This window comes from Lepidochelys olivacea (assembly GCF_965140295.1).
Source record: "Lepidochelys olivacea isolate rLepOli2 genome assembly, chromosome: 15".
NCBI classification, from domain to species: domain Eukaryota; kingdom Metazoa; phylum Chordata; order Testudines; family Cheloniidae; genus Lepidochelys; species Lepidochelys olivacea.
Window position 1 is genome coordinate 2,372,024 of NC_140425.1, and position 60,948 is coordinate 2,432,971.

Here is a 60,948-nt window from a genome sequence, read left to right on the forward strand (position 1 = left end):
GGTTTTGGACTTCTTCAAGCTCTCCTTGATGAATTAAAATGAATGGGATTGTCCGTAATGGCCATTAGAGGACAAGGCTATAATAATGGTGCCATATGAGAGGATGCATTTCTGGCGTGCAAGCTAGATTGCTGGCATAGAATCCATGAACCTTTTTTGTTCCGTGTGCATGCCACAGCCTTAATTTGATTTTGTGTGATATGGCCAAGTCTTCTGTAGAAGCTATTTCTTTTTTTCGTTTGCTGCAACGCATTTATGTGCTCTTTTCAGCTTCCACTCGATGATGGCAAATATTCAAGGCACATGTCAATGGTATTACCGTTAAGCCTCTGTCTGAGACACGCTGGGAAAGTGGAGTAGAAAGTGCAAAAATGTTGAGCTATCAATCTGAGGAAGTTTACGAAGCACTGGTTACTATTTCGGAAGAAGCCAGAGATCCAAAAGCTAAAAGTGAAGCACAGTCATTGGCCTCTGAAATATCCAGATTCAAGTTTCTAACATCTGTCGTAATCTGGTATGACATTCTAGTTAAAATCTCACGTGTAAGCAAAATAATGCAGAGTCCAATGATGCAGCTTGATTCAACACTTACCTTACTAAACAACACACGAGACTTTTTAGTGAAATACAGAGAAAACGGATTCAAGAGAGTTTGCACAGGCACTCGGTGTAGAACCAAAATTTCTATGTCCAAACATGACAAGAGTTTCAAGGAAAAAATGGCAAGCAGAATATGAAGGAGCAGATGAGCCCATAGAAGATTCAGAAAAAAAATTTTGAGGTTGAATTTTTTAATGTTGTGATGGATAAAGCAATATCTGCCATTGATGAAAGGTTTAATACCTTGCGAGCACACCATGAACAGTTTGGATTTTTGTATGACACAACTAAATTCAATGAAATAGGAAAACAAGAGCAGCTAATGACAAAATGCAAGAACCTAGAGAGCCTCCTGAAGCACGGTGATTGAAGGAGGACTTGTGGCACCTTAGAGACTAACGAATTTATTTGAGCATAAGCTTTCGTGAGCTACAGCTCACTTCATCGGATGCATTCAGTGGAAAATACAGTGGGGAGATTTATATACATAGAGAACATGAAACAATGGGTGTTACCATACACACTGTAACGAGAGTGATCACTTAAGGTGAGCTATTTCCAGCAGGAGAGTGGGGAGAGGAGGAGAAACTTTTGTAGTGATAATCAAGGTGGGCCATTTCCAGCAGTTGACAAGAATGTCTGAGGAACAGTGGGGGGTGGGAGGGAGAAGGGGGAAAGAAACAAGGGGAAATAGTTTTACTTTGTGTAATGACCCATCCACTCCCAGTCTCTATTCAAGCCTAAGTTAATTGTATCCAGTTTGCAAATTAATTCCAATTCAGCAGTCTCTCGTTGGAGTCTGTTTTTGAAGTTTTTTTATTGAAGAATTTCCACTTTTAGGTCTGTAATCGAGTGACCAAAAAGATTGAAGTGTTCTCCAACTGGTTTTTGAATGTTATAATTCTTGACGTCTGATTTGTGTCCATTTATTCTTTTACATAGAGACTGTCCAGTTTGACCAATGTACATGGCAGAGGGGCATTGCTGGCACATGATGGCATATGTCACATTGGTAGATGTGCAGGTGAATGAGCCTCTGATAGTGTGGCTGATGTGATTAGGCCCTATGATGGTGTCCCCTGAATAGATATGTGGACACAGTTGGCAACGGGCTTTGTTGCAAGGATAGGTTCCTAGGTTAGTGGTTCTGTTGTGTGGTGTGTGGTTGCTGGTGAGTATTTGCTTCAGGTTGCGGGGCTGTCTGTAGGCAAGGACTGGCCTGTCTCCCAAGATCTGTGAGAGTGATGGGTCGTCCTTCAGGATAGGTTGTAGATCCTTGATGATGCACTCGAGAGGTTTTAGTTGGGGGCTGAAGGTGACGGCTAGTGGCGTTCTGTTATTTTCTTTGTTAGGCCTGTCCTGTAGTAGGTAACTTCTGGGTACTCTTCTGGCTCTGTCAATCTGTTTCTTCACTTCAGCAGCTGGGAATTGTAGTTGTAAGAAAGCTTGATAGATTTTTTGAATGTGGTGAGCTGTAGCTGTAGCTGCACGAAAGCTCATGCTCAAATAAATTGGTTAGTCTCTAAGGTGCCACAAGTACTCCTTTTCTTCTTACAACTACAATACCCACCTGCGGAAGTGAAGAAACAGATTGATAGAGCCAGAAGAGTTCCGAGAAGTTACCTACTACAGGACAGGCCTAACAAAGAAAACAACAGAACGCCACTAGCCGTCACCTTCAGCCCCCAACTAAAACCCCTCCAACGCATTATTAAGGATCTACAACCTATCCTGAAGGATGACCCAACACTCTCACAAATCTTGGGAGACAGGCCAGTCCTTGCCGACAGACAGCCCCGCAACCTGAAGCAAATACTCACCAACAACCACATACCACACAACAGAACCACTAACCCAGGAACCTATCCTTGCAACAAAGCCTGTTGCCAACTGTGCCCACATATCTATTCAGGGGACACCATCACAGGGCCAAATCACATCAGCCACACTATCAGAGGCTCGTTCACCTGCACATCCACCAATGTGATATATGCCATCAAGTGCCAGCAATGCCCCTCTGCCATTTACATTGGTCAAACTGGACAGTCTCTACGTAAAAGAATAAATGGACACAAATCAGATGTCAAGAATTATAACATTCATAAACCAGTCGGAGAACACTTCAATCTCTCTGGTCACGCGATTACAGACATGAAAGTTGCGATATTACAACAAAAAAACTTCAAAACCAGACTCCAGCGAGAGACTGTTGAATTGGAATTCATTTGCAAATTGGATACAATTAATTTAGACTTGAATAGAGACTGGGAGCGGCTAAGTCATTATGAAAGGTAACCTATTTCCCCTTGTTTTTTTCTACCCTCCCCCCCTCCCCCAACGTTCTTGTTAAACCCCGGATTTGTGCTGGAAATGGCCCACCTTGATTATCATACACATTGTAAGGAGAAAAGGAGGACTTGTGGCACCTTAGAGACTAACCAATTTATTAGAGCATAAGCTTGCTCTAATAAATTGGTTAGTCTCTAAGGTGCCACAAGTCCTCCTTTTCTTTTTGCGAATACAGACTAACACGGCTGTTACTCTGAAACCTGTCATTGTAAGGAGAGTGATCACTTTAGATAAGCTATTACCAGCAGGAGAGTGGGGTGGGGGGAGAGAAAACCTTTTGTAGTGGTAAACACGCATTTTTTCATGCTTTATGTGTGTAAAAAGATCTTCTCTACTTTCCACGGTATGCATCCGATGAAGTGAGCTGTAGCTCACGAAAGCTCATGCTCAAATAAATTGGTTAGTCTCTAAGGTGCCACAAGTCCTCCTTTTCTTAGTGGTAGGTGGATGGAAGAATTTTTCCATCTGCTGCCGTGCTCTAGCTGTGGCCCTGTGGCATGCCAGCTGTCGTGTAGCCCTGCACATGCCACAGCCCCTTAAAGCGGCTAGGGCTGAGCAGAGCGCGCACGCATGAGACCCCCCACAGCCGCCGAGCGTCCCCTCGTGTCAGCCCCGCACAGCCGCCGAGCGTCCCCTCGCAGAGCCTGTGCGAGACCGGACTGCACCGGGGCCCCGGATCATGCTCCCTCCAGCCCACGATGACGGGCGCGGAAGCCCTGGCCCTGGCCCGCCTGCTCTGGGCCATGCTGGGTCTGGCGACCACCCTGAAAGCGGGGAGCCCACTGATCCGGTACCGCCAAGCTAGTGGAGGGGGAAGACACCTGATTTCAAAACAGAGGGAACAAATGCTGGGTTGAGGGAGGGAAGGGAACAGACTATGGTGAGGAGTCTGGTGAGAGCGGGACTGGCCAGGCTCGGGCCCTGGAGCCTGGGACTGGCCGGGCTCGGGGCCCGGGCCGTGGGGGTGGAGGAGCTGGGGCTGGCCGGGCTCGGGCCCTGGGATATGGGGCTGGGGGAGCTGGGGCTGGCCGGGCTCGGGCCCTGGGATATGGGGCTGGAGGAGCTGGGGCTGGCCGGGCTCGGGGCCTGGGATATGGGGCTGGGGGAGCTGCGGCTGGCCGGGCTCAGGGCCTGGGATATGGGGCTGGAGGAGCTGGGGCTGGCCAGGCTCGGGGCCTGGGATATGGGGCTGGGGGAGCTGGGGCTGGCCGGGCTCGGGCCCTGGGATATGGGGCTGGAGGAGCTGGGGCTGGCCGGGCTCGGGCCCTGGGATATGGGGCTGGAGGAGCTGGGACTGGCCGGGCTCGGGCCCTGGGATATGGGGCTGGAGGAGCTGGGGCTGGCTGGGCTCGGGCCCTGGGATATGGGGCTGGGGGAGCTGGGGCTGGCTGGGCTCGGGGCCTGGGATATGGGGCTGGAGGAGCTGGGGCTGGCCGGGCTCGGGCCCTGGGATATGGGGCTGGAGGTGCTGGGGCTGGCCGGGCTCGGGCCCTGGGATATGGGGCTGAAGGAGCTGGGGCTGGCCGGGCTCGGGGCCTGGGATATGGGGCCCGGGGCTGGCCGGGCTCGGGGCCTAGGATATGGGGCTGGGGGAGCTGGGACTGGCCGGGCTCAGGGCCTGGGATATGGGGCTGGAGGAGCTGGGGCTGGACGGGCTCGGGCCCTGGGATATGGGGCTGGAGGTGCTGGGGCTGGCCGGGGTCGGGGCCTGGGATATGGGGCTGGAGGAGCTGATGCTGGCCGGGGTCGGGGCCTGGGATATGGGGCTGGAGGAGCTGATGCTGGCCGGGCTCGGGCCCTGGGATATGGGGCTGGGGGAGCCGGGGCTGGCCGGGCTCGGGGCCTGGGATATGGGGCTGGGGGAGCCGGGGCTGGCCGGGCTCGGGCCCTGGGATATGGGGCTGGGGGAGCCGGGGCTGGCCGGGCTCGGGCCCTGGGATATGGGGCTGGGGGAGCCGGGGCTGGCCGGGCTCGGGCCCTGGGATATGGGGCTGGGGGAGCCGGGGCTGGCCGGGCTCGGGCCCTGGGATATGGGGCTGGGGGAGCCGGGGCTGGCCGGGCTCGGGGCCTGGGATATGGGGCTGGGGGAGCCGGGGCTGGCCGGGCTCGGGCCCTGGGATATGGGGCTGGGGGAGCCGGGGCTGGCCGGGCTCGGGCCCTGGGATATGGGGCTGGGGGAGCCGGGGCTGGCCGGGCTCGGGGCCTGGGATATGGGGCTGGGGGAGCCGGGGCTGGCCGGGCTCGGGCCCTGGGATATGGGGCTGGAGGAGCCGGGGCTGGCCGGGCTCGGGCCCTGGGATATGGGGCCCGGGGCTGGCCGGGCTCGGGGCCTGGGATATGGGGCTGGGGGAGCCGGGGGTGGCCGGGCTCGGGGCCTGGGATATGGGGCTGGAGGAGCCGGGGCTGGCCGGGCTCGGGGCCTGGGATATGGGGCTGGAGGAGCCGGGGCTGGCCGGGCTCGGGGCCTGGGATATGGGGCTGGAGGAGCCGGGGCTGGCCGGGCTCGGGGCCTGGGATATGGGGCTGGAGGAGCCGGGGCTGGCCGGGCTCGGGGCCTGGGATATGGGGCTGGGGGAGCCGGGGCTGGCCGGGCTCGGGGCCTGGGATATGGGGCTGGGGGAGCCGGGGCTGGCCGGGCTCGGGGCCTGGGATATGGGGCTGGGGGAGCCGGGGCTGGCCGGGCTCGGGGCCTGGGATATGGGGCTGGGGGAGCCGGGGCTGGCCGGGCTCGGGGCCTGGGATATGGGGCTGGGGGAGCCGGGGCTGGCCGGGCTCGGGGCCTGGGATATGGGGCTGGGGGAGCCGGGGCTGGCCGGGCTCGGGCCCTGGGATATGGGGCTGGGGGAGCCGGGGCTGGCCGGGCTCGGGGCCTGGGATATGGGGCTGGGGGAGCCGGGGCTGGCCGGGCTCGGGGCCTGGGATATGGGGCTGGGGGAGCCGGGGCTGGCCGGGCTCGGGGCCTGGGATATGGGGCTGGGGGAGCCGGGGCTGGCCGGGCTCGGGGCCTGGGATATGGGGCTGGGGGAGCCGGGGCTGGCCGGGCTCGGGGCCTGGGATATGGGGCTGGGGGAGCCGGGGCTGGCCGGGCTCGGGCCCTGGGATATGGGGCTGGGGGAGCCGGGGCTGGCCGGGCTCGGGCCCTGGGATATGGGGCTGGGGGAGCCGGGGCTGGCCGGGCTCGGGCCCTGGGATATGGGGCTGGGGGAGCCGGGGCTGGCCGGGCTCGGGCCCTGGGATATGGGGCTGGGGGAGCCGGGGCTGGCCGGGCTCGGGCCCTGGGATATGGGGCTGGGGGAGCCGGGGCTGGCCGGGCTCGGGCCCTGGGATATGGGGCTGGGGGAGCCGGGGCTGGCCGGGCTCGGGGCCTGGGATATGGGGCTGGGGGAGCCGGGGCTGGCCGGGCTCGGGGCCTGGGATATGGGGCTGGGGGAGCCGGGGCTGGCCGGGCTCGGGGCCTGGGATATGGGGCTGGGGGAGCCGGGGCTGGCCGGGCTCGGGGCCTGGGATATGGGGCTGGGGGAGCCGGGGCTGGCCGGGCTCGGGGCCTGGGATATGGGGCTGGGGGAGCCGGGGCTGGCCGGGCTCGGGGCCTGGGATATGGGGCTGGGGGAGCCGGGGCTGGCCGGGCTCGGGGCCTGGGAAATGGGGCTGGGGGAGCCGGGGCTGGCCGGGCTCGGGGCCTGGGAAATGGGGCTGGGGGAGCCGGGGCTGGCCGGGCTCCGCCCCTGGGAAATGGGGCTGGGGGAGCCGGGGCTGGCCGGGCTCGGGCCCTGGGATATGGGGCTGGGGGAGCCGGGGCTGGCCGGGCTCGGGCCCTGGGATATGGGGCTGGGGGAGCCGGGGCTGGCCGGGCTCGGGGCCTGGGATATGGGGCTGGGGGAGCCGGGGCTGGCCGGGCTCGGGCCCTGGGATATGGGGCTGGGGGAGCCGGGGCTGGCCGGGCTCGGGGCCTGGGATATGGGGCTGGGGGAGCCGGGGCTGGCCGGGCTCGGGGCCTGGGATATGGGGCTGGGGGAGCCGGGGCTGGCCGGGCTCGGGGCCTGGGATATGGGGCTGGGGGAGCCGGGGCTGGCCGGGCTCGGGGCCTGGGATATGGGGCTGGGGGAGCCGGGGCTGGCCGGGCTCGGGGCCTGGGATATGGGGCTGGGGGAGCCGGGGCTGGCCGGGCTCGGGGCCTGGGATATGGGGCTGGGGGAGCCGGGGCTGGCCGGGCTCGGGGCCTGGGATATGGGGCTGGGGGAGCCGGGGCTGGCCGGGCTCGGGGCCTGGGATATGGGGCTGGGGGAGCCGGGGCTGGCCGGGCTCGGGCCCTGGGATATGGGGCTGGGGGAGCCGGGGCTGGCCGGGCTCGGGCCCTGGGATATGGGGCTGGAGGTGCTGGGGCTGGCCGGGCTCGGGGCCTGGGATATGGGGCTGGGGGAGCCGGGGCTGGCCGGGCTCGGGCCCTGGAATATGGGGCTGGGGGAGCTGGGGCTGGCCGGGCTCGGGGCCTGGGATATGGGGCTGGGGGAGCTGGGGCTGGCCGGGCTCGGGGCCTGGGATATGGGGCTGGGGCTGGCCGGGCTCGGGCCCTGGGATATGGGGCTGGGGGAGCTGGGGTGGCCGGGCTCGGGCCCTGGGATATGGGGCTGGGGGAGCTGGGGTGGCCGGGCTCGGGGTGCGGGCGGAGTGGCTGGGGGAGGACAAGGGACCTGGCGAGGAGACAGCGGAGCTGACCGCTGCCCCTGCTGCCCGCCCAGGTAAGGGACAGGAATTTTCAGACGGTCCCTAATTTACCCCCTCCAATCGCTCCCCTGCGGCCCCGCCCATCCCGAGCGTGGGGGACTTCCGGGCGGAAGAAAGCTGCCTGCCGAGAGTTCCGGCCCTGGCAGCCACGTGACGGGGAAACGCGGCGTGGAACGGTCGCGGGCCACCCCGGAAGCGATGCGCCTGATAGTGCGCACGCGCACATATTTTTCCAGCGGGGGGGGCTGGTGCAGCGCTGCCCTGGCGCTAGCGCCCCTCCTCCCCCCTGTACTGACCCCCCCTTAAAGACCCCCCCACTGAGGTTGTTTGGAGGGGCCCCAGTTGCACGGAGCCCCTCCCCCCACAGCTCTGGGCCTGCGCGTGCGGGGCCGGGCCGGGCAGTGAGTCCGCAGGCTGGCTTGGGAGGGCGGGGCAGTGCCGGGGGGAGGGGGCGCGGGTGCTTGGATGGGGGCGGGGGCTGTGGGGGGGTGGGGGTGAGAGGATGCCATTGTGGGGGGGATGCTGGCTGTGGGGGGGTGGGGTGGGGGTGAGAAGATGCCATTGTGGGGGGGATGCTGGCTGTGGGGGGGTGGGGTGGGGGTGAGAGGATGCCATTGTGGGGGGATGCTGGCTGTGGGGGGGTGGGGTGGGGGTGAGAAGATGCCATTGTGGGGGGGATGCTGGCTGTGGGGGGGTGGGGTAGGGGTGAGAGGATGCCATTGTGGGGGGGATGCTGGCTGTGGGGGGGTGGGGTGGGGAGGATGCCATTGTGGGGGGGATGCTGGCTGTGGGGGGGTGGGGTGGGGGTGAGAGGATGCCATTGTGGGGGGGATGCTGGGTGTGGCGGGAAGTCAGATGTTGCTGCAGTAGTAGCTGGTGCCAACCCCAAACATTCACAATGAGGCCCCCCTAAGCCATGAGATTGGCTTAAACCCCCATGATATTAAACCAACGTGGGGGCTCTCTTGCTGCAGGGAGAGGGGAAGGACTCTCAGCTGGTGCGAGCACAAGGGCCAGGGCTGAAGGCAGGGAGCACAGAAGTCTGGCCACCTTGATCGTTTATGAACCCACACCCCCAAATGAACAGATGAGACAGTGATCTGTTCAGCCATTTACTAATAAAGCCTGTGAACACCGAGAGATAGCACAAAATATATATTATTCCATCCTATAATTATCCATTGTTATTTCAAACCATCTCACCTTCAATGTTTACCTTGGCACATGAGGATTTGAAAGGGCAGGTGGGCTGGGAGCTAGTGGCTGTGATGGAGGCTCCAGATGGCTCCATCTTTTTCCCTTTCCTATGTGAATTTACTCTCATTGTTCAGAGTAGCAGCCATGTTAGTCTGTATCCACAAAAAGCAAAGGAGGACTTGTGGCACCTTAGACTAACCAATTTATTTGAGCATAAGCTTTCGTGAGCTACACCTCACTTCATCGGATGCATACTGTGGAAAGTAGAGAAGATCTTTTTATACACACAGAGCATGAAAAAATGGGTGTTTACCACTACAAAAGGTTTTCTCTCCCCCCACCCCACTCTCCTGCTGGTAATAGCTTATCTAAAGTGATCACGCTCCTTACAATGTGTATGACAATCAAGGTGGGCCATTTCCAGCACAAATCCAGGTTTGTAAGGAGAGTGATCACTTTAGATAAGCTATTACCAACAGGAGAATGGGTTTGTGGGGGGGGGGGAGAAGGGGAAGAAAACCTGGATTTGTGCTGGAAATGGCCCAACTTGATTATCATACACATTGTAAGGAGCGTGATCACTTTAGATAAGCTATTACCAGCAGGAGAGTGGGGTGGGGGGAGAGAAAACCTTTTGTAGTGGTAAACACCCATTTTTTCATGCTTTGTGTGTATAAAAAGATCTTCTCTACTTTCCACAGTATGCATCCGATGAAGTGAGGTGTAGCTCACGAAAGCTTATGCTCAAATAAATTGGTTAGTCTCTAAGGTGCCACAAGTCCTCCTTTTCTTTTTACTCTCATTTTGTAACCTTTCTAGCCTGGAGCTTCTGTAAAGGTTGCAGAGCCAGCAGCCTCCAGATAGCCTTGCCACCTGCTAACAATCATGCTATGCTCATCATCCTGTAAACATCCCTTCTAAAGACACACAACCTACAGAGCTAGTCATTCCCTGGAAGAAGAGACCTGGTCCCCCTTTAAGACTAGAGTTCCTATTACCAGTGCAACCTATGTAAGGCACTGATGGGCCGACATAAGCTGGGCTGTATCACCCAGTATGGCCCACCTAGGATGGTCAGAGCCCGAGGCACAGATGGGGTGATACAGTCTAGGCTGCTTAGCCTCATAATGCCCACCCATCACATATTAACTTATTATTTTTCTCTACTGTCCATGATCCAAAGAATAAAAAGTGCCATATCTTTTCCAGCCAACTGAGTGAGTGCTGCAGCCTTCCTTCAAAACTTGGGAGGAATTTGTCCTTCATGAAATCCACCGGTTCCCCCTCTATGGTCAGTGCTTTCCCATATTGACACCATGCTTGGCTGTTCCAGAGATGTCCTCAAAAATCAGAGCTGCGCAGGGACTGTGTCCCATCTTTGCTGTCTCTGGGATCTGCTGCACATACAATTTGCACTGGCTGTTTCTCTGTGTTCCAGAACACAGTGCAACTGCATGAGAGACCTCCACTTGCTTGTGGATGCTTGAGCCATCTTGGTTCCAATCTAGAGCTGGCTTTCTGATGTGTCTTCGGCTCAGGCCTTTCCACTTGCTCCATTTGCACCCTAATGCAGTGTACAGTCTGCAGTGTATACCTGCTCCTGGCCTCCCCATGCAGTCTTTTTCCTACCCCACCCCCAGTGCCGCTCCCTTTCCCCCGTGGATGGGGATCAGGTCCCGCAAGCTGAGGGTTGGGAAGTCAGTGAAATGAGCAACAGCTGCATTCAGAACCAATGTCCTCATTGCACATAACTCTGGGCCAGCTGAGGGGTCAGGAATTCAGTGGCCCTGGATCACCCCACCATCTCTTGATGCTGACCTGGAAAATGAGATTGCTGAAAGCTTTGCTGGGTGTGTCTCTCATGGGAACCTCCCCTCCTAGTGCCCCAGGATGGGCTGGAGGTGGCTTTACCATTGGCAGGGGCTAGGCTTCCTGCTGGGACTGCGGGAGTGAGAGGCCAACCATGAGTTTCCTTCCCACAGGGGGAAGATAGGTCAGGCCACCTTCTAAATGCCTGGGTCCTCCTTAAAGTGCGGTGACGTGTTTATGCCTCAGACCAGCCCTGGGGGCGGGGAGGGGGGCATGAAAGGTGACATTGTCATCTCTGGGATTTGCTCTGTATTATTGATTTTAACATGAAGGGGAAGATGCCCCAAACAAGCCCTTACATCCCACTTTCCCTCCCCCTTTGTCTGTGCTTCCCAGGCCCTGCCCCTTCTCCCCACTGTGATTTGCTTTCTCAAGTTGCCCCACTCCCTTGTAGCTGATTGGTCTTTATGGATCCCTGCCCCTCTAGGGCACACTGGGCCATGGAGCCCAGTGCAAGCCTCGCTACAGTGCTATGGGTAGCAATACCCCCTGGGACCGTGGAGCCTGGATCTGCTGGCCCCAGGGAAGCTCCAGCCCTTCGTAAGGTGTGAATGTTAATGAGCAAGGCAGTGAATTACACAAACAAGTGTTGGGGAAGTTTTCAGAGGGGTGGGGAAGAAGGGGCACCCTGTCCTCCTGAAAAGCTCTGCTGGCCTGGATGGCCAGGGCCCTGCCACCAACACCAGCTGCTACCACCCCAAGACTTCGGCTCTCAGCTGTTTCACCTCATTATGCTGTAGGGGACATGCCAAGAAGTGCCCCTTTTCCACCCTGTTTTCAGCTCAGCCCAGGTGGAGGGCAAACCTACTGATAATAGAAGGGGTTTCCCTCCAGAACACCCCATGACCCTCCCACTAGCTCCAGATGCTTAAAGCCTGGAGTTCAGATCAGGGACAGATTAACCTGGCAGATGCTGGCTAGATTGGCAGCCTGAACTGGTGCATGTCAGGGCACAGAGTGCTAGATCCTAGACCCTGGCCATGCTGATATTGACTCCCCAGCTCAGTTATGTTCATTCTCGGCAACTGCAAAGAAGAGATGGGAAACCTTCCACGCTGTAGTATCCATTCCCCTGCCTACAAACACCCCCTCTATGCCCCACGGCCAACCCAGGGCGAGGGAATGCCCGAAAGAACACTCCAGAGAAGCTGCCTGAACGTTCTAATGGCAACTAGCAGAAGTTCTCTGGAGAATGGTTCCACTTTCACTTCCCCATGGGAGCTGGCTGGCTGGGTCTGGGAGAAGCCCTGGGTTTGCTTATGAGAAAGAGCTGGGAGTGGGGCTGGTGATGGGGGTCAGACGACGAGGGGGCTCTAAGAGCTGTCACTGGCGGACATCGTTAAGGTCCAACTCATTCATGGTCTCCTCCAGGTGCTGGATCTGCTCCTCCGACTTCTTGTCTGGCAGCAGAACCTCCACTGTGTAGCTGACTTTCTTGGCATGGAGGTAGCTGTAGGTGTTGTCAAACCGCAGAACGTCTGAAGGAGGAGGGGAGAGAGGTTATTCCACATTCAGTGCGAAGAAGAGATCCATGGGCCCTGCCCCTAGCTGGACAGAACCAGACCTGTGAATGTGTGTAGTTATTTTGCCCATTAGTGGCTGGAGGATACAGATCTGGGAGATATCAACTCCCCAGAAGAAGGTTGCATTAACACCCTGTTGGTAGTAAATATTCATAGAACAGTTTTTAAACTAAGAGCTGGGGGAAAGCCGACAGGTGTGGAGGAGCACATGGTTCGGCCGGAGGTATCCCTTAGGGGAGGATCTATTAATGGAAATTCTCTATGTCCTAGTAAGGAGGAGAGGATGGAATATGATAAAATATGGGTAGGAGCTGATGAGAAACAGTCAAATTAAAAAGATTCCTATTCAACTACATCATGTAATAGCAGACAGCTAAAAAGTGACACGTTTTTAGAGTACTTATATACCAATGCTGGAAATCTAAATAATACGATGGGTGAACTAGAGTGCCTCGTATCAAATGAGGATATTGATATAATAGGCACCACAGACACTTGGTGGAAAGAGGATAATCAATGGGACACAGTAATACCGGGTACAAAATATACCGGAAGGATAGAACAGGTCATGCTGTGGCGGGAGTGGCATTATATGCGAAAGAAAGCGTAGAATCAAATGAAGTAAAAATCTTAAATGAACCCAACTGTACCACAGAATCTCTATTAATAGTAATTCCATGCTCTAATTATAAGAATATAGCAGTAGGGATAGACTACCGACCCCCTGACCTGTATGGTGATAGTGACTGGGACATGCTCAGGGAAATTAGAGATGCTATAAAAATAAAAAAAATAATAATAGGAGATTTCAACTATCCCCCTATTGACTGGGTCCATGTCGCCTCAGGACGGGATGCAGAGATAAAATTTCTTGATGCCTTAAACGGCTGCATCTTGAAGCAGCTAGTTCTGGAACCCACAAGAGGAGAGGCAATTCTTGATTTAGTCGTAAGTGGAGCACAGGATCCGGTCAAGAGGTGACTATAGCTGGACCGCTTGGTAATAGTGACCATAAAATAATTGAATTTAACATCCCTGTGGCGGGGAAAACACCACAGCAGCCCAACATTGTAGCATTTAATTTCAGAAAGGGGAAACTACACAAAAATGAGGAAGTTAGTTAAACAGAAATTAAAAAGATACAGCACCAAAAGTGAAATTCCTGCAAGCTGCATGGAAACTTTAAAGAAACCATAATAGAGCTCAACTGAAATGTATACCCTAAATTAAAAAACTTAGTAAGAGAACCAAAAAAGAGCCACGGTGGCTGAACAACAAAGTAAAGGAAGCAGTGAGAGGCAAAAAGGCGTCCTTTAAAAAGGTTTCAGAGTAGCAGCTGTGTTAGTCTGTATTCGCAAAAAGAAAAGGAGGACTTGTGGCACCTTAGAGACTAACCAATTTATTTGAGCATGAGCTTTCGTGAGCTACAGCTCACTTCATCGGATGCATCGAAAGCTTATGCTCAAATAAATTGATTAGTCTCTAAGGTGCCACAAGTACTGCTATCCTTTAAAAAGTGGAAGCTAAATCCTAGTGAGGAAAATAGAAAGGAGCATAGGCTCTGGCAAATGAAGAAGAAAATATAATTAGAAAGATCAAAGAAGAATATGAAGAACAGCTAGCCAAAGACTCAAAAAGTAATAGCAAAATAAATTTTAAGTACATCAGAAGCAGGAAACCTGCTAAACAACCAGTGGGGCTGTGACGAAGTAGGGAGTGGGGAGGATTGACCTGGGGATTTTGCATGGGAGTTTTGCAGTTACTGTCTGCATTGGTGATGGGATATCAGGATGTGACTTCACTTGGGGGACGATACCTGAGCATGTAACCTGAGCCCAGGAGGGGGATGGGGCCAGGTGACACCTTCTGCCCGGGGAAACTGGACAAAGGCTGGAGGAGGAGCCAGGGTGTGTGGCTGGAGGAGAGGCTGGAGGGGGGTTTTCAGTTTGGAGCTGGCTGGGGAAATGGAGGGAGGCCAGAACTGGGTCTGGCTCCCTACCCCCCAAGATGGACCTGACTGAGGGATCCTGTTGTCTGTACCTACAAGCTCTGTTTTGGACTGTGTTCCTGTCGTCTAATAAACCTTCCGTTTTACTGGCTGGCTGAGAGTCAGGTGGAATCTCAGGAAGTGGGGGAAGTGCAGGGCCCTGTCTCCCCCAAATTTCATGACAGGGGCCACTGGACAATCGAGACGCTAAAGGGGCACTCAAGGATGACAAGGCCATTGCGGAGAAACTAAATGAATTCTTTGCATTGGTCTTCATGGCTGAGGATGTGAGGGAGATTCCCAAACCTGAGCCATTCTTTTTAGGTGACAAATCTGAGGAACTGTCCCAGATTGAGGTGTCATTAGAGGAGGTTTTGGAACAAATTGATAAACTAAACAGTAATAAGTCACCAGGACCAGATGGTATCACCCAAGAGTTCTGAAGGAACTCAAATGTGAAATTACAGAACTACTAAGTGTAATCTGTAACCTATCATTTAAATCAGCTTCTGTACCAAACGACTGAAGGATAGCTAATTTGATGCCAATTTTTAAAAAGGGATCCAGAGGTGATCCCAGCAATTACAGGCCGGTAAGCCTGACTTCAGTCCCGGGCAAACTGGTTGAAACTATATTAAGGAACAAAATTGTCAGACACATAGATGAACACAATTTGTTGAGGAAGAGTCAACAAGGTTTCTGTAAAGGGAAATCATGCCTCACCAATCTGCTAGAATTCTTTGATGGGACCAACAAGCATGTGGACAAGGGTGATCCAGTGACTACAGTGTACTTAGATTTTCAGAAAGCCTTTGACAAGGTCCCTCACCAAAGGCTCTTAAGCAAAGTAAGCTGTTATGGGATAAGAGAGAAGGTCCTCACATGGATTGGTAACTGGTTCACAGATAGGAAACAAAGGGTAGGAATAAATGGTCAGTTCTCAGAATGGAGAGAGGTGAATAGTGGTGTCCCACAGGGGTTCTTACTGGGCCCAGTCCTATTCAACATATTCATAAATGATCTGGAAAAAGGAATAAGACAGTGAGGTGGCAAAATTTGCAGAGGACACAAAACTACTCAAGATAGTTAAGTCCCAGGCAGACTGCGAAGAGCTATAAAAGGATCTCGCAGAACTGGGTGACTGGGCAACAAAATGGCAGATGAAATTCAATGTTGATAAATGCAAAGTAATGCACATTGGAAAACATAATCCCAACTATACATATAAAATGATGGGGTCTAAATTAGCTGTTACCACTCAAGAGAGATCTTGGAGTCCTTGTGGATAGTTCTTTGAGAACATCCACTCAATGTGCAGCGGCAGCCAAAAAAGCCAACAGAATGTTGGGAATCATTAAGAAAGGGATAGATCATTGGACAGAAAATATCAGATTGCCTCTATATAAATCCATGGTACGCCCACATCTTGAATACTGAGTGCAGATGTGGTTGCCCACTTCAAAAAAGATATATGGGAATTGGAAAAGGTTCAGAAAAGGACAACAAAAATTATTAGGAGTATGGAATGGCTTCCATTTGAGGAGCGATTAATAAGACTGGGACTTTTCAGCTTGGAAAAGAGACAACTTGGGAGGGAAATAAAATCATGACTGGTGTGGAGAAAGTAAATAAGGAAGTGTTATTTACTCCTTCTCATAACACAAGAACTAACAAGAACTAAGAAGAAGTGGAAGGTTGGACATATGACCAGGGAAGAGTATAAAAATATTGCTCAGGCATGTAGGAATGAAATCAGGAGGGCCAAATCGCACCTGGAGCTGCAGCTAGCGAGAGATGTCAAGAGTAACAAGAAGGGTTTCTTCAGGTATGTTGGCAACAAGAAGAAAGCCAAGGAATGTGTGGGCCCCTTACTGAATGAGGGAGGCAACCTAGTGACAGAGGATGTGGAAAAAGCTAATGTACTCAATGCTTTTTTTGCCTCTGTTTTCACTAACAAGGTCAGCTCCCAGACTGCTGCGCTGGGCATCACAAAATGGGGAAGAGATGGCCAGCCCTCTGTGGAGATGGAGGTGGTTTGGGACTATTTAGAAAAGCTGGACGTGCACAAGTCCATGGGGCCGGACGAGTTGCATCCGAGAGTGCTGAAGGAATTGGCGGCTGTGATTGCAGAGCCACTGGCCATTATCTTTGAAAACTCGTGGCGAACCGGGGAAGTCCCGGATGACTGGAAAAAGGCTAATGTAGTGCCAATCTTTAAAAAAGGGAAGAAGGAAGATCCTGGGAACTACAGGCCAGTCAGCCTCACCTCAGTCCCTGGAAAAATCATGGAGCAGGCCCTCAAAGAATCAATCCTGAAGCACTTGCATGAGAGGAAAGTGATCAAGAACAGTCAGCATGGATTCACCAAGGGAAGGTCATGCCTGACTAATCTAATCGCCTTTTATGATGAGATTACTGGTTCTGTGGATGAAGGGAAAGCAGTGGATGTATTGTTTCTTGACTTTAGCAAAGCTTTTGACACGGTCTCCCATAGTATTCTTGTCAGCAAGTTAAGGAAGTATGGGCTGGATGAATGCACTATAAGGTGGGTAGGAAGCTGGCTAGATTGTCGGGCTCAACGGGTAGTGATCAATGGCTCCATGTCTAGTTGGCAGCCGGTATCAAGTGGAGTGCCCCAAGGGTCGGTCCTGGGGCCGGTTTTATTCAATATCTTCATAAATGATCTGGAGGATGGTGTGGATTGCACTCTCAGCAAATTTGCGGATGATACTAAACTGGGAGGAGTGGTAGATACGCTGGAGGGGAGGGATAGGATACAGAAGGACCTAGACCAATTGGAAGATTGGGCCAAAAGGAATCTGATGAGGTTCAATAAGGATAAGTGCAGGGTCCTGCACTTAGGACGGAAGAACCCAATGCACAGCTACAGACTAGGGACCGAATGGCTAGGCAGCAGTTCTGCGGAAAAGGACCTAGGGGTGACAGTGGACGAGAAGCTGGATATGAGTCAGCAGTGTGCCCTTGTTGCCAAGAAGGCCAATGGCATTTTGGGATGTATAAGTAGGGGCATAGCGAGCAGATCGAGGGACGTGATCGTTCCCCTCTATTCGACATTGGTGAGGCCTCATCTGGAGTACTGTGTCCAGTTTTGGGCCCCACACTTCAAGAAGGATGTGGATAAATTGGAGAGAGTCCAGCGAAGGGCAACAAAAATGATTAGGGGACTAGAACACATGAGTTATGAGGAGAGGCTGAGGGAGCTGGGATTGTTTAGCCTGCAGAAGAGAAGAATGAGGGGGGATTTGATAGCTGCTTTCAACTACCTGAAAGGGGGTTCCAAAGAGGATGGCTCTAGACTGTTCTCAATGGTAGCAGAGGACAGAACGAGGAGTAATGGTCTCAAGTTGCAGTGGGGGAGGTTTAGATTGGATATTAGGAAAAACTTTTTCACTAAGAGGGTGGTGAAACACTGGAATGCGTTACCTAGGGAGGTGGTAGAATCTCCTTCCTTAGAGGTTTTTAAGGTCAGGCTTGACAAAGCCCTGGCTGGGATGATTTAACTGGGAATTGGTCCTGCTCTGAGCAGGGGGTTGGACTAGATGAACTTCTGGGGTCCCTTCCAACCCTGATATTCTATGATTCTATGATTCTAAGGGTCACCAAATGAAATTAATAGGCAGCAGATTTAAAACAAACAAAAGGAAGTATTTTTTCCATACAACGCACAGTCAACCTGTGGAACTCCTTGACAGAAGATGTTGTGAAGACCAAGACTAGAACAGGAGTCAAAAAAGAACTAGATAAGTTCATGAAGGATTTAAAAAATAACTAAATAAGTTCAATGGCTATTCGCCAGTATAGGCAGCGATGGTGTCCCAAGCCTCTGTTTGCCAGAAATTGGGAATGGATGATGGGATGGATCACTTGATTACCTGTTTTCTTCATTCCCTCTGGGGCACCTGGCATTGGCCAGTGTCGGAAGACAGGATACCTGGCTAGATGGACCTTTGGTCTGACCTAGTATGGCCGTTCTTATATTCTTATTTAAATGGCCACGTATTAAATAGTTCTATATAAAGAGATTAGATACAACTTTGCAGGAGTCTGACTGCTCCTTCTTTGTATTTAATTCAGCAGAATTGGTTCCCAGGGAGAGCCCAGGAAACTCCTCCTGGAAATCCTGCTGAGATACTAGTTTACAGAGTAATCCCAGCAAAGGCTACTTATCACCTGAATGGGTTTCTGGTTGAACTGGCTGATTCTGTTACATGGGTAAGATCAGGCAGACTAATGAGCGAAGCGTTTTATATCTGTGATGCAAGCTGATGTGGCCTTTAGAGTTATTCAGGCTTAAATAGATTCATTTTTCCCACATCATCCACCCATTCCCCAGCCCACATGAAGTGGTGTCAGTGAGACACCTTGGGCCAGAACAGGGCAGAAACTCGCTCTGAGGGTGGCATTTCCAGCTGGCAGATTAACCTGCAGCTGTAGGGAAGCTCAGAGATTGAGACACTAATTTCAGGGCCAATTACCTGGGGAATTCTCTGTATTTTCTTTCCATAAATGCTGGCAGAGATGGTGCCCCTTAGGTCCCAACTCCTCCCCCCAGCAGATTCAGCATGATCTCTGTGGCCAACAGATGGGGAAGCTCCCAGCAGCAAAGAAGAGGGAGCCACTTACAGATACCGGCCACGGAACAGGTGAGGGAGCCGTCCTCGGGCACCAGGTGGGCATTGTAGCGTTGGTTTGGAAGCACCTCTGTCATCTCGCCAGCTCGCTGCCGCTCCCCGATTCTAGTCTTCAGATAGACCCCAAAGCCCACGTCGGCCCCTTCGGACATGAACTGCCACCTGACGGGATGAGGCCGTAGACACGGGGCTCCCATGACCCTTTCCCCTCATAACCACCCCACCCCAATACAATGAGGCTGGTCTAGACCGTGGTACCACCCTGCAGCCTGTGGAGCTGACCCAGACCTTGCCATCCATCCTCTCCTAATACAGTGGGGCTAACCCTTGCTTCAGTAACTACCCCCACGCACACTCAGTGGGCTCACCCTGACCGGAGTGTCATGCCCGGGTAGTTGGTGTGACCCAGAACTCATTAAGCTTAGATAGCTCATCTGACCCAAGCCTTGGTACCTTCCTACCCCACCGCCGTCTGTGTAGGTGGGCTGGCCCAGGTGGCTGGGGTGACCCATGTCTTGGCACTGCCCCCCGCCCCAATTCATCCTCACACCGCCCCTGTTATCTGCTTGCCCCAGGCAGGGCCCATGTGTTGCTGGTAGCTCCGGGGACAGCTCTACACCAGCTCTCCCTACCTGAGGACGCAGCCTGGGAAGAGGATCTCATACTCCACCTGGTGGGAGGAGCCCCGGTTCACTACCACCAAGTGCTCATACTGCTGCTTCAGCTGGTCCCGCACGTAGTACTTCTTGGGGATGTCACCGCCATAGTTAATCTGGAACGAGCAAGAACCAGGCCCTGAGCCACGAGGGCATCGCCCCCGGCATCACCCCCACCCTGGGATCACAGACACAAGATGACCAAGAGGACTCCTGCATTGGAGGCCAGAGGCCTCTCCCCTGCCACGTCTCCCACTGGGGCTCCCCAGCTGGTGGCTGCACTAGAAGAGCTGGGCTGTGACTGGAAGAGCAGTGGCTGACACCCCAGCATGCGAGTGGGGGATGCTGGTGTTCAGGATGGGGTCATTATACCTTGGTCACACACTTGGGGTTCTGGTCTGGATCCCGGAGGGTTCCCCCGTACACCACAGGGATCTCCTCGGGGGCGATGTACTTCTGCAAGACCTCCTTCCAGTTTGCTGGCAGAAGAGAGAGGAGCACAGAGGTTACATCTGCAGGAGCCGTCCTCTGTGGCTAGCGAGCTGGAGTGGGAGTTAGGGGGACCCTCTCCTCTGCTGGGATCACAGGGCGGAAGGGAACACAGGTACCTACAGCACACTGAGCTCCTTGGGGTGGGGGAAACAGAACCAAAGAGGTGAGGGATGGAAAAGATCTGTTTGCGCTTCCAGTCCCTCCCCATGTCTTTCCACCCCAGCATGTGAGCGCTGGGAGTGGTGATGCCATGGAGCTAGGGTGGCACAGTTTCTGGCGTGGTGGAGACTGGCTTGGCGCATAGCAGACCCGCCCCTCAGCTGAGACAAGGAGAGGAGGGGTGGAGACAAGTAACGCTCTCTGCGCTGCAGGAATCCTGCCAAGGAGCTGAGATAACCAAAGGAAATGGAACCAACGTCAGCCTTGTAGTTTGACCATGTCTGGCCAGCTGAGCTGAGAAGTGCAGGGAGCTCAGCACAGAGCACGCGGGGGTTAGGAGCCAAAGGTTAGTCCCTGGCAGCCATCTCCAGTGCCCACATGTGCCCGCAGCACAAGCATGACAATGCTCCCACAGCTGCTCTTAAGGGGGCATTTCTGTGTCAGTGACACACAGAACTAAAGGCCAGAACAGTGATGGCTGCCGAGCTTGTCCCTGCTCCAGAACAGGCCAGGCCTGACCCAAACGTTTGGCTCCACTCTCCGCCTCGTGTCATCAAGTTACAGCCTGGGTCCAGAGCCAGCCTGGGCTAGCAGAAATCGAACACCATCCTCATGGCCAATGGCTGGAGCGAGCTGGCGGCTCTCAGCCCAGCCCCGTCTGACACAGGTGTGTGTATAGTCCTGTGACAGTGGGGACAGATCAGAGGCACTGGCCAAGGTGCCTTATTAGCATAGGACGGTGTTACCCCAACAGTGCCTGGCTCTGGCTCTCTGTCTCTGCCTGGACCCCTGCCTAACCCAGCCTGCCGGTTTAGAGAACACCACCCATCTCCTCACACGCCACTGGCTCCCTTGGGGCCAGTCTTAGCAGACAGGCTAATGACTGAATGGGCCATGGAGAGTGACCACCTGGCTCCCACTGGAGGGGCTACGCCTTCAGCTCGGAGGAGAAAGGCAGTGAGCTCTTAGGAGGAAGGTGCTGGAGTGGGACTCAGGAGAGCTGGCTTCAATTCCCAGCTCTTGGGCAAGTGACTGAGTTTCTCTGGCTCTCAGTGTCCCTGAGAATGCCCCGCTTGGGTTTGGCTTGTTTGTTCAGACTGTAAGCTTTGGGCCGGGGCCCTGCTGGTCATTAAATAATAAGAGTGAAGCTCGAGGTGCATTGGCCACAGTTGTGGACTCCACTCCCTGTGGCTCTCAAGCCAGTGTCACAACATGAAACGCACTGTTTGGATTGCCATCCGCTGATGCACATTGAATGGGGCTCAAATGAATGATGGCTTTTTGTTTCATAGAATCATAGAATATCAGGGTTGGCAACAAAAATGATTAGGGGACTGGAACACATGACTTATGAGGAGAGGCTGAGGGAGCTGGGATTGTTTAGCCTGCAGAAGAGAAGAATGAGGGGGGATTTGATAGCTGCTTTCAACTACCTGAAAGGGGGTTCCAAAGAGGATGGCTCTAGACTGTTCTCAATGGTAGCAGATGACAGAACGAGGAGTAATGGTCTCAAGTTGCAGTGGGGGAGGTTTAGATTGGATATTAGGAAAAACTTCTTCACTAAGAGGGTGGTGAAACACTGGAATGCGTTACCTAGGGAGGTGGTAGAATCTCCTTCCTTAGAGGTTTTTAAGGTCAGGCTTGACAAAGCCCTGGCTGGGATGATTTAACTGGGAATTGGTCCTGCTTTGAGCAGGGGGTTGGACTAGATGACCTTCTGGGGTCCCTTCCAACCCTGATATTCTATGATTCTATGAAGGGACCTCAGGAGGTCATCTAGTCCAACCCCCGGCTCAAAGCAGGACCAATCCCCAACTAAATCATCCCAGCCAGGGCTTTGTCAAGCCTGACCTTAAAAACTTCTAAGGAAGGAGATTCCACCACCTCCCTAGGTAACGCATTCCAGTGTTTCACCACCCTCCTAGTAAAAAAGTTTTTCCTAATATCCAACCTAAACCTCCCCCACTGCAACTTGAGACCATTACTCCTTGTTCTGTCATCAGCTACCACTGAGAACAGTCTAGATCCATCCTCTTTGGAACCCCCTTTCAGGTAGTTGAAAGCAGCTATCAAATCCCCCCTCTTTCTTCTCTTCCACAGACTAAACAATCCCAGTTCCCTCAGCCTCTCCTCATAAGTCGTGTGTTCCAGTCCCCTAATCATTTTTGTTGCCCTCCGCTGGACTCTTTCCAATTTTTCCACATCCTTCTTGTAGTGTGGGGCCCAAAACTGGACACAGTACTCCAGATGAGGCCTCACCAATGCCGAATAGAGGGGGATGATCACGTCCCTCGATCTGCTGGCAATGCCCCTTCTTATACAGCCCAAAATGCCATTGGCCTTCTTGGCAACAAGGGCACACTGTTGACTCCTATCCAGCTTCTCGTCCACTGTCACCCCTAGGTCCTTTTCTGCAGAACTGCTGCCAAGCCATTCGGTCCCTAGTCTGTAGCTGTGCATGGGATTTTTCTGTCCTAAGTGCAGGACTCTGCACTTGTCCTTGTTGAACCTCATCAGATTCCATTGCTTCCTGTGCAGGAAACGGCATCACCAGTGGCATAAGCAGTGCCAGCCTGGGAAAAGGGTTTGTTAGCCCAGTGGCAGCACAGAGCCAGCTGGAGAAGCGGTCACACTGGGTTTTGTTTCAAGAAGAAAGCTAAGAAGTGAAGAAGGAAATACACAGGTCACAATATTAAGGTGCCCCTGGCTCACCTGACTGTTTCCCTTTAATAGCAATGGACTAATGATCTCACATTTCTTTATCCTTTTAACACAAGGGTTCCAAGTAGGGCTGTCAATTAATCACAGTTAACTCACACGATTAATGCAAAAAAGTTCATGCGGATTAAAAAAAAATCATGATTAATTGCAGTTTTAATCACACTGTTAAATAGAATACCAATTGAAATGTATTAAATTTTTTTGGATTTCTTTTACATTTTCAAATATATTGATTTCAATTACAACACAGAATTCAAAGTGTACAGTGCTCACTTTAGATTACAAATATTTGCACTGTAAAAATGATAAACAAAAGAAATAGTATTCACCTCATACAAGTACTGTAGTGCGATCTCTTTATTGTGAAAGCGCAACTTGCAAATGTAGGGCTTTTTTGTTACATAACTGCACTCAAAAACAAAACAATGTAAAACTTTAGAGCCTACAAGTCCACTCAGTCCTACTTCTTGTGCAGCCAATTGCTAAGACAAACAAGTTTGTTTACATTTATGGGAGATAATGCTGCCCACTTCTTATTTACAATGTCACCTGAAAGTGAGAACCGGCATTCGCATGGCACTTTTGTAACTGGCACTGCAAGGTATTTACGTGCCAGATATGCTAAACATTCGTATACCCCTTCATACTTCGGCCACCATTCCAGAGGACATGCTTCCATGCTGATGACGCCCATTAAAAAAATGTGTTAATTAAATTTGTGACTGAACTCCTTGGGGGAGAATTGTATGTCTGCTGCTCTGTGCTTTACCCACATTCTGCCATGTATTTCCTGTTCTAGCAGTCTCGGATGATGACCGAGCACACGTTGTTCATTTTAAGAACACTTTCACTGCAAATTTGACAAAATGCAAAGCAGGGACCAATGTGAGAGTTCTAAAGATAGCGACAGCACTCGACCCAAGGTTTAAGAATCTGAAGTGCCTCCCAAAATCTGAAAGGGATGAGGTGTGGAGCATGCTTTCAGAAGTCTTAAAAGAGCAACACTCCAATGCGGAAACTACAGAACTCGAACCACCAAAAAAGAAAATCAAACTTCTGCTTGTGGCATCTGACTCAGATGATGAAAATGAACATGTGTTGGTCTGCACTGCTTTGGATTGTTATCGAGCAGAACCCGTCATCAGCATGGACGCATGTCCTCTGCAGTGGTGGTTGAAGCATGAAGGGACATGTGAATCTTTAGCGCATCTGGCACGTAAATATCTTGTGACGCCGGCTATGACAGTGCCATGAGAATGCCTGTTCTCACTTTCAGGTGACATTGTGAACAAGAAGCGGGCAGCATTATCTCCTGCAAATATAACAAATGTGTTTGTCTGAGCGATTGGCTGAACAAGAAGTAGGACTGATTGGACTTGTAGGCTCTAAAGTTTTACATTGTTTTGTTTTTGAATGAAGTTATTTTTTGTACATAATTCTACATTTGTAAGTTCAACTTTCATGATAAAGAGATTGCACTACAGTGCTTGTATTAGGTGAATTGAAATATACTATTTTTGTTTTTTACAGGGCAAATATTTGTAATAAATATAAAGTAAGCACCGTACACTTTGTATTCAGTGTTGTAACTGAAATCAATATATTTAAAATGTGGAAAAACATCCAAAAATATTTAAATAAATGGTATTCTATTATAATTTAAAAGCATAATTAATTGTGATTAATTTTTTTAATTGCTTGACAGCTCTAGTTCCAAGGGCTTTACAGACTGTGTACAGTACATCACTGCACCAGCCTCTGGGGAGGACAGCTGTTTATAATCATTCACAGCACCACTAAGCAGTCCTGCAGGACACGTAGTGAAGGGGGCGTGGGGGAGATTTAGGGAGACAGGGTGTAGCCCTGCAAACTGAAACTTGGCCAGGAGGGTGGATCAGTTTACAAAGACACCCGCAGGCAGTTAAAACACACCAGCTCGATTTTACATTTCATCTGAAATATGGTACTTCCAGCAATGCGCTGCCCCCTAGTGCCACGCAGGGGCAAGCTCTGCCACCAAGTCACTCACACCCGCCTGAGTCTTCCTGGGAGGTCTCCCATCCAGCTGCTGATCAGCCCCAGCCCCGCTGAGCCAGTGAGATGTACAAAGACGCTTTGAATGGGTTCATTTATCCTGCCCAGCATCATGATCATCATGAGGCCCTCCATGCCCAAACAGAACAACTGTCTGTGAATGGTGGGACTGGGGCATCAAGTAGGCCACAGGAAGCAGCAGTCTGGTGATGTCCCTGCACTGAGCAGAGGGGATCAGACTCGGGCTGGGCAGCAACTTCCCATTAGAAAAGGGGCTCTGGGACTGGGGGCCTGGTCATTTTGGGCCCATGAGCTAGGCTGGAAGCAGTGGTGCAAGGCAGGGAAAGAGGGCAGGGTCAAACTCACCTCCTAGGACGACAATCTTCTTGCGGGTGTCTTCGCTCAGGAAGTGCTTGATGAGGTTGTAGGCCACAGGGAAGAGCTTGGGAGCTGCAAGGATGGTACAGAGAGAACATAGCATCATGGGCAAGAAATCCTTCACACCATCCTCTCACCCTGGCCTTCCACCTCCAGCACCACCCCCTGCCAGGGATCTGCAATGCCTTCCTCACGCCTCTCACCGATCCCTGCCATGGAGTGCCAGTGTTGTACCAATGTGATAGAGATGGGAGAACAACATACCACATGGCCAACAACATGGTGCATCTCTTGGGCTGACAGTGGTGTTTCCTACTGGGCCATGGCACAAACAACCATGCTTCCCCAGCTGGGTATCATAGAATCATGGAATATCAGGGTTGGAAGGGACCGAGGATGTCATCTAGTCCATGCCCCTGCTCAAAGCATGGCTAATCCCCAACTAAATCATCCTAGCCAGGGCTCTGAAGCCCTGGACCCCAGGTGGCAAAGGTAGAGGGTCTGCACAGAGCACCCTCCAGACTGGGTGTTCTGTGTTTCTCTCCCTTGGGGGGCAGAGACATGCATGCAGCATCTCCTGCAAATGCAAGTCTGCTGTCTCAGCTCACACATGTATATTGAGGCGTGTGCATGCAACTGCACAGTTGGGCGGGGAGGGGAAGCATGCAAGCCTTGTCCTGCATTGCGGTTAAACCCACCTTTAATTACAAACAGGCGCTTCAGGGTCTCAGGATAGTTCTCCTCGAACATGGACAGAAGCTGTGAATCCAAAAGAGCTTCTCAGTCAGGGAGACAGAAACCTAGCCCAAGCCCTCCCTGCCTCCAGCCAACCCTAGTACCTCATGTCTGGGACCTTGCCTCAGCTCCCGCCAGCAGCCCTGGGCTGTAGAAGCAAACAGCTGTTCGGGAGGAGACAGAACCAGACCCACACCCCTCCCCAGAGCCAGATCAGAAACCTGCACAAAGCTTGCAAAAAGAAAAGGAGGACTTGTGGCACCTTAAAGACTAACCAATTTATTTGAGCATGAGCTTTCGTGAGCTACAGCTCACTTCATCGGATGCATACTGTGGAAACTGCAGAAGATATTATATACACAGAGACCATGAAACAATGCCTCCTCCCACCCCACTCTCCTGCTGGTAATAGCTTATCTAAAGTGATCATCAAGTTGGGCCATTTCCAGCACAAATCCAGGTTTTCTCACCCTCCGCCCCATCCCCCCCCCACAAACTCACTCTCCTGCTGGTAATAGCCCATCCAAAGCTTGCAATGATTTCAGATAAGAGACAGCCCTTCCCAGTCTCTTCCTTCCCCTCCAGGGCTTCTGCACCAAGGGACAGTTGTTCTGGTTGCTTTAAACCCCAGTGACCCTCTCGTCCCCCAATCTGAATCTCCCCCCGCCCATGCCAGAAACAGAGAGCAACAGAAATCAAAGAGCAAAGGCCAGTCATAAATACAGAGAAAGGACCAACAAGCAATTCAAATCCCAGCTCCTCAGGAAAGAGGGGTCAGTCTAGGACATAAACTCACTAGCTCTACTATCAAGGGGGGAGAAAAGGGGCCAGTGCACCTGTGACTGGCCAGTTGACCCCTCCCTGTCCCCAGCTGGGCTTAAGAGAGGGCACCTGGGCCCTAGAGGGGAGGGGACTGGGAGAATTGGCCAGCTGGCTGGGAAGCAGCAGGTAGAAAGAGCTGTGTGGAACAACACTGCTAGCGAGAACTGGCCACAGCTCAGGGCCCCTGAGGCGTTTAAGGCTCAGGCAGTGGCTCCTTGGCAAATGGGGAAGATCCAGCTTATCTGGGGAAGTCGAGCCTGGGCTCAAGAGGGTTGGTGGGGGAGGGTCGATCCCCCCTGGCAGGGAAGCCTGGGGAGTGGGACACTGGGGAGCTCTCTTGGGGACACCTGATGGGGGCTGTGGAGACTGGCCACTCTCAAGTGGATGGCCTGGAGAGCGGGGCCTTGCATCGGGGGTGAAAGGAACTGGGAACAATGTGCTGCTATGGAGTGGGTGGGTGGATGGTGGTGATTCCCCTGGAGTGGGGAATGGAGAAACCACGGCACCTTTGTGTTTACTGTGCACACTGGAGAATGGCTTTAAGGGAACTACTGCACTGGTGTATGTGAGCAAGCGTCACCCAGAGGTGGGCTTGGTAGTGCACACTGAGAGACAATATTCCTTTCAGGGATACTGAAAGGGAAACTGAGGCTAGGCGTGCCTGTTGTGTCACAACCTGCCCGTGAAGGGTTCCCACGGCAGGGTCACCAGATGACGTCTGCAGAGAGGAGGAAATTTACCCCTGTGCAGAGGGCTATAGCACCTGTAGGGCTGAAGCGAGACTCATGCAGTGCCCAGGCCTTAAGCAATAGCCCTCTGCATGGGGTGGAATTTGACCCCGAAAGAATAACACCATTAAAGCCTTTCCATGCTTATTAGAACCCCACAACCATAGGGGAAAGCATATCTCACGATTTCTACAGCAATCTCATGGTTTTGGGGCCCCGACATGATTTTTCAAATGGTGGGGGATTGGCCAGTATTGAAGGCTAAAACAGAATCATTCCAAACCAGCTATGCTGGAAGACACTGTCAGTATGACCAACCAGTCAAGAGTGAGATCTCCCAAAATCATGAGATTTAAAAAAATAACTTGGAATTATTTGTATTTGCTTTCTGTGTTTCTTTGAGCCTTTAGGGTTCAGGTTTTTGAGGTTTTTTTCCACTGCCATAAGGGCCAGAAACTATTTTTTTGGTAAATGAGAGCTGAGATTCTCACATATTCCCAAGACTCCAGGAGCTGGGGCTTTAAGAAAAACCACCAAAGACTACAAGAAACACAATAAAACTGTGAGAGTTGGCAACACTGGAAAACTACCCAAACTCCATGGATTTTGTAGGAACAAGAGAAGCAACCAAAGTCAGCCTTAAGCACCTCAAATCTAGAAGATTGGAGAGCCAAGGTAAGACATCAAACACTCCACTGAACGCATCCAGGAAGCCCTTCTAAAACTATCCAGCCCAACCTTCCAATCCAGACACTTATCCAAGATGTGGGTGTGTGCGCACTGCAATCAGGAGGTGTAATTGCAGCATGTAAGGCATACCCAAGCTAGGTTTGATCTAGGTACATCAAAGCTAGTTTGCCCAGGCCCCTGGGGTACACACTGGAGCAGCTGCCAGCTTCACTGCTATTGCTACTCGAGCTAAATCAAAGCTACATCTGCATATGCTGCAATCGCACCTGCTGACTGCAGTGCGGCCATATCCTTTCTCAGCTGGGCTAGTTAACCTGATAACCAAAAGAAAGGCCCTCAGTGCAAACATCTACTGCGGTATCTGTGATCCTGTCATATCCTCAATAAGAGAATAATGCTGGGTCTGGCCAACGCCAGTGTAATCCGTGAAAGTCCAGTTGGATTCCTTCCCGAGAAAGGAACCACCAACCACATCTTTTAGCCTGTAGACGCTTGTTAACAAAGAGGGGAAGATCTATTTGCCTGCTTCATAGACCTGAGGACTAACCATGAAAATCACCATGAAGTGAACTTGTGGGGGGCAAGCATATGATCTGAGGAAACCCATGCACCAAACCATTCTGCAGGAAGGAGAATAAGCAATATGTAAACAGAGACCCCCCTCCCCCAAGCCCTACCTCCTCACCTCTCCGTACGCCTCCACGGCTGGCTTCCAGAGATGCTTCAGGCCCAGCCCCTCGCAGTCATAGATCATCATGACCGTCTCAACCCTCTTCCCCAGCTGCAAGAGAACAGAGCAAGAGGATTCAGATGGATGCCATTCCGGCCGTCTGCAGGGTAACGTCCCAGGGAAACACACTGCCATCTTCAATCAAGACTCTGTTTTACTGTGTGACGGGTGGTTTTCTCCTATTCACTTCCTGCTTGGGCCCTGAGGCATAGTGCCTTCCTGCATGACCCCCTGCATGACCTGTCATCCTGGCAGAGTGGTGTATGTGGCTCAGTAGGGGATGCTCTCCCGTCCCAGCGTGGGCCCCAATGCTCCAGGGTGGTGACGGGGCACTGCAGGAGACCCTGTCCTTCAGGGGGCCATCTGACATTCCAAAGCTGTTCCAACATGCTGGGCTGTTAACACCCGAAGTCCTGAGCATATTCCAACACAGGCAGGTAACGTATATTCTGCCTCCCTGAATTCCACCCACTGTTTCAACTGGACACTGTTTTCTTCTTCACTACCTGCTCTGAGATGTTCTGCAGTGTTGCTGTGTGCTGTTAAACAGCTGCTCTCTTCCATCCCAGAGGTGGCTACATTTCAGTGGTGGGCAAAGTGACCCTGGTACAGAGAGCCTGTAATGCATTTCAGTTACTAGGATCCTAGCCCAAGTCCGAATGCAGGTTTCTCCTGAGCCCTACTCCAGTTTAGGACCCTAGATCTCAAGACAGAAAGTCCCCGGCCGCTCCTACAGGCTCCTTCCTGCCCTGGGCTCCCCAGGCCCAGATGACAATGATTCATGGAGGCAGTGAGGTCTCACCTTCTGGGTCTGCTTGTTACACTCCTGCAGCAGCATCTCACAGTCACGGTACTTGTTTTTGAGCAGATCTTGTTTGGAGGCTGATAAGAGGATGCCTTTGGCATCGAGGGGCCCAATGATCTCATACCAGACGGGACAGCCATCCTGGTCATACCCACACATCCCCCCAGACATGTACTTCTGAATCACCTGCACAGAAGAGACACAGGCCTTAGATTCCCTCCACTAAGCTCAGCTGTTCACAGGCCACACCCAGAACAGGTGCGGAAATCCAGCCCTGAAGACAGGAGGGAGAGGGCAAATGGGGACTCACCTCCGGGGGGTGCCAGCTGATGATGTTGTCAGCATCCATGTGCTTCCGAACCTCAAGGTACTGTTAAAACAAACCAGAGGGGAGTGGTTGAGAATGGGGGGGGGAAACAGTCTGGGTCACTTTCAAGCAGGGACAGGGACAGGAAATACAGCAATCTGTGTACGTCTTCCACCCTCCTCCGATAAACACTGACATTGTGGGACAAAACTCAGCAAGGCTGGGAGCGACGTATGGATTACACAGCTGCAGCGTCGGGAAAGATCCTCCATGTGAGTGACAGCTTGTGCCCAAGAGGAACTCAGGACTGGAACTGGGGAGGGAGCAGGGGGCCGCACATCAAGACTGTGGGGCATCAGCAGAGCTGGGTGTGCGTGGAGGGTGAGGCGGGAGCAGCAGGCTGGGCTGAAGTGCACCCTCTGCACTGTGCCGGGGACTCAGGGCTGGGACAGCACGTGGCCCCTTCTGGCCTTAACCCCTGTGACTAGAGGGGTGGACTGGGGTGAGGGGGTGGGGCAGCAGGAAGTGAGGAAGAGAGGGAAGGAATGTATATCTTGTTTAAAATATAAGATAAGAGCAATCAATTAAATAACTACTTCAAAGACTTCTGGTGTGAGCGGGACTCTGTGGAACCAGAGGCTGGGAGTGCCCGCCATGTAGCTAGGGGGCCTGGGCAGGTTTATCAATGGCTGCACACATGGGATCATGGGCTTGGATCCTGTTGGAATCAGCATGTGTGTACAGAGGGGTGGGCAGTGCAGGGGCACAGGGCTTGGGGACTGTTTTTGTTCTCTCCCCCACCCCCTCTTTGGGATGTAGAAACCCCAGGAATGGGGGTTGGGAGGCTCTCTTACCTTGCGGACCATGGCCTCGGATTTCTGCAGGTCGAAACATCGAGCTGCAACAGAACGGGGAGGTTATGCTCATGGCCAGGCCCATTCTGTTATTACCCATCTGAAAAGCTTGCCCCAAGGAGTTCCTGCTGGTGAACGATGCCAGCAGGGCAGCACTGGAGGCTGGAGCACAGCGCCAGTAAGGTACAGGAGTAGCAGGGAAAAATCAGCCCCCGAATTGTTCCTGGCCCCTCAACCAGAGGGACTGAACTCCTGGGATCAGTCCACGTGACCCATTCAGTCCATGGCTTCTCAGCTGAGCTGCCACTATTGGAGTGAATAGCACCAGCTAGGGTGGCAATTTGTTTTATGTGGATATCTGCCTGCTGCACACTGGGCTGAGACCCACCAACTCATTGCGCACAAGCCACCTGCCTACCATCAGATGCTGATGAGTTCCAATCCCCACCACCACTACCTGGGCTGCATCCAAACCAAAGACCTGCAAGAGAAAAGCTCCTTCCCATTATTATTCTGCAGCCAGTGATGCCAGCAGGGAGTTGTGCAGAAGTCACTGACTGCTGGACAGTTCTGCTGAGGTTCCACAGGATGGAATAGACTCCATCTCCCTCAGCTGAGTTAGCTCCGCAGAGCTAGCAGGAACCAACAGGTGGCCATGCTTTCCAGTCATGGAAACCAGGAGCTCTGAGTCTGATACATGCAGGGACCAGCAAGGGGCCTGGATTAGGATGGCATGCCCCTTTAAGAGCTAGAGGCTTCGGACCAGCCAACCTTAGTTACCAAGTAGACACACCTGAGCAGAAACCAGGCGATTCCCCTATAAGATACTCCTGGGGAAATTCTGCACCACTGCATATGAACAGAATTTATGTCCCGCACAGATTTCTGTGCTTCCCTGCAGAAAAATGACTTTCTGCCAGGGAAGCTGTGATGGAGTAGGGAATATTAACCTGGTAATTTTGCATGGGAGTTTTACTAGTTTACTGTCTTCTGCTAACACAGGGCGTGCCTCTGTTTCCCTGCGGTACTGCACCAATACTAGATGGTGATGGGAAATAGGGGTGTGACTTCACTGAAGGATGATCTTGATGGCCAGCACTGGTGGCTGCCCTTCATAACCTGAGCCCAGGAGCGGGTTGGGGCCAGGTGACACCTTCTGCCTGGGAAACTGGACAAAGGCTGGGGGTGTGGCTAGGTGAGGCAGCAGGAAGGGGTTTCAGTTTGGAGATGGCTGGGGAGATGGGGGGAGGCCCAGAACCTGGGTCTGGGCTCCCCACTCCCCAAGAGGCATCTGACTGAGGACCCCCCCTGCAGAGTCCCTTTGCACCCAGAAGCCCCCAACAATCCCCTGTACCTACAAGCTATGTTTTCTGTACCTACATGCTATGTTTTAGAGTGTGTTTCCGTCATCTAATAAATCTTCTGTTTTACTGGCTGGCTGTTGGTCATGGTGAATTGCAGGAAGTGGGGCGTGCAGGGCCCTGACTGCCCTACACTCCATGACAGAGGCAAAGGGAAGCCACAAGAGCGACTCTCCTCAGTAGTATGTGTCCGGTGCCCAGGGCAGCCGGCAGAGCGGTAAATCACTGCAGGGCAGGAGGTGGGACTGGGGAAGACCTGGCTGGTGCCTCCTACCCTGCGCTGGGCTGGGCAGGACAGAATTTCCTCTTCCTCTGCATCAGACCCACCCCCAGATTTCTCCCCCAGCTGTAGGAAGCTCTGCAAACTGCCCCCCCTCCCCCACCAACACACACCCACGTGCGCTTCCTGTACCTATTGCTCCTCAGCTGCAGGGGGGGGTCCCTGAACAGGGAGCTGCTAACCCATCCACCCAACCCCCGTGCATCCAGACCCCCTCATACCCAGACCCTCCCACTGAGCCTCACCTCTCTGCACTCAGAACCCCCCCAATGAGCCCCACTCACCCTGCACCACCCCAACAACCCACCCGTACCCCCACCCTACCAAGCCCCAACCAGCTGCACCTGGATCCCCACCCCACTGAGCCCTACTCCCCCAGCATGAGGACCCCCACACTGAGCTCCCTACACCCAAACCCCCGTGCTGAGCTCTATCCCTCCCAGACACCCTTCCTGCTGAGACCCAATTACCTTCACTTGGACCCCCCTGCAGAGTCCCTTTGCACCCAGAAGCCCTCAACAATCCTTTGTCCATCCAGATCCCCCCTACACCCGAATCCCCCAGTGAGCCGCCTGCACCCAGATTGCCCTACACAGAACCCTCTCTACTCACACCTGGATTCCCCCACATTAAGGCCCTCCACACTTGGAGCCTGGCCTTGCTGTGCCTGCCTGCCCACATCTGGTGAACCTGGCACAGAGGGGCAGGGCCCTGGGGTGGTTTCTGGGACAGGCCCAGTCCTTGCACTGTGTCAGGGTTGGGTGCAGCCTCACTGCTGAGTCCGTGTCCCAGAGGCAAGCTGCACAGTGATCTCCCACCTCTATACAGCCAGTGGCCTGTGCTCCCCAATGCCATGCTGGAGCCCCCTCTCCCCCCACCCCCAGCCAGCAGGCTCCGCTCCTTAGGAGGAGAAGCTGGAGCCTAACCCCAGTGTTAGGATGTAGATATTCAGGCCTGTCTGTAAAGGCCTGTACTCTAAGAATTTAGGTGTATTCTTATCACTTGGCTAGTTATAGAGGTACAAAAGAGATAATCAAAATCACTGTCTGTCAGTGTAAGGGCCTTCTCTCCCTGTGACAGTCTGAGGCCCTGTTCTTAGGCTAAGGCCTTTGGCTAAGCAGCAGAGGCAGCCATAAGCTGGGAAGCGACCGGTCACCTCCTCACATTCCAACCTAGTCACATTGAAATAAGGTGCTATTGGGCTGTTAGGATACACTCCTGTCCTGATAATGCCTATCGCCTCCAGAGAAAGGGAAGTGCCTGGAAGCTGTAAGAGGAAACTTAGTTTGATAGCATCCTGTGTGGCAAGAACTCACTTATCAATAGACACAGCTGGGAAACCCTTATGTCTTTATAGATGTAGTTGTGAAATCCTCACTTCTGTATTGTTTTGTCATTATAGTTCCCACTTTGCTATTGTTTATTTGCATGGTCTCTGTCTGGTTCTGTGATTGTTTCTGTCTGCTGTATAATTAATTTTGCTGAGTGTAAACTAATTAAGGTGGTGGGATATAATTGGTTAAATACTCATGTTACAATATGTTAGGATTGGTTAGTTAAATTTCAGTAAAATGATAAGTTAAGGTATAGCTAAGCAGAACTCAAATTTTACTATATAGTCTCCAGTCAATCTGGAAGTAAGGGGGGGGAATGGAAACAGGGAATGGGGGGGGGGGAATTGGAATCATGTTTGGCTAAGGTCAGGAATGGGAACAGGGGCACAGGTGTAAGGCTCTGTGGTGTCAGAGCTGGGAAGGGGGACACTAAGGAAGGAAACTGGAATCATGCTTGCTGGAAGCTCCCCCCAATAAACATTGAATTGTTTGCACCTTTGGACTTTGGGTATTGTTGCTCTCTGTTCATGCGAGAAGGACCAGGGAAGTAAGTGCATGAAGGAATAAGCCCCCTAACACCCAGGCTCAAGGGAAGGAGACTGGCCTGTGGTGCAGGAGTGCACAGATCAATGGCTTTGCAACACCCCTCCCCCCTTAATAGCTCCCTTTATGATCTCTCTTGGAGGGGCTGCTAGGGCTTAAATCCCCTGGGTTCTGTGCCAGAGCAGCTTTGCCTCACCTCTGCGGGAGAGAGGGTGAACAGTGAGCTCCTTTTTTCACAGAAAGCTCCTCACAGAAAGCTCCATCTCTTGCCCTGTCTCCAATCACAGTGCTTAGCTGCTTTGTAAAGTCCAACAGGCAGAGCCTTCGTGGGAGCTTGTCAAGTGGGCGAATCTGCCCTAAGAAAAAGCCCTGCAGCTATCTCCCAAGCCCTGCCGCGTTTGCCGGGGCAGTGTCCCCAACTGTCTGGGCTTTATCCCTGAGCTCATGCGAGTCGGTGTCTTGTCAGCAAGTCCCAGCCTCCAGAGTCGAGTGATTAGGTGAGAATCACACCTAAGTAAGGTTTCAGAGTAGCAGCCGTGTTAGTCTGTATTCACTAAGAGAAAAGGAGGACTTGTGGCACCTTAGAGACTAACCAATTTATTTACGCATGAGCTTTCGTGAGCTACAGCTCACTTCATCGGACGCATTCAGTGGAAAATACAGTAAGTTTCTGGCCCTTGGGTTTGTGGAGAATAGCCCGACACTCAGACCCCAATGTCCTCTAAAGGCTCTGAAAGCAGACGGCAAAGCAAAAGAAGCAGAAAGTTGATTGGATGCAGGGGTGGTGCAGACGGGTTGGTCCTGCCAACGTGTTGGACGCTGGAGAGTCAAAGGGGATGAGGGAATATCTTTTGTTAGATCAGCGTCTGTTGGTGGGAGAGACATTTTTGAGCTTGCATAGAGGAAGAGCTGTGTGGAAGCCTGAAAGCTTGTCCCTCACCGCAATACATTGATCCAGGGAGATATTACCTCAGCCACCTAGTTGCTCAGAGAGCTCATGAAGTCTAGTGATTTTGAAGGCAATTGTGTTTTTTAATTTAGTATTTGTTTAACACATGGGGTTGGCACCAGTGCTGTAGGGTACGGAACCAGTACTGCAGAATACTTGGCTTTGTAGAAACATGTGTTAAGACCCAACCTCATTCGTGGATCCACCCAAAAGGACCATTATGTGACAGCCGCCATCTTGACCAGCCCACAGGTGGCCTCCTGAGCTAAGAGCATGAGCTGCTGCAGCTTGAGCAAAAGAGCCTCAGCCCCCTAGCTGGGGCTATATCAGACTCAGATTAGCTGCAGGTCAGGCAGAGGAGGGGGCCCTCACACACTCACCAGCTTGCGTCTAAGGTTACTGTCCCAGTCATGCACTCTTCTCCCCCTCCACACCCCCATGACAGCAGATGGATTTGAACCCATGACCTCTGGCATAGGAAGCAGGAGTCCTAAACCAGCTGGCTTACTCTGGTGTCTGAGTGGATCCCAGAGACTGCAGGGGAAGGAGTTCCCTTTGCTATAATGCTGGTCCCAACACTGAGGTTTGTAAAAAGCCTTGTATTTTAATGACAGAACAATGTAAATCTGGGGCTAAGCGGCCTGGGCCCATGCTGTCCAGCTGGGTGCTTACAGAGCTGACCCTCCACCCATAAACTAAAAGCAGCCCACTGCTTGGACGGACTGATCCCCCCCCCGCCCCTCCTGCTCTCAGTGCTGGGAGTACTCCACACACCCTTAGACCAGAGCAGTGATCTCAGGGCCTTGTGGGTGTGTTTAGGGTCCTGGCTTCATGGGGCCAAGTAGAAAGATCCTGATCTTGGAGGGCCTCTCTTTGGGGCCTGCTACAGTGAGAGCCTGGGAGGTCAGAGCCAATGGGGGAGATATGCAAAGGTAGGAAGGGTGGATGGGCCAGTCAAGGAGAGGTAGGCACCTGCAGCCCTCTGTGCTTTTAGACGCCTCCCCCTAGCACAGAGGCCAAGCAGACAGGACCCACAGAGCCCCTTGTACTGGGACTTGCCCTGGATCTGGCATTGCCTGGCCTCTGTGCAGGGGGATAGAAATCTCCCAGGTCAGGGCTGGACAAGACTCTGAATTTTGGACTTTTCAATACAGATAGCGGGAGAAAGTGGGAGGGAGGGAGTTCTCTGTGATAATAGAGCTCACAGTTCACTGCCCCACCCCCCCGCCAAGATAAGGCCCCTTATCCGGCCTGTGATATCGGCCTGATCTGTACCAACCCACCCAGATTCCTGCAGATGGCACAGAGCCATCCAGAATGCACCTGCAGGGGAGGGGAGGGCCAGGCCAGGGAAATAAAAGCTCCTTGACAGGACAGGGCCATCTTCACGCTGCAGAGAGATGTGCACCCTGGCAGCCAAGGCCCTGCTCTTCTCCCACAGGGACAGGCCCTTTCCCTGCCTCCCCATATGGATGCGCTCCCTGCCCATTTGTGACTCAAAGGCAAAGATGTCATGGCTGCCACTGGGATGCTGTTAGTCTTTCTTCCCTGCTTGGCTGTAACTGTGGGGTGTCCCACTGGTGCCCCCAGCTGGGAATCAGACCTGGGGATCCCTCCAGGACTCAGGCCCCATGTGAGAGGAGCAGCAGGGCTGGAAACACTCAGGCCTGGGTGCTCAGGAAGCCATGTGCCCCCACAAGCCAAGTCAGCCCATTCATGCTCCAGACAGAGCAGGCTGGCTCTGCCATGGCCAGGGCCCAGACCTCTCACAGAGCTGAGCTCTTAGCCCTTTCTCCTCTGGGTTCCCTGCTGCAGGGCTGGCTCGAGCCACAGCTAATGCAACCAAGAAACGCGGCTAGCTCCCTGTGCCTGCTCACAGGGTTTGTGTATAACCCAAAACCGCAGCTGCCCCAGACAAAAGAGCAGCTTCTCCCTCCTCTGATCCAGTTCCCACACCTGAACCATCTTCCACTGCACTCAGACGACATCCCAGGGCTGCTTGGAGCCTGGGGTCTGAATCCTACAGCAAAAGCTCATGAGTGCCCCTGTGGTGCTAAGGGATTGCCCCTTCCCCCTCCTCCCCGGGGCTCAGCAAGGGCATTCTCCCCCTCCCCGCCATTCCCTCCTCTTGTGCCCAAGGAGGCATTTCCCCCCTTCCCTGCTCAGTGGTGACACGCCCCACTCCCTCTACTTGACAAACCTAAAACACCCCAGGCAAACTCAGGCCCGTCCATTTTCTTCCTGTCTCACAGGAGTGGGAACAACAAGAAAGCTCTAGCAGTGGCTCAGTGCCTGCGGCTGATCTTGGCTCAAGGGGCTGGGTGCTGGGGGGCAGCTAGGGCTAGCTTGGCTCCACACCGCATCTCCCCCCTCCCTCCAGCCCCCATTACCTCTGAGCCAGCGCAAGAGGAAGTAGTCGTCCTGATGGGGAAGGTAGGGCAGCACATCCTGGAGGTTCTCGCGGAACTGCAGAGAGAAGAGGAGCAGGGACGACATCATGGGCACTTCCCAGTGCAGGACCAGCAAAGCTGGAGGCACCAACTGGGCACTGCAGGGTTTGCAAGCTCAGTGCAGAGGCCAGGACTTCTCACTCAGCCCCTCATGACCCGCCCCGTTCATCCCCAGGTGCTGGGCCCTGAGACTCCCAAGGTTGATCCCACGGCTAGACTTTAGTCAAGGCAGAGGCAAGGAGAAGGTAGACTCCCAAGGGGCACGGTTGCATGCAGCTGCCCAGGAAGTGCCCAGCTGCCAGTCCACAGACAGCCCCATGCCTGCCCTGCCATCTGGCCAAGGCCTCTCACACGCCTGACCTGCTTCCCTCGGCCACCAAGACCAAAGGGCAAAACGACTGCTGAGCAGGTCTACAGCAGGACGTGTCTCCTGCATGGGCCTTGTGCTCCTGGAGCTGGGGGCTACAGAACAGCAAAAGGCCTGAGCCCAATGTTTGAGCCCCAACTGGAGATGCTCAGACTGCAGTGACTTCCAGGGGGGGTGGGAGGTGGGGTGTCTCTCCCTTTCTGCCATCGCTTATGCTGCAGGCAGGGCTGGCTGCAGGCACTGAAGGAGTATTGGGGGGCGGAGGCAGGGTGCTGTCTAATAAGGAGCTCTTCAGCATGGCAGCATACCCAGGCCCCTAGAGATCAGGGCTCCAGGGAAGACGCTGTGGAGTGGAAGAGACCCATTAGGTCTCATCTAGTCCAGCTCTCTGGGCTGGAGACAGAGTTGTTCTCTGTCCAGTCTAGCTGCAGGGTCCCATGGGAGGCATTCCCACCACCTCCCCGGCAGGCCTGTCCACAGCCCCGCAGATCTTGCTGGCAGGGTGTTTCCCTGCTGCTCCTTTCCAAGGCGTCACTCCAAGGGGGCATTCTTCTCCTTCCACCCCACCCCACGCAGCAGCCTATACAGTACAACTGCCTGTGTGGCTGACGTCTTTCAGACAACTGGCATCCCCCTCCTGCCCCCACAAGTTAATATTTCAGTCCTGTGACCCACACCCACCCGAGGTCCTGTGCACTGGGTGTCAGGCTGGGACTCCAGTTGCTTTCAGCTTGGGTCTCTTGTTCGCAAGGGCATTTCAGTGCTTTCATCGATCACGCTCAGCACACAGCTCTGGTTTTCATGCTGCCACTGCCAGATCAAGGCCGTAGTCCTGATCGTCAAAGCCATGAGCCAGTGAGGAGCCAGCTCCATCAAGGACCGTTCCCCAGCAATCGCTCGTGCCAGAAGGGTCACAGCACTTGGGCAGCACAAGGGGGTTGTTACTGCTCCTGGGAATAGCCCTTGCATAAGGGGACTCCCCGGCCAGCATAAGAGATGTGGCGGGCAAAGGGGGCTTGGCCTCAGCCCTGGGGTTCTTGTAATTTTAACTGGGGGCTGCCCAGGCCCAGACCGCCCTGGGAATAGGGGCAGACCAAAGGCAGTTCAAAGGCACAAGCAGGAAGCGAGCAAAGAAGAAGCAGGGCCACTGGTCACTCAGCCCACTGCGCTCCTTAGGAAGTGCTGGCACAGAGCCCAGGCCCCAGGCAGGGGCGAGATGGGGTCTGGTCTGGCTGTGGAACCAAGCTCTCCATGAGATGAGCCTAACCCAGGGTCTGACCGTTCATAGGGGAAGTGTAAGGGATGAAGCCTTCCTGCCCTAGCCAGACTGCCAGTCACCACAACACTCCCCCACCCAGAGCAACGCTTCCCCAAACCACCCCAGAAAGAGCTTCCTGTAGGGGCCAAAGATACCATGAAGTCTACTGGGGACCTCCCTACACCTGGCCAGCTAACCAGCTCAACCCTGGACACGGCTGTGAGGGGAGCCAGGTGGGGTGGTGGAGCACGTCTAATGCCTTGCAGTGCTGGGCGCAGGGCAGCACATCCCACCCCGCGAGAGGGGATGCTTGTCATGCTCAACAAGGCTCCTTCTGGCCAAGTGAGGAACAGCATAGCTGAGCTGGAAGGGAAATGGGGGTCAGTGATACAGGGTAGCCCTGATCTCAGTCTCCCAAAAGGGGAGGCATTAAAGCAATCTTTAGGGGGTCTAAAGAGGTCTCTAGGGTTCCTGAAGGGACCCTTCAGGTACTGGCATAGGGCACAAAGACACATGGATGGCAGCATGTGGGCAATTTGTGTAGGATGCAGCATTTCTCTCCTTGGGTTGGCAGTCCTGTTCTGAATCACAGAGCTGATTCCTGTCCGATATATGGAGAACAAGGGCTTAGTGGCTGGGAATCGCTATGCACGCACCCCCGGCAGGCTGCTGTGCAGTACAACATTGCCACCAGTTTGAGAGGCAGCAGGGGAGCCCCAGCAGGTGCCTTGGTCAATGGCAAACCCAACACGGGGGTGCAAAGGACAGGGGAGGAATCAGTCCCAAATAACAGATATGCGAGTTAAGCCTGAGCCTGCAGATCAGCTGATCCCCCCCCCCCTTCCACGACACACACCGGGGTCAGCCGCACCAGGGCAATGAATAGCATAAATCTCAGAGGGGCACAGCACTCTAGGTCCTTCCCTTCACTTCTTAATGGGGCTGGTTAGATTATTGTGGTCTGAAATTAGGTGTAATTAAATCTGAGATTAATTCCTTTGCCTTGAGAACAGCACCCCGGAGGAGCATTGCGAAGGGAAGATAGGATGAAAGCCCATCAGTAGCTCCGGGAAACAGGAGAGGAGAATTTCTAAAGATCTGTTGTCAATTAATGCTGTGCCCAATCTCTGATTCCTCGAACCAAAGATATTGCACAAAAGAGATTTCAGTTACATGCAACTATGCATCAGATCAGACCCTCTGCAGAGAATATAACACTTCTCAGTTTGCAAAACTTCCCCGACCTTCCCAGTGCTTAAAATCCATCTCTCTCTAATTCGACTGTCCATCTAAAATACCCCCTCCATCCTCACTGATCTCATCCTAGTCTGCCTCTTATAATATAAAAACAAGAGGACCTCCCAAGACATTAAAAGGCAACACAGCTAAAACTGATAGGAGGAAACACTTAAAATGTCTAATTTATCTCTCTGGAGCTCGCTGCCACAAGACATGGGTGAGGTAAAGAGTTTGATAGGGTTTTGAAAAAAGAATAAGGTGTTTATAGTGATTATCAGAAAGAATAAAAATGTGTAAAGGAGATCAACCTTCCTGCTCCAAGATGTAACCGCACACCCATAAATCTGTGGCTAGAAATGGCCCCCAAATGGGCTTGTTATTCTTAAGGTCCACATTTTTGAGACTGTCCCTGATTTTGGGTGTCTGACTTGAGACATGGTTTTCCAAGTGCTGAGCACCCCCAACCTCATTTGAAACCAAGGGAGCTTCAAGCCCCCAGCATCCCTGGAAATTTGGCCTCAGATCTCTCAGCGCCTACAGTCTGGGAGGGAACTTTGGAAAATGTGGCATTATTGTCCCTTATGGAAGGGTTTTGATACCTGCCTCTGAAGTATCTAGTGCTGGCCACTAGTTCAGTGTCCTGGCTCTAGCAGAGGTTCCTTGGGTCTGTTCCAGGCGGGCAACTCCTCCGTCCTGCTACAGCCTGAGTCAAAAAGGCAGAGGAGTCTCCAAATTGCCCCTGACATTAGGACACATGGCAGGTTCCAGCTTCACCTCAAAGGGAGAGATTTGGACATCCCCAGCCTGTCTTTTGGGGTCTTGGTTTGTTTGAAGTTTGTGTCTACACGTTTAAAATCAAATGTAAGCAGTAGCACAAGGTGTTGGCTTGACAACCCTGCAGGCCCTACGTTTAGCCACAGAAGAGGTCAAACAGCCAGCAACAGGATAAATTGCCCCCTTAGAATCATAGAATATCAGAGTTGGAAGGGACCTCTGGAGGACATCTAGCCCTGGTCTACACTAGGACTTTAGGTCGAATTTAGCAGCGTTAAATCGATGTAAACCTGCACCCGTCCACACAATGAAGCCCTTTATTTCGACTTAAAGGGCTCTTAAAATCGATTTCCTTACTCCACCCCAACAAGTGGATTAGCGCTTAAATCGACGTGGCCGGCTCGAATTCGGGGTACTGTGGACACAATTCGATGGTATTGGCCTCCGGGAGCTATCCCGGAGTGCTCCATTATGACCGCTCTGGACAGCACTCTCAACTCAGATGCACTGGCCAGGTAGACAGGAAAAGAACCGCGAACTTTTGAATCTCATTTCCTGTTTGGCCAGCGTGGCAAGCTGCAGGTGACCATGCAGAGCTCATCAGCACAGGTGACCATGATGGAGTCCCAGAATCGCAAAAGAGCTCCAGCATGGACCGAACGGGAGGTACGGGATCTGATCGCTGTTTGGGGAGAGGAATCCGTGCTATCAGAACTCTGTTCCAGTTTTCGAAATGCCAAAACCTTTGTGAAAATCTCCCAGGGCATGAAGGACAGAGGCCATAACAGGGACCCGAAGCAGTGCCGCGTGAAACTGAAGGAGCTGAGGCAAGCCTACCAGAAAACCAGAGAGGCGAACAGCCGCTCTGGGTCAGAGCCCCAAACATGCCGCTTCTATGATGAGCTGCATGCCATTTTAGGGGGTTCAGCCACCACTACCCCAGCCGTGTTGTTTGACTCCTTCAATGGAGATGGAGGCAATACGGAAGCAGGTTTTGGGGACGAAGAAGATGATTATGAGGAGGAGGTTGTAGATAGCTCACAGCAAGCAAGCGGAGAAACCGGTTTTCCCGACAGCCAGGAAGTGTTTCTCACCCTAGACCTGGAGCCAGTACCCCCCAAACCCACCCAAGGCTGCCTCCTGGACCCAGCAGGTGGAGAAGGGACCTCTGGTGAGTGTACCTTTTAAAATACTATACATGGTTTAAAAGCAAGCATGTGAAAGGATTACTTTGCCCTGGCATTTGCGGTTCTCCTAGATGTAGTCCTAAAGCCTTTGCAAAAGGTTTCTGGGGAGGGCAGCCTTATTGCGTCCTTCATGGTAGGACACTTTACCACTCCAGGCCAGTAACACGTACTCGGGAATCATTGTAGAACAAAGCACTGCAGTGTATGTTTGCTGGCATTCAAACAACATCCGTTCTTTATCTCTCTGTGTTATCCTCAGGAGAGTGAGATATCATTCATGGTCACCTGGTTGAAATAGAGTGCTTTTCTTCAGGGGACACTCAGAGGAGCCCATTCCTGCTGGGCTGTTTGCCTGTGGCTAAACAGAAATGTTCCCTGCTGTTAGCCACAGGGAGGGGGGAAGGTTGAGGGGGTAGTCACGCGGTGGGAGGAGGCAAAATGCGACCTTGTAACGAAAGCACATGTGCTATGTATGTAATGTTAACAGCAAGGTTTACCCTGAAAGAGTGTAGCCACTGTTTTATAAAATGTGTCTTTTTAAATACCACTGTCCCTTTTTTTTCTCCACCAGCTGCATGTGTTTCAATGATCACAGGATCTTCTCCTTCCCAGAGGCTAGTGAAGCTTCGAAAGAAAAAAAAACGCACTCGCGATGAAATGTTCTCCGAGCTCATGCTGTCCTCCCACACTGCCAGAGCACAGACGAATGCGTGGAGGCAAATAATGTCAGAGTGCAGGAAAGCACAAAATGACCGGGAGGAGAGGTGGCGGGCTAAAGAGAGTAAGTGGCGGGCTGAAGACAGGGCTGAAGCTCAAATGTGGCGGCAGCGTGATGAGAGGAGGCAGGATTCAATGCTGAGGCTGCTGCAGGACCAAACCAGTATGCTCCAGTATATGGTTGAGCTGTAGCAAAGGCAGCTGGAGCACAGACTGCCACTGCTGCCCCTCTGTAACCAACCGCCCTCCTCCCCAAGTTCCATAGCCTCCACACCCAGACGCCCAAGAACGCGGTGGGGGGGCCTCTGGCCAACCAGCCACTCCACCACAGAGGATTGCCCCAAAAAAAGAAGGCTGTCATTCAATAAATTTTAAAGTTGTAAATTTTTAAAGTGCTGTGCTTAAAGTGCTGTGTGGCATTTTCCTTCCCTCCTCCACCACCCCTCCGGGCTACCTTGGTAATCATCCCCCTATTTGTGTGATGAATGAATAAAGAATGCATAAATGTGAAGCAACAATGACCTTATTGCCTCTGCAAGCGGTGATTGAAGGGAGGAGGGGCGGGTGGTTAGCTTACAGGGAAGTAGAGTGAACCAAGGGGCGGGGGGTTTCATCAAGGAGAAACAAACAGAACTTTCACACCGTAGCCTGGCCAGTCATGAAACTGGTTTTCAAAGCTTCTCTGATGCGTACCGCGCCCTCCTGTGCTCTTCTAACCGCCCTGGTGTCTGGCTGCGCGTAACCAGCAGCCAGGCGATTTGCCTCAACCTCCCACCCCGCCATAAACGTCTCCCCCTTACTCTCACAGATATTGTGGAGCACACAGCAAGCAGTAATAACAGTGGGAATATTGGTTTCGCTGAGGTCTAAGCGAGTCAGTAAACTGCGCCAGCGCGCTTTTAAACGTCCAAATGCACATTCTACCACCATTCTGCACTTGCTCAGCCTGTAGTTGAGCAGCTCCTGACTACTGTCCAGGCTGCCTGTGTACGGCTTCATAAGCCATGGCATTAAGGGGTAGGCTGGGTCCCCAAGGATACATATAGGCATTTCAACATCCCCAACAGTTATTTTCTGGTCTGGGAAGAAAGTCCCTTCCTGCAGCTTTTGAAACAGACCAGAGTTCCTGAAGATGCGAGCATCATGCACCTTTCCCGGCCATCGCACGTTGATGTTGGTGAAATGTCCCTTGTGATCCACCAGAGCTTGCAGCACTATTGAAAAGTACCCCTTGCGGTTTATGTACTCGGCGGCTTGGTGCTCCGGTGCCAAGATAGGGATATGGGTTCCGTCTATGGCTCCACCACAGTTAGGGAATCCCATTGCAGCAAAGCCATCCACTATGACCTGCACATTTCCCAGGGTCACTACCCTTGATATCAGCAGATCTTTGATTGCGTGGGCTACTTGCATCACAGCAGCCCCCACAGTAGATTTGCCCACTCCAAATTGATTCCCAACTGACCAGTAGCTGTCTGGCGTTGCAAGCTTCCACAGGGCTATCGCCACTCGCTTCTCAACTGTGAGGGCTGCTCTCATCTTGGTATTCATGCGCCTCAGGGCAGGGGAAAGCAAGTCACAAAGTTCCATGAAAGTGCCCTTACGCATGCGAAAGTTTCGCAGCCACTGGGAATCGTCCCAGACCTGCAACACTATGCTGTCCCACCAGTCTGTGCTTGTTTCCCAAGCCCAGAATCGGCGTTCCACAGCATGAACCTGCCCCATTAGCACCATGATGCATGCATTGTCAGGGCCCATGCTTTCAGAGAAATCTGTGTCCATGTCCTGATCACTCACGTGACTGCGCTGACGTCGCCTCCTCGCCCGGTATCGCTTTGCCAGGTTCTGGTGCTGCATATACTGCTGGATAATGCGTGTGGTGTTTCGTGTGCTCCTAATTGCCGAAGTGAGCTGAGCGGCCTCCATGCTTGCCTTGGTATGGCGTCCGCACAGAAAAAAGGCGCGGAACGATTGTCTGCCGTTGCTCTGACGGAGGGAGGGGCGACTGACGACACGGATTACAGGGTTGGCTTCAGGGAGCTAAAATCAACAAAGGGGGTGCCTGTACATCAAGGAGTATTTCAGGCAGGACTTCATGGAGGGTTCCAATAAGAAATGGTGCACCTAAGTTATTGTCCTTATTGGAACAAGAAGGTTAGCCTGGCCTCTGATTGATACATGGCTAGATTTACCTCGCTGCACCTTCTCTGTGAGTGACTGCAGTGTGATCTAGAAGAATGAGTCCCCTAGACAGGGGAGGGGGGGAAGCAAATGAGTACAAAACAAATCTGGTCTATTTCTTGTTTTGATCCACTCCATCTCTCTTTTACATCTTTGGCTGCCCAGGCGCTCCCAGCCGACGTGGCCAGGAGCACCTCGGACATGACGATGACGGCTACCAGTCGTACTGTACCGTCTGCTGCCACAAGGCAAGGGGTTGCTGCTACTGTGGAGCAATGCCGTACCGCGTCTGCCAGCACCCAGGAGACATAGGTATGCCGTGGTATGGCGTCTGCACAGGTAACTCAGGGAAAAAAGGCGCGAAATGATTGTCTGCCCTTGCTTTCACGGAGGGAGGGAGGGAACGGGGGCCTGACGATATGTACCCAGAACCACCCGCGACAATGTTTTAGCCCCATCAGGCATTGGGATCTCAACCCAGAATTCCAATGGGCAGCGGAGACTGCGGGAACTGTGGGATAGCTACCCACAGTGCAACGCTCCGGAAGTCGACTCTAGCCTCGGTACCGTGGAAGCGCTCCGCCGAGTTAATGCACTTAGAGCATTTTCTGTGGGGACACACACACTCGAATATATAAAACCGATTTCTAAAAAACCGACTTCTATAAATTCGACCTTATTCCATAGTGTAGACATACCCTTAGTCCAACCCCCTGCCCAGAGCAGGACCAATCCCATCTAAATCATCCCAGCCAGGGCTTTGTCAAGCCTGACCTTAAAAACCTCTAAGGAAGGAAATTCCACCACCTCCCTAGGCAACGCATTCCAGTGTTTCACCACCCTCTTAGTGAAAAAGTTTTTCCTAATATCCAATCTAAACCTCCCCCACTGCAACTTGACACCATTACTCCTTGTCCTGTCATCTGCTATCACTGAGAATAGTCTAGATCCATCCTCTTTGGATCCACCTTTCAGGTAGTTAAAAGCAGCTATCAAATCCCCCCTCATTCTTCTCTTCCATAGACCAAACAATCCCAGTTCCCTCAGCCTCTCCTCATAAGTCATGTGTTCCAGACCCCTAATCATTTTTGTTGCCCTCCACTGGACTCTCTCCAATTTATCCACATCCTTCTTGTAGTGTGGGGCCCAAAACTGGACACAGTACTCCAGATGAGGCCTCACCAATGTTGAATAGAGGGGAACGATCATGTCCCTCGATCTTCTGGCAATGCCCCTACTTATACATCCCAAAATGCCATTGGCCTTCTTCGCAACAAGGGCACACTGTTGACTCATATCCAGCTTCTCGTTCACTGTAACCCCTAGGTCCTTTTCTGCAGAACTGCTGCCGAGCCATTCAGTCCCTAGTCTGTAGCGGTGCATTGGATTCTTCCGTCCTAAGTGCAGGACTCTGCGCTTGTCCTTGTTGAACCTCATCAGATTTCTTTTGCCCCAATCCTCCAATTTATCTAGGTCCCTCTGTATCCTATCCCTACCCTCCAGCATATCTACCTCTCCTTCCAGTTTCCTCCCCTTCCCCCTCACTACTATGCAAATGTGCCAGGAATTCACCTCTTGGTGTGAGGGACTGTTCAGTCTCTTGCCCAGGCACAGACATGCCAAACCCACAAAAAAAACCTGCCAAAATTGGGCTTATTTTTGGCTTAATTGGCTTGTGAGTTGCTTGTTGACTAGTAGCTTGTTGCTTCTTCTTTTTTTTTTTTTGATCAGCTCCCAGCAAGCAGGGGCAAGGGTGGGAGAGTCAGGGTTGCACAGGAGGCCCACCACTGTCCCCAACTGCACGCCATGGGGATCTAATCACATAGAGTGTTGGGGTTTTTAGGGATTGGCTTTCTGGGGGCTTGTTTTGAAACGGGATTAGCTTGATTTTTGGCTTATTGTGAAAATCAGGGTGGTTATTTACCGCATGAAAGTTGGCAACTGTGGCCAGGCAGTCCTTCATACCTCTGCTGAGGCTGAATCATTCTGGGTTTCATGTGGACACTTGTCCGCTGGAAACCAGGCTGCAACCCACCGATGCATTTCACAGGGGGCCCTGCGCGGCCGTCAGACAACAGTGGCTCTCAATTGTTAATGAGCTGGGATCTTGGGATCCATGTTCCATGATCCTTTAAAGGAAGATACACGTCGTTGTTTGGGATGATGCAACAGATCATCAAAACCAACTGAACTGCATCCAGAAATAAATCAGTGTGCAATCGGATTCTCCCCTGCCCTGCCCCTCGTGAGATCACTGACACGTGTGAAAGAGGGCTGGGGGGGGTGAAATGCTGCCCAGAAACTTTGCACAGGAGTCAATGGCCATGCAAGGTACAAGAATCAGGCTCCCGAGTCTAACACCAGAAACCTTTCCTATGCCAGCCATCATAGCCCTGTGAAATCTGTGGAGCTGAGACTTCCTCTGATGAATGCAGATTTCAATGGGGAAGGTAGCCATCTTTGAATGCTGTTTCAGGGTGACTTTCAGGTGATCTTTAGGGCAGCTATGAATGTAGTTCTACACTAAGTTACTGTCACTTGGATTTGTTTACTTTCTAGACAGATAGGAGGACCTGCTTGTGTACATGATGATTAGTTGCGATCCTTCCCTCACTCCCACACAAACACACCACAGAAAGCTCCTGGGATGTCCCACTCTTAACCCATGGCCTCCCTCTCCCTTGAATGCCAGGAAGTGGGGTGAGGGAGAGGTTTCTCTGCCAGCCACCATCCCTCATTTTCTTTTTATTTTAACTTGAAAGTTCCATTGAAACTGACAGGAGGAGTCACGAAAACCAGCTGAGAAGAATGCAAAATAGAACTGTTGATAGCACACGGCACTTCTAGGGCTGCCAAGGTTCCCCAAGCACTAATGAATACCCGCCAGAGAAGTAGGGAAATAGAATTGTCCCTATTTTAGAGCTGGGGAAACTGAGGCACAAAGGTTAAGTCACTTGCCATAGTCCACGCAGGTAGAGCTAGGAACAGACTCCAAATCTCCCAGGACCCACTTGCACACCTTATCTACAAGGTTATTCTTTATCCTTTAGAGGAACAGATTTAAATCCCTATAGCATATGCGCTCTTCAAATGCAGTGGGGGCTGGTTCTCCACCGCCTGGTGCCATCATTAGCACCTATGCCCAGAGCATGTAAAAATGGTACTTCCCGCTCATGCTGCACACCTGGCTCAAGGCAGTGGGGTCCACAGGAAGGGGCGCAGAGGAGCACACTGGGGGTGGGTGCAGTTTGCCTTCATGCACAAATCCCTGCCTGTACATACACTGAAGTAGGTGCTATACGACAAAGCCACGTTTTGCTCCCCCAGACTGACAAACGCCCATTCAAAGCCGACAGCTCTTGCCTCCGAACACACTGGGGAAGAGGTTCTCCCAGCCCAGCTGAGCAAACTCCCTTGCTCCCTACAGGGAGCTCTGAGCCAGTGGTTGCCACCAGCAACGCTCAGGCTTCCCAGGTATTTGTAATAGTGGCGGGGGGCTGTATGTAAGTATGGATCCAAGAATGCTGGATTGCAGAACAGGGGCCTTTTCCTTTAGCACCCCCTCAGCCCTCTCTCCCCTTCCTGAGGCCAGTACAGATGGGTCCGAGTTAGCATCAAAGGAAGAGCAGTTTCACAAAAGGCCCCCACAGGGGCATGTTGGGACAGAGACTAGGAAAGAGCAAGTGTGTGCAGAAGGGCAAGGGGAAGAAAGATGGGAAGCAGGGATGAAAGGCTCACAGGAGGCAGGAAAGGCTCACGGTTTACAAGGAGGGGAACAGAGAGGGGGCAAAGAAGCAACCATGTGAGTTAAGCCACTTCTTCCTGGCTGGCCTTGCAAGAGGTGCTATGACATGGGGAAGGAGCACAGGCTGTGGAGGGGCTCAGAGCTACTCCAGCCCAAACCTTTCTCTCCAGGAGCTGCACGGAGCAAGACCTTAGGCTTCGCTGTGCAAAGGCCCAGGCACAGGGAGGAATCGGCACTGCGGGAACGGTGCGGGCTGCGGGGAAGCTCCCAGCCGCTCCGTGAAGGAGGCGCCCTGGGGAGCAGGGTGCTGGTACCTTGGGCAGCGACCCCGTCGCTCTGCGCTCTCATTCAGAAGCTGCTTAAGGAACAACTGCTGAGCAGTCAGCCCGCGGCCGTGAGCCTTTTCCGCTAGACACAGGCCAGGGTACTCCCTCGCGCCCAGCCCCCTCTGCTAGCCGCCAGGCAACCAGGTGCCCGCCTAGGGCCCAGCAGCGTCCCCGTCCCTGCTCCGGGCCCATCTCGGGGTACGGGGGGGCCCTGCTCCTACTCACCCGGAGAGCTTCCTCTGCCCCGGCTGCGCAGGCTGGAGGGAGCTTACCAGGGGCTCGGCGGCCCCCAGCCCGACCACGCTCCCGGAGCGGGTCCCTCGGCCAGGGCAGCCGGGGCTGCACTCACTGCCCCGGAGCCTCCCGCGCGAGTCAGCTCCCGCCGCCGGCCTGGGCTGCTCCGGGCACCCGACTCCCCCGGGGCTGGGGCCGAGGAGCGGGAGGGTCCTGCGGAAGCTGGGCGCAGGGAGATCCGAAGTCTCGCTTACGGCCTGCGGGCGAGGCCAGGCAAACAGCCTCGGGGCAGAGCGGCGCTGTCTCCAGGCCCTTGCGCCGCTCGGAGACCCCTGCTCCGGCCTCGGTGCTTGTACAGCGCCCAGCACCGGGATCCCCGCGTCTCGAAGGCGCGGCGCCCGCGGGGAAGACCGACACCGCCCCGGCGGGAGGAAGTGACCGGCGTTGCCGAGAAGAGGGACCAGATCTCACCTTGGCTAACGCCTCCGCCTGCGCGGGGCTCAGGTCTCCCACCCGGCCACTCATGGCCCCGCCGGCGCCGGTCCGCGGCCGCAGCCTCCTGCGCCCCGGCAGCCCGGTCCCGAGCGGAGCCTCCTGCGCCAGGCTGCGAGCCCCACCCCTTAAAGGGGCCGCTCCCCGCCGCCCGCCGGGAGCGCGCAGGCGGCCGGGCTGGGCCGGTTTTGCGGGCAGGAGAGAGGGCAGTGTAGCCGCAGAGGCGTTGGGCAGCCGCCCTTGTGCGTGGCTGGCACGGTCGGGTAAGTCCCCTGCCCCTTGACGACCCGCGATAATAGACGTAACTTCTGTGCCTCTGGCCTTGGACTCTTGCTCTGTTGCCCAGTTTGCCCTCTCGGTCTCTGACTCTGCCCTGCCTGGGCACAGCTGCTGCCAAAAGCTTTGATGGTCCCTGCAGGAGTGTGTTTGCACTGAGAAGAGGTGGCAGATTTTGATGCCAAGTTTTGGTTTTGTTCCTTTGGATCAAAATTATGAATTCACCCAGAGATCCCCCAGTGTCTGCGCCACCAACACACAGGACATGCCCCACTCCCCAGACACAGCTGCCTTTGAAAACCTTTGTCCCAGGCCAGAGTTCTCCCCCTCCCCTTTGTCGTTTTTATTTTGCAGGCACACTGTTCCCTTGCAGTCTCCAGTCAAAGAACCCAAGGAACAGGAGGTCTCTCAGCAGCCCCTGAGCCGTGCTGAGCACCCACAGCTCCCACTGACTCCAGGCCAGGTTCCTTCAGGGTCGGGCACTAGGGTCCTGACCCTTGGTTGGCGGCTGAGCTAAAGTCCGTGCAGCTTAGAGGAGGGGGAGAAGAGAAAAGCAGCCCTATGCCACATTCCTGCCTGAGTCTGAGGCCCTCCAGGGAGCAGGGCAGCCCCTGGCACAAGCTAGAGCAACCAGGGGGCTGCTCTAACTTGTGCTTAGCTGCAGTGGTACCCAAAGCCCCATTCTAGAAGCCAAGAAGAGTGCAGAGGGCACTTCCACCATTGTAGGTTGTGACTGCTCTCTATGGCAGGAGCTGTCTTCTTTGTTATTGCTCTGTACAGCACCTGACACAATGGGGTTCCTTGACTGGGGTTTCCAGGCGCTACAAATAGTTAAAAATATCAAAACACCCTCTCCCACAGTTATGCCCTGTGCTGGAAGCTGCAAGTTCTGAGCCATTCATCTGGCTCTGCAGTAGTCAGGCCGGGGGTGACTGGCTATGCAGCTTCTTTACTCCTGCAGAACTGGGGTACGTGGGCTACAGTGAAGGCCAGAATCAGGGTCTAGGTCCTTCTGTAGCTATCAAGCAGCTTCTAGACTCAGACCCCAAGTGCTAGAGAGGCCATTTCCAGGCACCGGGGAGCAGGGTTGGGGTGTCCATGGCAGAGACACCAGAACTGCATCTAGCCTGGCAATCATCAAAAATTCCTGCACCATTGAGCTAGAGCCGGTGCAGCTGCCCAATGGACACACTAATGTGGACTGAACCCAGGTGTTTTAGCCCCATGGTATCTAACCTGGTACCAGCTTTTATTGTTTGTATTACGGTAGCACCTAGAAACCCTTATCACAGACCAGACCTCCATTATGCTAGGCCTGGTGCAGCTCCTTCCATAGTCTTCTCCCACCTTTAGCTTCTTACCTGCTGCCCCCACACCCAGATGTGTGGAACAGATTCCCACTTCAAAGCAACCCCTCCCTTCCCCACTTCAAATCTTGCCTGGAAGCCCTACTTCACCCAGGAATGCTTCAGATGTTGATGTTTGTGCTAATAACCTCCCCACGGCCTCCTGTCCCCGAACAGCTGTCTCCTGTCAGGTCTTGGCGTGTCTCATCTGTGTTTGTCTGATCTCTCCAAGCTCCCAGTTTACCTTCGGCCACAAGCAGGGTTGTCATCAGTTCAAGGATGGCACTTAATGGCTTACAGGAGGTGAGGGTATCACAGCACTATCAAAAGTATTAATATTTATAAGGGAGCAGAGAACTAGGATCCCCGCCTCCTGGGTTCAATTCCCAGTGGCTCACAGAGTCACTGTGTGACCTGGAGCAAGTCACGTAGAATCCAGGCCTTGGTTTCCCTATTCATTTCTAGTATGGGAGGCTCATGGTAGAGCTGGCTGAAAAGTGCAAGAGCATTTCTGCAGATGTTTTTTCAAAAAATGTGGCACTTTCCATTTTAATTTTTTTCTGACCTCTTGATGAGTGGGATCGAGAGGCTCAGCTGCGGTGCTGGCTGGAGTTGGGGTGGCCAAGGCCATGGCTGAGGGGTGTTTGGCTAGAGCAGGGGGTGAGGGTCCCAGTTTGGGGGGCCCAGATGGAGTGAGATAAGTGGCGCATTAACCCTCATCCTAACCTAACCCTAATGTGATTCCCTTACCCCGTATCCAGAAAGAGCCCTGTTCCCCAGCCACAGGCCTCTGAGGTCACCGTCTGTACCCAGAGTGACCCTGCCCCCCTCCCCAGGCCTCTGTGAGCTCACTGCTACGCCCCTGTACCCAGAGTGACCCTGCCCCCCTCCCCCAGGCCCCTGTACCCAGAGGGACCCTGTCCCCCTCCCCCAGGCCTCTGTGAGCTCGCTGCTACACCCCTGTACCCAGAGTGACCCTGCCCCCCTCCCCAGGCCTCTGTGAGCTCACTGCTACGCCCCTGTACCCAGAGTGACCCTGCCCCCCTCCCCAGGCCTCTGTGAGCTCGCTGCTACACCCCTGTACCCAGAGTGACCCTGCCCCCCTCCCCAGGCCTCTGTGAGCTCGCTGCTACACCCCTGTACCCAGAGTGACCCTGCCCCCCTCCCCAGGCCCCTGTACCCAGAGTGACCCTGCCCCTCTCCCCCAGGCCTCTGTGAGCTCACTGCTACGCCCCTGTAACCAAAGTGACCCTGCCCCCCTCCTCCAGGCCTCTGTGAGCTCGCTGCTACACCCCTGTACCCAGAGTGACCCTGCCCCCCTCCCCCAGGCCCCTGTACCCAGAGTGACCCTGCCCCCCTCCCCATGCCTCTGTGAGCTCAGTGCTACACCAGGGAGCAGGATCGGGGCGCGGGGGCTGGCCTCACTCCGCCCAGCACTCCTGTCGGGGTGGCAGGAGCACCAGGCAGGTCGTGCGGGGCAGGGCCCCGGGCAGGGCCCCGGGCTGGACCCCACTCCCCGGACTCTATTTCCGGGGAAGCTACTCTGTTACCCTTATGCGGCCCAGCGGCTCTAACAGGAGCTGATGCTGTTAATGGATACTGGCCCCTGCCATGTGACCGGGACATGGGCTACAAGCAAGTTCGGTGCCCACTGGATTCCCCTTCGGAAGAGCTACTGCATCCACCCCGCGGCTCTATGTCCCAACCACCCAGAAGATCCATCCTATGACAGGAACACATGCGATTAACCAACGCCAAGGAGGAGAATAGCTCTGAGAACGCCCAGAATGCGGCTGCCAGGTCCTGTGTTGGCAACATTGCACAGCCACTAACAATGGGAAACGGCAGCAGCAAATCCAGGCCCCACATGGTGCATCAGCCTCAACGGCCAAACAGGCCCCTGCAGACAGACGAGAGAAGCAGTCTTTCCATTGGGAAGCCATGGAGGTTCACAGATGGGAACTGTTTTCCAATGTCCCATCAAGAGGCAGCTCAGTTTTCTCATCTGTCAGGGGATGTAGTCGTCTCTTGTGTGTGTTTGCAGCTGTGGGGCTAGGCTGAGGTTAGGATTTAGTTGCATTTGATTTAAAAAAAGAAAACAAAGCTGGAACTGTAGCCATTGGCATGAGTGGATAGTTTCCCTGCCCTGGAACAGGTCCCACCTCCTAGGTCTGCTCCTTAGTAATAGGAAAGGGCAAATCTGACAGAGACGTCTGAACTGGCTGGAAGGGAAACAGATCCAATCTCCTGCAAAAGAGGCACTTCTGCGCTGCAGCTACTTGGTTCTCCCAAATGTAAAGGGCCGCCCCCAGAAAGGCATTCTGGGAAAAAGAGTGGACCTAAGAGAGCGAGCCAACAGTGAGGTGCTAGCAGGAACCAGGGAGCTCTCCAGGAAGGGGTCGTTTCTCTCTTATGCTGATTGTTGCTCTGTCACTGTGGGTGCAACCTCTTGTCACCTCAAGCTACGGCAGGTGAGTGGAGCGAGAACACACGATTCGTCTTTCACCAGAGCTTCTGGGAATCAGCCACTGAAGATGGTGCAGCTCCACGGGGTACCCTGGAGCAAAGCTTTGCCTTTGGCCGCCCCTTGGAGCCAGCGGAGGGCTGGGGTAACCCATCCAGGCTTCTAGTCCTGTTTCCTCTGGGTTCTCTGTTGAGTGACTGTTTCCCGTTATTGATGTGGAGGGGGGTGGGGGTCTGCAGGTATAGACTGCAGGGGTTGGCTTATTATTTCCTCTTTGACTATTCTAATCATTCAGGGCGGCGGCAGGGTAAGCAAGGATGGTCACCGGTGTCATGGGCAAAGGGCAAGCAGCACCCCCATTCACTCTCTGGGCCACCTCCTCAGGTGTCAGCCTTGAGCCTTTTCCTCTCCTGGGGCAGAATCCTGCCGTTCTCCCGCACCTGGGCTACAGCACCCTGTGTGTTACCATGCTGACTGAGTGCAGCACCTGCGGTTCTTCCCTGCAGGAGTCTGACCGGGGTGAACAGTGACCCCACAGCTGGCTTAAACCAAACTACGGTTGTTTTAACAGTAGGAATAAAGCATTTAGAGAACAATGCTTTTAAAGCAGTCCACAGGCATGGCTTATCCTATCCTCCTGGTGACCTAGACCGGAGTGGGCAAACTACGGCCCGGGAGCCACATCCAGGGGCATCCAGACATTTTAATCTGGCCCTCGAGCTCCCGCCAGGGAGCAGGGTCCAGGGCTTGCCCCGCACTGGTGCTCCAGGCAGGGAGCAGGGTCAGGGGCTTTCCCCACTCTGCGCAGCTCCCGGAAGTAGCAGCATGTCCCCCCTCTGGCTCCTATGGGTATGGGGCAGCCGGGGGCTCTGCACACTGCTGCTGCCCCAACTACTGCCCCTGTAGCTCCCATTGGCCAGGAACCATGGCCAATGGGAGCTGCGGGGCGGCACCTGCAGAGAGAGCAGTGTGCAGAGCCACCTGGTCACGCCTCCGTGTAGGAGCCAGACGGGGGACATGCCGCTGCTTCTGGGAGGTGCTTGAGGTAAGCAACGCCTGGAGCCTGCACCCCTGATTCCCTCCCACCCCCCAACCCCATGCGCAAGCCCTGATCCCCCTCCCGCCCTCCAAACCCCTCAGTCCCAGCCCGGAGCACCCTCCTGCTCCCCAAACCTTCAGCCTCACCCCACAGCCCGCACCCCCAGACAGAGCCCTCACACAACCCCCGCACCCACCCCTCTGCCCCTGTCCGGAGCCCCCTCCCGCACCCTGAACTCTTCATTTCTGGCCCCAGGGCCTGCACCCCCAGCCGGAGCCCTCACCTCCTCCCACATCCCAACCCCAAATTTCGTGAGCATTCATGGCCCGCCATACAGTTTCCATACCCAGATGTGGCCCTCAGGCCAAAAAGTTTGCCTACCCCTGACGTAGACAGACCTGGCTTCTTCATGCCTGTGTCTCAGACTGGTTCCCCCCTCTCTTAACAGGGTTCCCTTTTAAACAGCTATAGCCCTTTTGTTCTTCTGTGTTCCCAAGCTCTGGCCCTTCTGATCCTGCAGGCTCTGCAGCAGGTTGAACCAGACTCCTCCGAGCCACTGGCCCTGCCACTGTTCCTTACCACCCCTCATGTATTTGCCAAGGGGGTGCCTCATCTTGAGCCAGTCTTTCCCTTCCCCCTTGTTTTTCCTTACAGCCTCCTATAAAACGACACCAATACGTTCCTGTAGTGACATCCCAGGAGCCAGCCCAACATACTGCATGCATCAGTTGTTAGAGAACAGCTCCAGTTCTGCCACAGTCTCATCCGCGAAGCGGCGAGAATCACGCTGCATGGAGGCGGGAAGGTGCCGTGGGATGGGCTCGCTGCAGGCCCTGAGCTGGCAGCGTGAGTTGGGATTAGGAGGTTTGGGGAAGGCCTTCCACGTGCACTGATGTGGCTTGGGTTAGGGTGTAGCCTCACAGCTTATTGCACCTGGCCCACCCAGGGATGTTATGTGGGTGCCCAGGCAATGCCCACACAGTGTTAATCAAGATGGGGAGAAACTCTTACTGGACCAGCGAGGAAACCAATTGTGGGATCAGGGACCCAGCTCTTTCCCTGGTGCCTGTTGTGAGTAGGTAGGGAGAGGCCGTGTCTAGATACAGGTCAAGGGCTGGCTGTTTCTGGCCCATCCCTCAGCCTGGGCACACTCGCAGGGCTGCCAGGTGTCTGGTTTCCAACCGGAACACCTGGTCGAAAAGGGACCCTAGCGGCTCCGGTCAGCACTATTGACTGGGCTGTTAAAAGTCCAGTTGGTGGTGCAGCGGGGTTGGCAAGCTCTCTGCTCGGCCCCACATGGTTTCCAGGAAGCAGCTGACACCCTCCAGCTCCTAGGTGGAAGGGCAGCCATGGGGGTTCCATGTGCTGCCCCTGCCCTGAGCACCAGCTCCGCAGCTCCCATTGGCCAGGAATTGCGGCCAATGGAACTGCAGTGGTGACACCTGTGGGTGGGGGCAGCACGCGGACCCACCTGGCCGCCCCTCCACCTAGGAGCCACAGGGACATGTTGCCACTTCCCCAGAGCCCACACCCTCAACACCCTCCCACACCTCAACCCCCACCCCATCCCAGAGCCCCCTCCTGCACCCAGAATCCCTCATTTCTGGCCCCACCCTGGAGTCCGCATCCCCAGCCCAGAGCCTGTACCCTCTCCTGCACCCCAACCCTCTGCCCCAGCCCAGAGCCCCCTCCCACACTCCAAAACCCTGGCCCCTCCCCCCACCCGGAGCCCCCTCCTGCACCCCAAAATCCTCATCCCTGGCCCCACCCCAGAGCCCACACCCCCAGTTGAGGCCCACACCCCCTCCTGCATCCCAAACCCCTGCCCCAGCCTGGTGAAAATGAACGAGTCAGCAAGGGTGAGGGAGAGTGAGCAACAGAGGGAGGGGGCGGGGCCTCAGAGAAGGGGTGGGGCGGGTCTCTGGGCAGGGGGGTGGCGAAAGGGTATTCAATTTTCTGCTCTTAGAAAGTTGGGAATCCTACACGCTGGGCGCTCCATTGCTCGTGGGCAGGGCACTGGCGGGGTGACTGTGAGCAGCGGCATGTGCTGGCTCCTGCAGAGTGTGCTGTCAATAACCAAATCACAGACGTGGCCCTGGCCCCGCTCGTGTCCCTGAGGCTGGGCTCCTCCTTGGCCTCTTCCCCGTGAGTCTTCTAGGCTGAGCGTCTGCACGCTGCCCCCATAGAGTGCAGCACAGGGGGAAGAGGGTCAAACCAACTTCACGCCACATTTGTGCCTTTGGATTATGAGCTGGCTGGGGGCTGGCAGGGTCATTGGTGTAGATGAGCAGCTGCAGAAGTGCCCCGATTTACAGTCGCTTCATGATGGCTCCCTAGGAACCCCCTCAGGGGCACACTATGGCCCTCACCCCTCATGCCCTCAGTACATCCAGGGGAATTCTGTCCCAGCCTCTCATCGCACAGGTCTGGCCCTCTATGCTGCTGGAGTGGCTATGGGGTGCCCTGGCTTACTCTGGGTGTGGAGCGCCAGCCTCAGGACAGGCCCAGAGTGATGTGAACTGGAGCTGTGCTGCCAAATAGTATTGGAAGGCATTTGGGAGAGCTAGCTCCCTCCGGTTGGGCAGCTGCCGAGTTTGCAGGCGCAGCCTGGCTTTGTCTCTTCTGTTCACCTGCGGACATGGAGAAACATAGCAGAGGATTAATGGAGTGAAAATTTTCTGTGGCTCCAGCCCAGACACGGATAAATCCCCTATCAAATTCCATCTGAGCTTTGCCTCCATCAGGAGAATTGGGTGCTTTGGCCCAAATTCTGTCTCTCCGTTCCTGCACTTGGCTAAGGGATGAAGGAGGAAGAGAGGCAAAGGACCAGCTTGCACCTCCTGAATGCTCCATTCAGCCAGAGGTCTTCCCAGCCCGCAGTGCACAGTATCTTAGGGCTTGGCTACACTTGCGAGTTACAGCGCAATAAAGGAGGCCCGGGTGCCCTAGCTCACTACCGTCCACACTGGCAAGGCACGTAGAGCGCTCGGACTCCGTGGCTAGAGCACTCCTGGTGATCCACCTTGGCGAGTGGAATAACGTTTGCTGCGCCCCCGCTGGAGTGCCACGGCGCCAGTGTGGACGCCCTGGTCTGTTAGTGCGCTCAGATCGACCTCCAGACGTGTCCCACAATGCCTGTGCTAGCCACTCTGGTCATCACTCTGACCTCTACTGGCCTGCCCTCAGGTGACCACCCGTTAGACCCACCCTTTAAATTCTCTGGGAATTTTGAAAATCCCCTTCCTGTTTGCTCAGCCAGGCGTGGAGTGCTCTCAGCGCATCTGTCCAGGTGACCATGCCGCCGCGCGCCAGACGATCCCGAGTAAGGAGCAAATGCGAGGTGCTGGACCTCATCAGTGTTTGGGGGGAGGAAGCTGTCCAGTCCCAGCTGCGCTCCAGCTGCAGGAATTACAATACATTCGGTCAGCTATCAAGGGACATGATGGAAAGGGGTCATGACCGGGACGCAGTGCAGCGCAGGGTTAAAGTGAAGGAGTGGCAGGATGCCTTCTGCAAAGCCCGCGAGGCAAACCGCTGCTCCGGTGCTGCCCCCGCAACCTGCTGTTTCTACAAAGAGCTGGACGCGATACTTGGGGCCGACCCCACCTCCACTCTGAAGACCACCATGGACACTTCAGAGCCCAGTTCAACAAGGCAGGAGGAGGAGGAAAGTGGGAGCGAGGGTGCTGAGGCGGAGGAAGACACCCCGGAATCCCTAGATGCATGCAGCCAAGAGCTGTTCTCAAGCCAGGAGGAGGGTCGCAGCGGTCAGTGCCTGGGGAAGGACAAACACCAGAGGAGGTGCCCAGTAAGCGGCTTTTATTTTGGGAAGGAAGTTATTCGGTGCAGGCTCTTGGGGCAAGGAGGGTTAGGGCTGCATGCATGCCTAGATGCGGAATAAGGCGTTGATGTGCTCTCTCACATCGCGGTAATCGGCCTCAGTGATCTCTTCAAAGGTCTCATCCAGAGCTTGGGCAATGCGCTTGTGCAGGTTTCTCGGGAGAGCCACTGTGGTCCTTGTCCCAGTCAGGCTAACATGTCCGCACCACCGTGCCGTGAGGGGCGGAGGGACCATTGTTGCACACAGGCAAGCTGCATATGGGCCAGGGCGGAATCCGCATAGCAGCAGAAGACCCTCCCTTGCTTCCCAGGTCACCCTCAGCAGCGAGATCTCTTCCAGGCCGAACTCCTGTGGAAAATGAGGGGACAGTGTTCAGTATAGGGCCCCCCTGCCACTGTTGGCTCTCCCTAAGGCACAGAAACCCAGAGGACAGTACGGCCATGAAACAATCAGTCATACTTGATCCTGTGCTTACTCACCATTTTGGGGCTCCCGTGGGTTATGTGCGCTCGCTTTGGGATCGGCAAATTATGCTATTGTGTAGACTGTGCTTGCCCTTAAGTAGGGGGGAATCATTGCTCTGTCTGGTGTGAACAATGCTGCCTCTGTTAAGTGTTGCATTTTGCCTTTACAGATGCAACCTTGAGATCTCAGCCGTCCATGTTATCACCAGCCGAAAGACTCCAAAGAATCAGAAAGAGGCCATGTAGAAACAAGGAAGACATGTTACATGAAGTAATGCAGCATTCAAGTAATGAAAATCAAAAAGTGCAGGAGTGGTGGGACAGTGAAAGGAGGATCCGCCAGCAGAATGAGGGGCGCCGGCACAAAAGCACAGTGCTCTGGCAGCAAAGCACGGAGCAGCTGATAAGCATAATGGAGCGCCAAGCGGACTCGATCCAGGCGCTCGTAGCCATGCAGGCGGAGCACTACCGTGCCTGACCCCCCCCCCCACAGCGCTTGTCCAAAACTTTCCCTTGTGCTCCCATGTCACCTCCAACCCACTTTCCCCAACATCTGGGTTCTGACCGCCACCAGCTGCCTCCAACACCTGTAGCTTCACCACCCAGCCCTGAAAACGACGACCCTGACCCACTGCACTCAGCCCCCCTCAACATGCCTTATAGCCATCCTGAAGTGCAGCGCTCATTGCACAGCACTCCAGACAGGAAGGCTGAGTGTGATAACGACATACACAAATCTGTGATTGGACCCCCCACGCCACCCTCTTGCCCTTTCTGTTTCCCAAGCAGTTGTGTTTCTTTTCAATAAATGAATTTTATTTTCAATACTTGGATTTTTTGGCTTTGAAAACATTCTTTATTACTGCATAAAGTAAAAGATACCTCAGCCCAGGAAAGAAACAGGCACTGCAAGTCAGCGTAGCAAACATAGATTCCTACTAACATTGGAACCACTGCACTTCACTCCCGTGCAGGGCACCAGACATTACTGGTGGCTTTCAGCCTCAAATTGCTCCCTCGAGGCATCCCTAATCCTTGCAGCCGCACGCTGGGCCCCTCTAATAGCCC

At 53.9% G+C, this 60,948-nt stretch overlaps 2 protein-coding genes across 5 annotated transcripts; one reads left to right on the forward strand and one right to left on the reverse strand.

Annotated features, from left to right (window-relative positions):
- Positions 1–9,598: 9,598 nt before the first annotated feature.
- SEC14L2 (SEC14 like lipid binding 2) lies at positions 9,599–50,564 on the reverse strand. 3 transcript variants are annotated; one of them, XM_084649070.1, is made up of 13 exons: positions 50,430–50,506; positions 47,619–47,782; positions 37,871–37,946; positions 31,014–31,057; positions 30,163–30,222; positions 29,850–30,038; positions 29,003–29,098; positions 26,041–26,101; positions 25,331–25,414; positions 19,931–20,037; positions 19,535–19,674; positions 18,895–19,064; positions 9,599–12,218 (listed from the first exon to the last, which is right to left on the reverse strand). In XM_084649070.1, exons 2-13 carry the CDS (start codon positions 47,694–47,696, stop codon positions 12,064–12,066), a joined length of 1,260 nt encoding a protein of 419 aa, XP_084505196.1. In that variant the 5' UTR covers positions 47,697–47,782; positions 50,430–50,506; the 3' UTR covers positions 9,599–12,063. The 3 variants fall into 3 exon arrangements, with proteins under 3 accessions (XP_084505196.1, XP_084505197.1, XP_084505198.1); XM_084649071.1 differs by lacking the exon at positions 47,619–47,782 and having other exon boundaries at positions 50,430–50,564; XM_084649072.1 differs by lacking the exon at positions 50,430–50,506 and having other exon boundaries at positions 47,578–47,650.
- Positions 50,565–54,410: 3,846 nt separating this feature from the next.
- Positions 54,411–60,705, forward strand: LOC311531582 (uncharacterized protein). 2 transcript variants are annotated; one of them, XM_084649075.1, is made up of 3 exons: positions 54,411–54,543; positions 58,831–59,383; positions 60,051–60,705. In XM_084649075.1, exons 1-3 carry the CDS (start codon positions 54,485–54,487, stop codon positions 60,060–60,062), a joined length of 624 nt encoding a protein of 207 aa, XP_084505201.1. In that variant the 5' UTR covers positions 54,411–54,484; the 3' UTR covers positions 60,063–60,705. The 2 variants fall into 2 exon arrangements, 1 of the variants encoding a protein (XP_084505201.1); XR_014714245.1 differs by lacking the exon at positions 58,831–59,383 and having other exon boundaries at positions 54,418–54,543.
- The last annotated feature ends 243 nt before the right edge of the window (positions 60,706–60,948 follow it).

What these genes read in the sequence shown, in the direction of transcription:
- SEC14L2 (XM_084649070.1), bottom strand. Translation starts at nt 47,696, where the DNA reads ATGCATCGGTGGGTTGCAGCCTGGTTTCCAGCGGACAAGTGTCCACAT. An exon ending in GAAGATTGTCGTCCTAGGAG is followed by an intron (nt 20,038 to 25,330) that starts GTGAGTTTGACC and finishes CTCTTCTGCCAG; the next exon opens with CAAACTGGAAGGAGGTCTTG. An exon ending in TTCCCAGGCTGCGTCCTCAG is followed by an intron (nt 19,065 to 19,534) that starts GTAGGGAGAGCT and finishes TCATCCCGTCAG; the next exon opens with GTGGCAGTTCATGTCCGAAG.
- LOC311531582 (XM_084649075.1), top strand. Translation starts at nt 54,485, where the DNA reads ATGCTGATTGTTGCTCTGTCACTGTGGGTGCAACCTCTTGTCACCTCA. An exon ending in GTCACCTCAAGCTACGGCAG is followed by an intron (nt 54,544 to 58,830) that starts GTGAGTGGAGCG and finishes CTGTTTGCTCAG; the next exon opens with CCAGGCGTGGAGTGCTCTCA.